At 38.4% G+C, this 72,089-nt stretch overlaps 1 protein-coding gene across 1 annotated transcript; it reads right to left on the reverse strand.

Annotated features, from left to right (window-relative positions):
* Window positions 1-9,578: 9,578 nt before the first annotated feature.
* LOC120286768 (protein SIEVE ELEMENT OCCLUSION B-like) lies at window positions 9,579-14,631 on the reverse strand. The gene is made up of 7 exons (XM_039299264.1): window positions 14,290-14,631; window positions 12,710-12,799; window positions 12,070-12,503; window positions 11,638-11,732; window positions 11,423-11,553; window positions 10,723-11,198; window positions 9,579-10,327 (listed from the first exon to the last, which is right to left on the reverse strand). The coding sequence occupies exons 3-6, from the start codon at window positions 12,321-12,323 to the stop codon at window positions 10,806-10,808; spliced, it is 873 nt and encodes a 290-aa protein (XP_039155198.1). The 5' UTR covers window positions 12,324-12,503; window positions 12,710-12,799; window positions 14,290-14,631; the 3' UTR covers window positions 9,579-10,327; window positions 10,723-10,805.
* Between the last annotated feature and the right edge of the window lie 57,458 nt (window positions 14,632-72,089).

Raw genomic sequence — 72,089 nt, forward strand, 5'->3', positions numbered from 1 at the left:
AAATTAGCGATTTTTGGCAGATGGAAATAATTGAAAGATCACTCTAGAAGAAGAGTTCGTAACAGCTGATTCAAAAGCGGAAATTGATGTGTGATACAAATGTGCGTTCTCCAATGCCACTCGTACAAAATCCAAGGGACAGGTGTAAGATCTACTAATAAAACACATGACCCAGACTCTCTTTATCCCCGGGCTGTCATTGTTTTTATAATTGGAATGGAATGGAATGAACACACCGAAGGAGAGAAGGTGAACTTGCTCCAGGAAACTTGCTTTGTGGAATCCCACTTTGATTCGTTAAGGGGACTTTTAGAAATTCATTGGTAACTATAAAATGAATTTATAATTTCAAAATAATAAGGACATTCACAAGTCATTTTCTCCATTTTCGATATTTTCTAAACTTGAATTTAAATATCTTCAATTTTGTAATGATACAGTTCATTTTCTTTGTAGATCGATTGTTCAAACATTATTTCTTTCATCAATTGTTTAAGAGTGTTTTCCATTATATTTCATTAGTGTATGATTTTTATCACAAGTTTTTGTATACTCTTCCAAGATCTATTGACAAGTACTGAAGATGGATATTGATGGTACCGTAGATGGTGGTGACATCGATAAGTCATGAGCCACGATGAAAACAATTAAAAAGTAGTGCCTCTCCTCTGTTATCATTTTCGATCATGGCCATTGTCTTTTTGTCAACTCTATCTATGTATTTTAAAGTAGTATGTTTCCATGTACATCTTCAACTCATCAGTATATAAGGACGAAGGTCTAATGGAAGGCTGTGGGGTGTTCTTCTTCTCAAGATACAGAGACTAAAAAAGCTTTTAGGCATTGCTCAATGATAGTGCCATCTTTGTTCATGAAGTGGCCCTCGTCATATCAAATTATTTTTCTTATGTAGCATACATATTTTAGAGACAATTCGTTGTCATCGCCAATATCTGTTCCATTGGACTTCCTCATTTAATTTGTATTGTTGGTAATATGGAACAAGAAGAGTTTCTGCTATCTACAACTTTCATGTCCAATATATTTTAAAGTGGCTTGATGCACTTCCTCATGGCAATGGATTCCAACTACCAATGGAGAATACATTAAAGTAAACATGAGCCTCAGCCTCGTAATCTATCGGAGCTCATTGGAGCCAACTAAACACAAATTGGCAGGCCTAATCAATCAATTTCCTTCCTAAGCTTCGGCCACTTACATAGCCTCTTCGAACATGCTCAAACCTGATTATTTATGAGTAAAATCTAATATTTTTTTTAAACCATGGGCGCATTTGGACAAGGATATTTAGAGAAAATCATCCAAAAAGTTATTAACTAATTGTACTACAGTCAATTAAGTTTTAAACCTTTCCATTGTGCCGATAAGTTCTAAACCTTTTAACAACTTGTCAATTTAGTTATAAACATTTTAATCGTGTCAATTTATTCCTAACCCTTTTAACAATTTGATAAACTATTCCTAAACATTTTAACGAATTGTCAATAGTTATTCTGGCTAGTTTTGGCCAAATATTACTAATATGACAGTCTAGTCAACTCTTACCATCTTATATAACATAATAAGTCTTGACATGAATAATTTTTTAATTATTAAATTTTTCTAAATTTTTATTCTTTTCTTTTCTTTTTTTCCTCTTTTTACATATGACCCAACAACCCCTTTGGCCACTGGACGACAACTGGCCAACCCTCTTTGTAGCTAACAAGGGCATTGTGAGCCCTCATTGTGACTGGTGAGAGCTTGGGCGAGGGCCGTGATGCCCTTGCCTCACCTAATCTAGTGAGGGCATCAAAAGCCCTTGCATAGGCCATTGTGGACCAACGGTTGCAACACTCGCTTGCCGCTAACAAGGGTTTCGCAGCCCTCACTTAAGGGTCAGTGAGGTTCACTGGCCCTTTCTCATTCGCCAGCTTGTCACTAGCCCTCCACCGACGCTTTGTAAAAAGAAAAAAACATAAAAATTAGGAATTTTTAAAAAAAAATTTAAAAAATTGTCAGTGTCAGCAGTACCTAATCAAAATTAGTTAAAAAGACTAAATTGACAATTCTTTAAAAGGTTTAAGACATTTTTGGCAAATCCTTAAAATGTTTAGAATTAAATTGACACAATTAAAAAGTTTAAGACTAAATTGGTAGCTGTAAATAGGTTTATGACTTTTTGGATAATTTTCCTAAGATTTTTGGCCTGATATATTCTCAAATTGCCAATTGCACTAGTCCACATTTAAGCAAAACAACAAAAAGGAAACACACTCTCTCAACGTGAACAGCTTCCTAGAAAATTAGTGCTGAACATGTGGAAAATGGTTCTTTAGGAGTCCTAAATTAATCGAGTAGCAAAAAATATTGACACATAAATTTTTGCCCAAAAATCATTTCAAAAAATGGGAACTTGTTTTTCCATAAAAATATTTAATGTCAAATTCTTACATATAGATTATCTAAGTATTTAGTATAGTTTTTTTAAATGGAAGATGTTTTTCCTAAAAAATTAAAAAAATAAAAATAAAATAAAATAAGAAAGAAAGAAAAGAAAAGAAAAGAAAAAAAAGCAAGTTGGGGCCAATGATCTAAATGTGACTAGTTAAGCCTGGAATTAGATTGGAATTAAAACAACAAGTTGGAACCAAAATGCAATTTCCAAAAGTTGTTGGATCAATTCGCAAATTTTGTAAATTTTCCCCAAGCCCTTAAATCATCATCTTGGCCCCCAATTAAGTTGAAATTGAACTTGGGCCAAGTTGAATTAATCAAATTGGGCCAAAATTACCAAATTGCATTGAATTGGGCATTCCTAAGCAAGAAAATGGTCAACTTTGAGGGACTCTCTTGCAAAATTGAGTGGGGACAATTGTGAAAAATGGTCAAGATCTTAAATTATTATACATGAGCTTGCTAGTCGATCAAAAACCATAGCCAAATTGATAGATTAAAGCACTCAAACTAGCTACAAAAACCCAGCCCATAGTTAGGTCTCAATTCGGAGCTGCTGAGTAAGCAACTTTATGGCCTCACCATATCCTACTTAGCCGCCCAATCAACCTGATCCCTGCACATGATGGAAGACCATAATTAGTAGTGTAAGTGGACAAAAATTGATTAGGATAAGCTGTTGAAAGCATGTGAAAATCACAGCAAAATTCGCACACTCAATAGTTGCAAAAGTTGGAAATTTGGTCAAGTCATTGACTTGTTAAAGTAGCTCTATTGACAGGCTTGGTAGGTGGACAAAGACCAACCAAAAGATCTCTTAATTTAGGGGATAAGATCTCTGAAGCAAGCTCTTTTGGGGCATGAAAGGTAGGTGATAAGGGAGAAAAGGGAGGGCTCACAATCGTTCCCCAAGAAGACCTCCAGAAACAACTCAAGAAAAGCAAAATCCCAGAAATTTCAAACCTACCTTTGTAGAGAAAAGTGAAATTTTCACAAACTGGTGGCCAAAATTAGTCAAAACCTTCAACTAAAATGTAAAACTTCACTCAGAGATCTTTCCAACCGTAGGTCGCATGTCCCAAATGGAGATCGGGAAGACCTTCTAAAGCACCCCTAAAAATACCCTCCTGGCAGGCCAAGAAAGTCTGAAAATTTTTCAAGTGTTGAGCCTGGCTGATCATGGGTGAGGGGAAGCGAGTGTTTTTTAGAAAAGTGAGAGACAAATAAGGAAATCCATGACTTGTAACCCAAACTAGAATGCACATAGTTTGGTTCGGAGTTAATTTAGCCAACATAAGAGGTTCTGAAGTCTAATTATGGAGGTCAACGAAAACCTTCGTTGTCAGTTTTTTCTTTGCAAATCTCATTTTTCAGTTTGAATGAGCCAAATTCTATGTGCCCCCGAGGATAATTTCTCGGTTTCCTCGGCCAAGAGCCACTTGCAAAAGAAACTATGAAGCAAGATAAGAGTCTTAGATGTATTTTTTTCAAGTTTGAACATGTTTTAACCATCGAAAACCAAGAGGAAAACCAACTTCGAAAACTTATTTCTGAGATTGAAATTTTTCAAGTGTTTGAAGCCTCTTCAAGAGCCATATATGTTTGACTTGCTGCTCCCATTTGCATGCGTTTTATGTCTTCATGAGCTTGATGAATGTTATATGGGAGTACAAATGATGTTGAGGTTAACTTGGTTTGGTCTTTAAATCATGGCTGGTCAATGTGGACCATGCGTGTATGCTTTTGAAGATGTTGTTTCGATGTGTTTGATTGATCATTCTTTGTGATGTTTGTTGCATTTAAAAGTCCATGTTACCTACTTTCATTTTGATCAAGTGATTTTTTCCGTAGATCTTGCATATGATGAGTGTCAGGGCTTGAATATAATTATGCAACCTATTTGCTTGACTTGGGTTCAAATCCAGATTTGCAAAATCAGCTCAAACCTGCATATTTGAGGACAATTTCAGCTTGATTTTTGTGTATTTTAGACTATGATTTCTATTTAATATTGCTCTTTGTATGTGATAGTATAACCTTAATACTTTAGTTTCACATGAGATTACTTATGGATCGAGATTGAATGCCACAAACATGGCTCGAGGAAGCTGCTTGGGTTGGTTTGATGCACACCAAGTGTTCAACGAAATGCTCAAACTAAGCTTCAATCTTGAAACAATCGATTTGAGCTCAGTTCTTGTTATATTCATGTACTGGACAATTATTAGCATGTATCAGTTTATGGAATTATTTTTAATAAAAGTTTAAAAAAGAAAAAAAAATCCGAAAATTTCAAAAATAAAAATAGAATGATTGATTGTATCAAATTAAGGCAAAAATGACATCTAGGAAATTTTCTTAATTTTATAATGTCATTTTTCCTAATTTAATGCTATTTTGGTATTTTATAATCATTTTTGTAAATAATCCTTTTTGCACAGATTAATATTATTTAGAGTAATTTCATGTATATTTAAATTATCATTTCGCTCATGGGGGTCCTATTACAGGGCGTGATAATTAGACCATGTAATATTATTTGCTCGACTTGAATCGAATTTTCCTTTTCCACATTTATTTTCAAGTTATTTCAATTTCTTTGATGTTTACTTATCGCATCGCTTTTCATTAATTTGAGTGTAAATTTCTTTTCTAAATTAGGTTAGAATTAGTCTATACATTAAGGAAAACAAACCTACAAAAATATTTGCATTGACATTTAGTGGTTTTATAAGGATCATAATTGGTAATTAAGATTGCGTGACCATTTAGATAAACAACCTTTCAAGTTAATGGTACCGCAAGGATGCTAATAGAAACATTGACATAAACAAGTCTCCGTTCTTAGAAATCTCTGGTTGCGTAGGAATTGAGACAAAACTCCTGTGTCTTGATTGGTTTCTAACCCGACCCCAATAGGCCAATGGCGACTCTTAGAAATATTTAGGTCGTTAAGAACTGGAATATGAAATTCTACGTCACGCGAGATATGGGTTTGGGAGAGCTCGCGCTTAATCTAGGGTCGTTGGTCCGCCTCTTTAGGCAAATACCCCTAAACCTCTTCCTTTCCCCCCCTGATGGCAAAAGAGAGGTCACGACAAGCAACTTTCATATCTCTACATCCATTATCACAATTGGAATTGGGAATAACATATAATATGCTTACAAAACATATGCTCTTTTAACTGTTTCTTGGGTGTATCCAAAGAATAATGGCTTAAAATTGAACCATTTGAGAACAATTAAAGAATAGATAGGTTCAGTGAATTAAAAAAGAAAACAAAGTCAATTTGAGTACTGAAATGAGCATCAACAAATTCAAGGACCAAAATCTATTTAGCTCTCTGACCAATTTTCATGCATGATCATAATTGGTGAAGAAATATAACCAAACAAGATAAAAAAATTTAAAGTTTTTTTTTTTGGTAAGAAAAAAAAGGTAGATAATATGCTATACATGGAAACAAACGTAATTCGCCAATCACAAAATGAGACGTGGGTACGTTTATTCGGTGTCATGGCCTTATAAATCTTGGCTAATCCCTATTCAATCATGTGTGAGTACGTGAGTTAATCTGGAATATATGAAGAAGTTTGCTCCGGGAAGTCGATCTTGTGATCTTAGGAGGGCTGCTGACGTCTATTCAGAAAGTACGCTGAGTCGATAATTGTACTATTCCACCTGGGCTATGCAGCCTTGTTTCTTGGCCGTCCTCGCAAGCAAGATCCTAGGACGGCTGCTGACATCTATTCAGATTGTGCACTAGAGTTGATAATTGTACTCTTAAAACTAGGCAACGAAGCCTTGTCTGTTGGTTGTTCTCGCCTTCAAGCGTGTCTCGATCGGGTCGAAGATCCAGGCACATCCCTTTCTTGTGTTGCTAGGCAATCCGAAGATGAACAAGGGGCAGAGCTACGTGAACTATCCGAACAGAATTCAGCATTGTCGAAGAAACTGAGAGCCGCAAGAAAGTGCCCTGTTGAACTCAGGCGAGAGGTACAGAAATCTCCCATCAAAGGTTGGTGGGAGGCACCGATGGACCAACTCTCCTTAGACGAGCTTAAACTTCATAAAAGAAGTTACGAAGAATTGAGCAAGATGTTAACGCAAGAAATTGAAGACCGGACCACTGATTCTCATGGCAACAAGTCTGACGATCCTTGTGGGACTAATTCCTAAGAAATTTCAATGTCTTTGAAATATGGTGGTTTCATAATGTAATAGGTGAGCTCAAGCCATTTATAATCTTGAAATAAAATGTGTGGTTTGATGGTATATTCTTCTTGCACATCCACTTTTGAGCAATCTTTATTGATGATATATTGATTTTTGGAAATGCATAAATTTGATAAGTTAAAGGACTCAAATAAGGTAGGTTTTGTTTTCCAGATGCTTATCCTTTTATTTGCAGGAAATGACTGTGCTACTTGTATAACTTTTCGCAGCAATATGATTAATTACTTTTCTCTAAAGGAAATTGTGTTTTTAAGGATGGTAAGTTGCCATGGTAACTTCCTCCAATTAAAGTAATTTGACTGTACATGCTCATGCATTATTGACTTGTGTATTTTTAGTTTAATGTCCCTCAATAAGATTAAGGAAGTATTTGTGCTTCCCTAAGGGATTAAATTGAATTCGAACAAATTAGCCCTTATGCAGGGGTGCTTCTTGTAGTTTTAGTGAACAAGGTCAATATAATTCTAGCAAAAATAAATAAATAAATAACAAAAGGAAAAAGAAATAGATAATTATTGACATATGAATTTCGCTGACAAGTTCATCATGCAACTTCCAAATAAAACCATTTTAGAAATCAAGTTTGCTTGCAATGACAGGAGTTTCCAAAAAAAAAAAAACACAATTAGTTTATATGACCCACATTCCTCGTTTTTGCCGCCTAACCAATCAAGGAACGATAAGTGGGTAGGTTTAATTCATGTCTTGATCCTATAAATGATTGATAATTCTTACCCAATCATGTGACTACGTAACTAATACCAAGCAATTTCAAATACATTACAACCATGGCAAATAAGCCTCAGAACAAGGTTGCTCGAGCAATTGATTGACCGATGAATTCAGTACAATTTGGTCAATTGTTTGTAAGATTGAATAATTTTTAAATTACGTAAGATTACTTAATTAAACTCTATTTTCCCTTCATATTCTATGCCAAATATCATTTCCACCTCCAACCCCCACACACCCTACCCCTCCCGAGATTTGGTGCTTTAATTTTGACAGGGACTCTTATGTATGACTTGATTAAAACACAAGAAAGTTAATTTGATAAATCTATACGGATTCATGGAAATCATAAATTTGATCGGTCAAATTAGGAAATTTGTGGTAAGTTTTGTTGCTTACATTACAGGGAATAACTTTGGTCTTATGTAATTTTTGGCTGGTAACATGATTAATTCATCTTGTTATTATGCGCCTCATGGGAAATTTGGTCCTTTCAAGGATGGCAAGTTACCACTGGTAACCATCTCCCATTAAAGTAAATGAATGTGCATGATGACAAATTGGTTGGCCTAGCCAATATTTCCTTCCTAAACTTGGGCCACTTACATAGCCCTTTCGGACATGCTTTGGAACGCAAGAAAGAAGAAAGAGGAGAAGGTAGTAACTTTCTTCATATTTCGAATTATGTGTACTATGACCGGGAAGAGGAGTACGTGGATATTTATACCTGGATTAAAGCCAAGTATAGTTAAATGCTTCCTTATCCTAATCCACATATTCGTGAGAGTGAGAAAGAGAGAGATAATACCTAAGATTGTGGATGCCGAAAAAGCAAGTGAAATGTTCTTATAATATTTGAGGAATTTCGCTTTCATGGTCACTACCGCTTCATTGAAGAAGGGACTTTCCTCATTTACCAATTGAACCGATATCATGTGTAAAACCGAAGTGATTAGATTGCTTAAAGGATGATCTCAAATATTCAAGTATCAGTTGAATCACTGAAAACCTACAAGCAGTTTCTGAAGATTTCGGCAACCCCGTAATCTTATTGTGCTTATGGCAAAAGACCATCACTTTCACAATGAGCGGAGAAGTAGAACGACAAGACACCCATCTCCTGCAATCTTTTTCACCATCTTCTATGTTGAATTCCACCTCGTTCTTATGTGCAAAGGAAATTTTTCAACTTCCCTTTCCTACGTCAAGTACGAGACCTCCCACTGTTGATGCGACAATGGGGTGGAAATCATGTACTCGACCTACTCACATATGTTGACTATAGAATTGTAGAACTCGCGGAGACCATCTCACGTCCAAGTTAAAGCAATGGCACACGCATCACAAATCGAAGAAAATCCCATCGCATACAAGATGTAGCTGTTGGATTAGAGGGCAAATCAAAGAAGTATTCACGCTGACATTATCTAACCTGATTCTAAATATATTATTGAAGATGTCAAACTAATTGATGGCTCACTTTTTGTAAATCAGGCAAGAATATTAGTTTCTTAAGCATATATGTTTGGTGACATAATTCCCAATCTTCATTGACCTAGTGACAAGTGATGACATAGTGCGTATAATTCATAAGGCTAGTTCATAAATCAAAAGTCAAAAAGACTCGTAAGTTACCCGCTGACAAATGCAATAACGCTGCCCTTCTTCTTTGTACAATGACTTGTCGTTTTCGGTGTTTGTTCCTTGCTAAATAGAAGAGGCTGTAGAGCTGTCTACACCTAGTGGCCGAAATTTCTGACTTGTCACTAGGTATTCTTCGAGTCAAATGGTATAGCCTGCTGCTCCTCTCGTACTCTCTCTGCTTCATCACGTTTCTAGTGTCAATTCCAGGTTACCGTAATTCCTCCTCTAGATAAGGGTGTACTTCGCAAGAGAAGGAAACGACTGGTGTCTCATTGATCATTCCCCGTCATGATCGCAACTTTGCTCCGAATTGAGTTAAAAGTCGAGTTAGTAGTCACACCATACTCGGTGGATGGTACGTTGAAAAAGTTGAGTTAATTTAAAGTCAAATTGGATCTGTAAGCTTATATGTTGGACATCCATCTAGTTGTAATTTGCAGTGTGATAGGAGAATGCCACGCGGTAATCTTAATTGTCATGAGGCACAAGTGCTCAGAGAAGCATTTAATGGACAAAATCACACGCTTCAAGTACTTGATAACACAAACTTCAAGTGGAAACGTTTTACATAGAGTACGGAAACATAGTTGTTCCATACATGATACTGCCTAGGCAAAGTTCAGAGGGGAGGGCCACGCACACGCCAAGCAAGCCCTCTTTATTCATTATATGAAGGTACATAGAACACTCAGAGAGCACGCTTTCATCGTTACTCGACTAATGTGCACCATGGCAACACTCGAACTTGACAATGTTGTTCATCATGCGCGGGCAGACCGGGCACTTCACATCCTCCGGGATGTAACCAACCATGTTCGGGATATAGAAGTGGTGGCACCTCGGAAGGACGTAAACCCGGTCGAACTGCTCCCTAAAGACTATGTCAAATGTCTTCCCATTCACGTTCACATGCTTCTTCCACGTCTCGTACTGCACCAGGACTTTTGTGACGTGCAGGTGGGAGTCATTGATCACGACCCGCGACCCCTTCGTGAGGATCGCAAACCCACCGTCCTTCTTGAAGTTGGTGTAGAGCCTGAGGATATCCTGCATAAGGGGCTCGTGCAAGTCCGCTCTGGTTTGTAGCTTGGAGAGCATGCAGCTCTCGAGGCGGGTCCAAAAGAGCTGTGATTTGGTGACGTTGAAGGCAACAATGGAAAAGCCGTCATCGATCATCTTCTTTAGCGACGCTTCGATCTCCTGGATGACGTTGGGTTCTTCCGCGCCATACAGGAAGATATACTTCTCAGCCTTGATCTGATAAGAGATTGCAAAATCAATGTCTTTCTCACGTCCATAAATTGTTAATCAAACTAAACACTCATCTTACATTTTCAAAATTTCTATACAAAAGTTCCAGTAAAGCCTGTCTACTTGGATATAATCTTGACCGTTATCAGTAAAGAATGGACAGCATTATAATGTAAAATAGTCTTATAGTTCTCGTCTTATCCCATGTATATCTGACAGATTCTAAGTTTGAATCAAATTCTTTTATTACCGCAACAATTTAACTAAATTCATCTTCTAACAAGCAAACTTAAAGATCATAGTTTCTTTTCACAACCATATGCGTGCACCCTAGTTGTATGAAAAAGCAAAGGGTACAAGAAAAGTGAAGAAGGAAAAGAAGAAGAAGGACAAAAACTTACAGCTTCCTGTATCTTCGGGAAAATGAAATCGGTCGCCAAAAGTTCAAACCAGCTAATGCCAGGCCTCTTCCAGATGTCTGTTGCTACAGCACCGGTGAAAGGAAAGCATCCCATCCCCAAACTCTAATCATGCTCATGGCATTTTGGTTTGAGACTCTTCCTTGTGGATCCAATACTGTCACCATGGTGTCTTGCCTAAAGTGCCACTTCTCCTTAATTATCCTGATGGCCACCCCGTTGATAAGTGTAGGGGAGTGCGCCGAGTACCACGGCATCTGCAACTGAAGGTTCTGGAACTGTTTGATCACCTCCTCGCCTTCTTGTTCGATGATAGGGACCCACACGATCTCGTAGCGCCCCTCGTGGAACTTGCGCTCATTGTAGATCTTGATAAGGATTGAAAGGTCGTGAGAGGTCAACTTGAGGTCCGAAATTAGCAGCAACACATTCTTCCTCCGGAGCGACTCGACCTTATCCTATATAACGAACAAGGAGTATTATAAACATTGGTGCAGCATGTGCTTTTTAATCAATTGCACAATTGGTGAAAACTATTTTGCTGTTGGATTCCAACATATGTATGGGACTAAATTATTAGTGGAAGACAATTTTACTACAAGGGCATGTTGTGTAAAATCTTAATGCATTGGACTTGTAACATAGATTGATGTTAAACTCAGAGAAAGTTGAAGACATGAACCTTTGTCTTCTTTGAGCCGAGGAAGAGAGGCTGAGGATCATCCTTGATGTAAAACAAGGCCTTGATCAGCTCCACGTTATCGGTGGGGGCATTAAAGAGTCGCTGCAGCCTCTGATATTCTTTAATCTCCTCTGCATTATGAAAAAATTGAGTTTAATTATTAACCCAATATATTTTGGGCTTAAATAAGTAGAAAAAGAGAGAACAAATTTTACCCTTTTTTTGTAAAAAATCCTCGTAATGTCTCTTGATAGTGTGGTGGATCATCTTCACTTTCCGAGCAAATGTAGGCAGATCTTTACCCTTGTTGCTGAAAAAACAACAAAAGAAAAAATTCTCTTAGCAGCATGAGTCATTCAATTCATGCATATTTGTTCTCATCCATTTTCATTCTTTTTAATTAAAACTACTTCTTGTGCCTTTTCAGGACCATACTAATCAATTAGAAGTTAAATACTTGTTCTACAAATAAGAGTTCTTCACTCTTGTGAAGAACGAGAATGTGAAAATGAATCGGCTTAAGGTGTAGTCCTCAACTTTATCAATCGTAATTAGAATAGCTTTAAATAATTTTGACCATTTATCATTATCTTTCACAAATAAAAAGCAAATTTTTCGAAAGCAAAATATATATTTCATAAACATACTCATCGACCATGCTAATCAGGCTGGTGAACTGAATAGAGCAAGCAAGGATACTGATGATGATCTGATAAACGCTGCTTGGAATATCAATCATCGTAGACAACTCGGGAACATCCTTAGAGTCATGCTCAAAATCCACAATGCATTGGGTCATATTCAGGGTGGTCTTGATCATTTCGTTGAGAACACCGAAAATGTGGATCTTTTGTGGGTCTGAGGGCTTGGTGATTGCAGGTAACCCCTTCAGTATGGCCATAGATTCCGCGAGCTTGTCCGATGGTTCAACTCGAGCAAGTCGCCAAAAGTCACCATAGTACACAGCAAGTGATGAAAGGGTAATCAGAGCCTTATTAACCCACGAGTAGCTAGATAGCTCGTGAAAGAGTGAGACCAGTGTTTGGCGCACATTTTTGGTGTCCAATGCCTTACAAGTGAGCTGATGACAGGACAATAAGTTAATGAAAGAGATTAGTTATTCGCAACCTCTATACAACAGGCTAGAATGCAAACATTTCATAATATTACAGCTTCCTATCTTTAGTTTAAGCGCATGTACATGGAGAAAAAATTAGAAAACGAACCAAAACAAATATATTTGGGGAAAAAAAAAATCTAACTTCCGGGAGGGAGATTATAAAATACCTGACAACCCACTTCGTTGATGGCTGCTAAAGGTGGATTGAAGCCCTCTTTGAGAGGCTTGAACTCATGGCTTCCAGATCCTTGTATGCCCTACGATGAAGGTCACTTCATCCTTAGAAACGGAAAGAGAGGAGAGAGCAAAAGAGAGATGCGATAGTTTTCGCTATTAATTTAAGTGAGACCCAACACTTAGAAAAGATCTCGTTATGTCAAACCATGATAAATTCAGGGAGTAAATTCAGGTATCAAACAATTATCGGCCTATACAAAAACGAAAAAAACTCTCTTAACCAAAGGATTTAAATAGAGGAGTTATAGTGTTATCCACATGATGATGGGCCTTCAGCCTGAGGGATAGTCCAAACCTAGTCAGGCCTAATGAGTCTGAAGAACAACTTGGGTTAAGCGTGGATATATGCTAATTATGGGTCCTATTTAACTTTAAGAGAAGTTGTCAAACTTTTCATTTTCATTTGCAAAAGCACTGGTCATTTACATAACCCCTGTCTATATCCATTGACTGGATAGTTGGTCGATATTTATAAATGGGTTAGACATATTTCGAATCAAATAAAAATAAATGAAAAAAACACTTGACGGCTAAAAAGCTTCAGCTCAGTCTGGCCAAGAGAATAGTGACGAGAAAAACAAAAGAGCTCTTTATCCAAAGGTATAATCACTTGGATTAGTACTTGCTTAAAGTACATTATCCATGCAACCCAATAAGCAAGCGGGGTCCGCGTAGCCCATTTAATGCAATATCGCGTCCAAGTACGAGGTTTAATATATAATCGCTTAGATTAGTGCTTGTTATAGTACATGGGTAATCCATACCTTTTTAGATTGATTGTTTCACCTTCTTGTTCCTCCTTTAGGCTTTAGCCATGTGAAGAGCAAACCAACCGGAAAAGCAAGCGTGGTCCGCGTAGCCCACTCAATATATTATCACTTCCATGTACGAATTCGGATAAATCTGATTTGACATTTTTTAACTTATTTGAATAGGGCATACATTCCCCTCGTACGAGTCTCAACATTAAAATGGTTCTAACCATCTCACAAAGGAAAAGAGATTTGTTTTTTGAAGACAGTTAAATGTGTTTTGTTATATATAAAATCCTTTTTGGTACACATTCTATCAAAATTATCACCGTATGAAATAATAAGAAAATGTTAACCAAATAAGTTTGGAAACAAAATAAGTTCACTCTTTTGTTTTTTTCCACCGCACCTTTTCCACTAGTGAGGTAACCGCCCCACTTCCTCTTTCTTTTTCAATGGCTATCAATGGTTTCCTTTCTAATTAAAGGAGGATTAGAACACTAAAAATGTATCACATAAAAAGAATTTTACATATCTACTCTCGGATGCAAAATTCAAGAAAATTGGAGCATACACTGTTAGTGGTAAGGAAAAATGTCCAGGGGCAGTCTTATCTGACCTGAATTGGTCGGCTATAACTACCACCCTCTCACTAATCATTAGATCAATTGAAGAGAGAGCCACTGGCGGAAAGTGTCTTCACCGATGTTATATGTATAATTCTTTTAACAAATTTATGGCATTACATTGGTGATTACCTTAGGATTGACGATGGAGTCGACGATGGCGGTCGTTCCATGAAGGGTGTTGTCGACGAGATGGAAGAGAGACTGAACATCCACGTCTCCTTCCTCAGGAGCGTGAGCTCACCATCTCCTTCATGAACTTCTCGTCGTCGAAAGAAGCAAGCAGGTTAGTCCACATGCTCTGGTCAATCTGATGAGTCTTGCCTTTGCGATCCATCCCCAAGAGATGGGCAAGGACTGTAGTCATTTGGAATCTCAGAGAGAGAGAGAGAGAGAGAGAGAGAGAGAGAGTCAAGGGCTTTGAGTGAGTGTTCAGAGAGAGGAAAGCAAGGAAGGAAGAGAGCGCAGGTTGTGTGGCGTGGGGGAGAACTTAGCGTGCATGCCCTATTTATAGCCGTGGGTGTGAGAGAGTCCTATCATACGAAGACGTTTTAATAAATGGGGAAGGGTGAGAAAGGAATATCAATGTCTTCAATGCTCCGTCTAGAAGGGAGAAATACCACGAATACGAATTTACATTAAAACGGTCATTGACTTTTACTGAAGTGCATATTACAAATAAATCAAAATTATTTGAGAATGAACAGAAATTAGATCCAAATTTGGATCCCCCACTTCTCCAAAAAATATATCTTGTGCCACACTTGATATACTGCCATGACAGTCGCAGATGACATATATATAAGGACTTACGTATGAATTTCAGGTCATTAATGTGTATAAAGAAACATGAAATTACTCTTTGAAAATATTTCCAACGATGTATCGAAAATAACATATGATCGTGACGCACACAACAAATCCACATAAGTACAACATATTGCTACGTGAATTAACTAAATGGCCCCAAAATCTTTTAATATCTCCAACTTCAATAAATCATAACATAAATTAACAAGTGGATACATAATTTAATATTTGTGGTTTTTTGACATTGGATTACTCAATTCATCTCTTTATCTTTTTAATCTTTAGATTCATAAAACATAGCATGAATTACACTATCGAGAAGTAACATATCAAAACTCCATGTTATACGCGGATTAAGCAATTAGTTGAAATCAAAAGGCGTTTTTGGGTTCACCCGATGGAAGAGTTTTTCTTCATCAGCATTGTCCAAGTGTACAAAGAATAAAGCAGGCCCTAGAGGAAGATGACAACACAGGTCAGGGAAAACTTTGGAGAATATATTCTCCAAAAACTGATTTAACGTATACTAGAACCTACTATTCATATATCTTGCTTGTCCTTAGTTACCAAAAGACAAAATATAACGTTAATTATTTTTCACAACAGATATCGTGAGTTTAAAATTATTTTGTGATATATATATATATATATATATATATATATATATATATATATATATCATATATAAATTTCACCGGCCACTAGAAGATTCCTAACTATACACAGCATTGCACTTCTAAAAAAAAAAAATACATATTCAAAGTCTTTACATTAATCAATTTCTTGAGAAAAATAATTCCACTTAAGCTCCATTTATTTCACGGAAAATATATTTCGAAAAAATATTTTTCTCATTATTCAACATTTGGTTTACTGAGGAAAATGAGTCAATGGAAAAGCCTATTTTTAAATTTAGAAAAATGATTTCCTCTTTAAAAAACCGGATATCATTTTCCAAAATATAATTAAGTATCAACATTTGGATTTAAAACTCTAAACTTGGGCATAAAAACTCTAATGCTACTTCCCAGGTAAGGGTGTGCAACTGGACCGGGTATACCCGGTTCCCGAACTGGCCCACTTTGAAAATAGGGTGGGGAACCGGTTCCCATTGAAACTGGTCCGAGAACCGATTCTCGAAATTTGGAACCGGTTTAAACTGGTCTGGGAACAGGTTCCGAGTGATTACCCACCCAAAAATGGGGACCAATTTTGGAATCGGTTCCCGAACTGGTTTTGTAAGTAGAGGTCCAAAATCTTTTTTTTCCCCCGATTTCTATTTTTACTCCCGCAATCACACGACGTTTTTTCTCTTAGCTCTTTCAAACACAAACGACACTGCTCATTTGTCATTCCTCTTCCTCACTTGCTTCCCTCCCTCACTGACTCCCTCTTGCACCGTCCAATGGACGGACGGTGTTCGTCGCCACTAAATTCTTGTGTATCGTGTGGATTAGCTCGCCTAATTTCTCTTTTGTATGAGGAGTTATGCTTGCATAAATGAGTAACTTTATGTAGTAATTGTAGAAATAAGACTAATATTATACTCATGTTTGTTGCTAATTCTTTGCCTTATAATTTTATTTATTATAATTGGCCTTGTGGATCCTTAATTTTTCGTTTAGTCAAAAAATCCATGTATTTATTTATTACAAGTGCTTAATATTTCAATACAAATTATGAGGATTACATTATTTTCTCGCATATTAATATAAAATTCGAAGTTGTATAGGATATCAGGAGATTACAAAATAGGTTCTAATGGAAACAGGGTTGACTCCGGAACCGGATTGGAAAAATAGAGAGGGTCAAGTACAGGGTCCAATACAAATAAGGTTGGGTAGAGGGCCAAAAAAAAAAAGGAACCAGTTATAATAAGGTTGGGTACAGGGTCTAGGTCTAGACCCTATCCACCCTGGACGCGATCACTGCTATTCCCAAGTCCCAACACCCAAGATTAGGTTTCCAACACTTAGGCCCAAGACCATTGGGGAGAGCCCATGACCCTAGTGCTCATGCCTAGGTCCTCGACACTTGTGTTCGAGTTCATCAAGGTCAAGCCCAAGACATTGTCTGTGCTTGGGCCTCCAATGCCCCCGCCTGAGTCCATCAAGGCCCAACTCAAAGCCCCATTGCACGTGCTCAATGCCTCGATACCCAAGCCTAAGTCCATAAAAGCCAAGTGTAGGATCCCAGTACCTAAGCTCAAATCTCTAAAACCTAGGCTTTAATCCATAAAGGCTATAACTATGTCCCCAACGCTTAAGCTCTAGTCCCCAATGTTGGAAGATCTTAGAATCGATTCTGTACATAATTGATTCTAGTAAATATTAGTAAATAGGAAACTCCGATACATGTATATTACTTTTCCTATTTTACTTTTTCCTTCTTGCACTATTTATGTACAATGTAATAGCACAATTGAATACAAGTTAGACAATACAATTTCCCCAAAGTTCCTGTTACCTTTCTGTCATGGTATCAGAGCATCGTTTCCTGCCCTAGCTTCCGCGACCTTTCTTGAATTGCCATTGCTTCCTTTTGATCTGTAACTGAGGATCCCTTCCTGCAAAACAGATTAGCAAAGCAATTAGGAATTCATCCTTGGTGCCATGACAAAAGATAAAGAGGTTATGAATCCCTTAGTAGAATCTTCATCAGCCCAAGATCAGACGATCATACCTTCCCATTCAGATGGATCGACTGGAGAAGAGCAAGTAACCAATGTTGCCTCTGCACCTACTCCTGCTTCAGTGTAGATTCCAGGGCCAACTTACTGGCCTCCACCCCCGTGGTACGCCACACCATGGCCCCAATATCCATATGGGGCCAACCCGACTGGTGAGTCGGGATAGGCAACTGCGGGTCACAGACCCGGGTTTACACCGGGACAGGGGATCGAACCCTACCCGGTTTCCCCTTACCTTCCTCCGACCGAAGATTCGAAAAAATACTGGGATAATCTACAAGAAATGTACGGAAAATCAGATAGGGCTAGGGTTTTCTCGTTGACACAAACCCTAACCGAGCTAAAACAAGGGAACCTTTCGGTTACCGCCTGTTTCAACCGATTATCAGCCCTGTGGAACGAGATTGAAGCGGCCGAGGAGAAATTGGAAGGGCCAGAAGCCACCCTTCGTCAATACCATGCGATGAAGGAAAAGGAGAAAGCTACTCGGTTCCTACTCACCTTGAACGAAACTTACACCGGCTTTCGATCGCAGATTCTTGCGATGGATCCTCAACCACCGCTCGACCGAATCTTCCAGTTGGCCGTGCAAGAGGAAAACCAGAGGGCTGCCGCGAACGAACATGCTCGGATTGGTGATGGAATGGGCTTCTCAACGTTCCCCTCGGGCTTCGTTGCGACGGAGACCGTCGCCGGAACAGGAGGGAGCCTCGGAGCCGCAACACAACCGAGAGAGAGGGCTTTCACGGCTGCGGTGTCGAGAAAGAACGAAGACTACCCTAGCTCTTCGCGGATGGATGGCCTGGATAGAAGAGCTGGATCGGACGGTCCAAATCAGTTCTTTGCGGCGAACGGCTGGGATCGACGCGTGCAATATGATGGCTACAATTTGATGAGCTATCCGGCTGGATCGGACGGCCATCGACGCGCGCAATCTGACGGCTACAATTTGATGAGCTATCCAGCTGGATCGGACGGCCGTATTTCGCCACGTCAGCGCCGGTCTACAAAGCATCCAACGGCACTCGTTTTGCCACATCAACAGGCAAGGTTAGTGGGCAAAATTCAAAAATTAAAAATAAATATTGTGAATATTGCAAACGACCGCACCATACTGTTGATACATGTTGGAAACTTCATGGGAAACCCAATAATAAAAAGGAAAATGAGTCTTCGTCTATCAGTCCCGCACGAAGGGTGGTGGAGCATCTCAGACTATCACTCAACAACAATATGAAAATATCATCCAAGCATTGGGCCAACTTAAGATTGGGGACACTAATGCAGGATTCTCAGGTACCTTTTTTCATGAAAGGAATTCATTATCTATTGATGCATGGATTATCGATTCAGGCGCTAGTGATCACATAGTTTGTAATGAGTGCTTATTTTCCCATGTCCATGAAAACACACAATCTCCTGTTACGGTACGTCTTCCAAATGGAAACACTACATATGTTACCAAAATCGGTATCGTACATCTTGGTCAAAACTTTGTTCTTAAAAATGTCCTATACATTCCAGATTTTAAGTTTAATCTTCTTTCAGTTGCCAAGGTATGTATGGACAATTCTTGTAAAGCCATATTCAATTCCAAAAATTGTGTCTTTCAGGACCTTTCGACTAGCAGAGTGATGGGCTTGGGTAATGAGGCACAAGGACTTTATTTTTGGGTCAATTCTAAAATTCTCCTTTAGCTAAACAAAGGAGATTTAGCATTATTGAATAAAAGCATTTATTGTAATGCGATCAGCTATAATAAAAATCTCCTTTTGCATCAACGATTGGGTCATAGTGCTAAATTTCCTCATCCAAAATGCCCAATATGTCCTTTAGCTAAACAAACTCGAGCATCATTCCAAGTTAGTACATCTCGAACTCAAAATCATTTTTCATTACACTTCTAGCACTCACGCCAAAGATATTCATATCCACAACATAGTCTTGTTCTTTAACATCAAGGAGAATCTATTCGCATCCAAAAAGCTAAGATTTGAATAGAAATATGCAAATCCAATTCAAGATAAGCCTCGGTAGAGTCGGAACAAAACTTTTCAAGTTGAAGATAACTGAACTTTTCCCTCAAGTTCACTTTCACAAAGATCCGTAAAATCAAAGTCCCCACTCCTAGGTTTATTACCCCACGCTTCAAGAATTTCGAGTACATCCTTTTGTTCCTTTGATCTGAACAAATCTCCCCTTTTTTCCTTGAATTTCAGCCGCAATACCCATTTTCGGTTGAAATAGACCGAACGATTGTCATCATCATTCCCATCTACAGATTTGGCCCCGTCACGAGGATCACTTGGGATATTCGCAAGGGTTTCCTCACCACCCCTTTACGAGCGATTCCCAAACTTTCCATTCTTTTCGAAAAGATATATTCGTTCCTATATCCTTTCACATGGACATCATCTTCATTGATCCTTTCCACTTCATAGGATTGAAGAGTTCCAATCGCTCATCGACGAGATAGTGGCATAATTCTCTGCGTCTCTCTTATCGAAGTCTTTATGTGATTCCAATCCTTGGAGAGTCCACGGGGTCCCTATCACACTTCTCATTGTGATGGATCTCACTACTTTCTTACCATAGTTGATGACTATAGTTGTGCCACATGGTTATATCTTATGCAGTCGAAGAGTCAAACATTCACTCATTTATCCAATTTCCTTTCTTTAATTAGAAATCAATTCGATAAATCTGTACAGCAAATTCGCACAGATAATGGGCGAGAATTTTTTACTTTTGATTGCATAAGATTGCTGTCTACTCATGGAATACTCCATGAAAGTTCATGTACTTACACTCCACAGCAAAATGGAGTTGTAGAAAGGAAACATAGACATCTCTTAGAAGTAGCCCGTGCACTCAAATATCAAGCTTCAATCCCTGAAGAATTTTGGGGAGACTGTGTGGTCACAGCCGCCTATCTGATTAATCGCATGCCCAGTAGAATCCTTCATGGTAAAACTCCATATGAGATGCTTTACAACAAACAGCCCGATAATGATCACCTTAAAGTGTTTGGTTGTTTGTGTTATGCAACCAGTGTGGGTCCTCGGGATAAAATGAGTCCCTGTGCAACACGATGTGTTTTTATGGGGTACCCCCCTCTTCAAAAGGGATATCGTGTTATGGAATTTTCCACAGGACATTTCTTTACCAGCAGGGATGTTATTTTTCATGAAGACATATTTCCTTTCAAAGAGAAGCTCCATCCATCTCAAGACACTTCATCAAAAAACAATCAGTTCCTTATGTCTGATGAAGATATATAATTTGCACCTAGTTTTCTTGTGGCACCTTAATCATCCATCACACAAGCACCGATGGAATCCCCAAATCAAGAAATTGAATCACCTATCTTACGTGAAGAAGCTCCATTATCTTCTTCAACAGGGGAAGCAACGGAGATGGCTACTGAATCATTCGAGGCTTCTGAACAATTAGATGAGCTACCCCGTCGTTCTGGCAGACAAATACGTCCACCCACATGGACTAAGAATTATATATGTTCTGCTGCAAACTCTTCAGGTACACAATATCCGATTTCGTCCTATGTTTCTTTTAATCGGTTATCGGGAGAACATATGTGTTGTATAAGTAGAATTTCAGAAGAATGTGAGCCATCCTCTTTTGCTGAGGCGGCACAAGATCCCAAATGGCGACATGCAATGGAATTTGAACTTGTTGCTCTCATGGATAATAATACTTGGGATGTTGTTCCCTTACCACCACATAGAAAGCCGATCGGATGTAAATGGGTTTACAAGATAAAGTTCAAATCCGATGGCTCCATAGAACGTTACAAAGCTAGGTTGGTGGCCAAAGGCTTTACTTAAAGAGAAGGTTTCGATTACCACGAGACTTTCTCCCTCGCCAAGGAAGTTCTTGTACGGTCCTTTCTATCTGTTGCGTGAGCACGAAATTGGTCCTTACACCAGATGGACGTCCACAACGCCTTTCTTCATGGAGACTTGGATGAAGAAATTTACATGGATCTTCCTCCGGATTACGCGAGATGGGGAGAGTATCGGGTATGTCGTCTTCGCAAATCCTTGTATGGTTTAAAGCAGGCATCTAGACAATGGTATGCCAAATTTACTGCTGCGTTAACCAATGCTGGTTTTCAACATTCCAAGCATGATTATGCTTTATTTAAACGAAATGTGGGAAGTTCGTCGATTTACTTGCTGATATATGTTGATGACATATTGATTATGGGAAATAATGATTCCCATGTTGCAAGATTCAAGGAATATTTGCACTCTACTTTCCACATCAAGGGTTTGGGACCTCCCAAATTTTTCCTTGGCATTGAAATCGCAAGGTCTGAAAAAGGAATTTCCCTCAGTTAGAGAAAATTTATTTTGCAAATTGTTTCTGAAGCCGAATTATCAGGTTGCAAGCCAGCAGTGATTCCCATTGAACAGAATGTCAAATTGACAACACATGAGTATGATCTCAATTCTTCCTCATCAAACAGGGATCCATTACTTAAGGATCCGTCCGGGTATCAACGCCTTGTTGGTAAATTGATATATCTTACTATGACAAGACCTGATATATGCTATGCGGTTTAGATACTCAGTCAATTCATGCATATGCCAAAGGAGTCACACATGAATGCAGCCTTGAAGGTTGTAAGATATTTGAAGGGGTGTCCAGGACTCGGTATATTTTTATCACATGAATGCAACATGGAGATGACAGCGTTTTGTGACACTGATTACGCTACTTGTCCAATGACTAGGAGATCCATTACCGGTTTTTGTATTAAACTGGGAAAAACGTTGATTTCGTGGAAAACAAAGAAGCAATCCTTTGTGTCACTTTCATCAGCCTGAATCGAATATCGAGCCATGGACGAAAACTACTTGCGAAATAGTCCGGATACGAGGACTTCTTTCGATTTGGGAATACGGGACGAGTGGACCAAGTGTATTGTTCGTGATAATGATGTTGCACTTAAATTAGCAGCAAACCCAGTTTTTCATGAAAGAACAAAACACATAGAAGTTATTTGTCACTTCACTCGTGACAAGATCAAAGAGGGAGTTCTCGTAACAAAAGGCATTGGAACAGCGGATCAACCGGCAGATATTTTCACTAAACCGCTCTGCCAAAGACAACACAAGTTTCTATTAAGCAAGCTAGGTGTCATTGACATATATAGGCCACTAGCTTGAGGGGGAGTGTTGGAAGATCTTAGAATCGATTCTGTACATAATTGATTCTAGTAAATATTAGTAAATAGGAAACTCCGATACATGTATATTACTTTTCCTATTTTACTTTTTCCTTCTTGCACTATTTATGTACAATGTAATAGCACAATTGAATACAAGTCAGACAATACAATTTCCCCAAAGTTCCTGTTACCTTTCTGTCACCCAACACTCAGGCTCGAGTTTGCAAAGGCCATGCCTAGGTCCTCGGCACTTGAACTAGGGTCCTTAGTGGCCAAGATCCCAATGTCAGTGCCCATGTCTATCAAAGCTAAGCTCGAGACCCTAATGCCCGCACTCAAATCCATTAAGGCTAGGCACAATATCCCAACACTCATGCCGCAGTCCATCAAGGTCATGTCCGAGACCCAAGTACACATTTGATGCCTGGGTTGAGGTCCATTGAGGCTAGACTCGAGACTCTAGTGCCTGTATCCACTTCTCTAGCTGCCTATGCACAAGTTATTAACACTCTAATAGTTATGTCTATTTAGAAAAATCAAATCAAAATTTTCATATTAAACAATGGAAAATATTTTTCAGTTCATTTTCAAGATGTAGCCAAATACTAGAAAATATTATCATTTTTTTGGAAAATATTTTCAAAAATATTATATTTTATGCAAAACAAACGAATTATATATGGTAGTAATTGCCACATTCGCATCCTTTCCCTTGTAAAGACAAACAAATTGAAACAATTAATGATAGCACGGTTTTATGAATTTTTGGGTTGATAAAAGTAATTAAAGTGAAAATTGGCTATTTTTTGTCCGCTTGAATGTGCTTATATTTCAACAGTTTCTAGGGAACTAAAAGACCCCATAGATATAACGTGAGAAACCTTTCTTAAAATGCCTCCCAAAGTGTACCCTTGGGTTCCCATTGACCCACTTTTTTTTTTTTTTGGTCGGTCCCATCGACCCACTTACCTCATCGCAATTGATAAAAAGCACCTTTCGATGACTAGGTGAACGTCGCGTGCTTATTTCTTACTTTAAATTATACATGATTAATTAAAAAGTGATCGTGCCCGCGCGAGGACCGAGAGATGCTCACCCTGACCAAATTGGATTAAGGGATAATTACATTCAGTGCAGTGTTATTATAGAGCAAAATATTAGAAGAGAAGCAGACAAGTTAGGGCAAGAATGAACAATGCAAAATTTGAAAAATGGACTTTTAAATTAGGAAACCATCATATTTACTAATAGAATGCTCAAAATGTTGTAGTTATAATTTCTATAGATAGTAAGCGAATGTAGATATGATATATCTTCTCGGTTGCAATACATTCAACACTTTTAGTTTGGGTATTAATCAACTAAATTTATCTTTCAACAGTCGAATTATTGTTAAAAACATGGTCAACAAAAAAGAATCACAAGCTACTTTTATCACCATTGAGCATGTTGGTCATAACTATTACTATTACTTTGCTAATCGACACTTCAATGGCATTAATCAATTAAATTTATCTTTCAACAATTGAATTGTTGTTAAAAACACAGTCAACAAAATATAATCACAAGCTGCTTTGAGCATGTTGGTCATAACTGTCACTGTTACTTTGCTAATTGACACTTCGATGATAATCAATGAAGGTTACTTTTTTCTCCTATTGATGTTGTTTACCAAAAAATTTCTTAGATGAGCTTGTGAAACAACTTAGGAATAGCCTAGCTCAACCAAAATAGAGCGAAAGAAATGCAGAGACTTATTGATATAGCTCCATCACGCACATTACCGTTCAACCCCACATGCACCTAATTAGAACTCAAGTTCATTTTCTCGATAGCAACCTCAATGTTATTAAAACCAAATTATGGGGCTTTCCTAGGGTCATATTGAAATGGCCTTGATCACTCATTTCAAACGCAACTTAGACTCCATTTATTCTATGAAAAATGAATACTATTTTGCTAAAGATAATTACTAGCATCTAAATATTTTATTATTAATAATAATTTATATCTAAATAATTTCATATAAAATGAAAATATTTTTTGACCATTTATTTTTATACGTGATATAAGCTATCTTTTTATCAGAAAATAATTTTTAAATTATACAAAAATAAATGAAGTTTTAATTCTTAATTAACCACTTTCTTATCCCATGAATATATATATATATATATATATATATATATATATATTCGCCAATAATTGACGGACGGTGTGACCACACGTGAAGGTACAATAATTTGGGAAACCTTACCCGTCACAGGTGGACATGTCCTACTGGATGGGGAAATATATGGGGATTAAGTTTTCTAAACCCAAGGAAATAAAAGAAAATGAAAAAGAATAAGAGAAAAATTGTTACTGATAGAAAGAAAATAAAAGAAATAAAGACTAGAAGGATGGTGATTCACGTGTTGGAATAGGCGTAGGTGTAGGGCAGTGATGCCCGACACATCGACATGGCATCGACTGAATAAGAAAAGTAAAAAGCATAATAATCCTTGCCTCTTTCCTCGATGATATATAAAAGGAGAAGGTGCTTTAAACTTCACCTATTTTTCTCGTCTGGTCTCATTAATTGCTCTCTCTCTCTCACCTGACTTCACTGTCATCGAAATTCGAATCGCTCTGTTCTTATCCGAGTCTAGCCCCTGCGAATTTTATCCCCTGGGAATCCAAGCGTGAGGCACGAGATGAATAAACCCCAATAAATGATACTGAGAAATGACAACGACTCGATGATTTACTTTCTTTTGACAAAAAAAAAAAAAAAAAAAAACTGATTCACCTTCTTTTGAGGAGAACGAACGACAACGCCACACGTAATCTGAGATGAGACTGACAAAATGACCTCCACGGGTCCATTATTCAAAGAACAGACGATACCTTGATAGTGCCGACTGCCGAGCTAAATGCTGCATTAACTATTTGAAAGAACGACCGATGCATTGACCCACATCAGTTTTGCATCAGAGAGGGGTATAAATGAGAATCGGAGAAAAATGGGGGTAGAAAATTAAAGTTTACATAATACAAAATTAAAAAGCCGAAATTATTTATGCATTATGGTAGATAATATCTCATAAATCACAAGCACTTATTAAGCAATTAGTTGAAAATATTTCGTGATTTTCAAAGAATTAGTGTGACTTTTATATATTATCAATAGGAAAATAAATTGACATCGTACGAAATACAATTACCAATACGGTAACTTGATTAGATTTTTGTCAGTAATTATCCTCTCTTTTTAACTCCTCATACGTTGTGGCCACTTGTATAATACAAGACAGTCAATGTATCAAAGGCTATAAATTTCTTTATGAATTAATTAATAAGTACCATTCGTCCATTTACTAGAGAAATTTCTTATCATATTGCTTTTGAATAGGGAGAAAATTTCTTTCAAAGAGTTGTAATGCAGCCTTGGTGATGGTTCCTCAACGCTCTTTACTTCTTTGAATAGTGAACTTGTGTGGGTCTCTTTTCTTTGAAAAAAAAGAAGAGAAAAACCTTTCAAAAGAGGAATATAAAAGTATAATGATTGAAAAAGAAGAAAGGACAGTGTATCAGTTGTTGTGTAAACTCGAGACCGGTGGCCACTGCTTCACGAACAGAAATAGGTTCATCTTTGCTGGCGAGGGGACGATGGTGATGTCCCGTCGTTTTCCACTAAAATTAGAAATGAAAGATGAGAAAGATGAGATCATAGCGTGCCTAAGAAGGAATGGTGGTGAGTACGTTGATGGTCCTCATGATATCACCTAGTCCCTTTGTTATCTACTTGAGATTTTGTCGTTTCAAAATTACCTTTTGAGTGAGCATTGCATATGAAGCTTTTTTAGTACCAGAAAGAAACCCTTATGCCGAGTAGGAAGCCCCAAACATATAACATGTCACAAAATATTATAAACTATACCCATTGCCGTTAATACTCCAACTTTTTATCATCATTAATAACACAGTGAACCAAGTTTTGGAGCAGACCTCCCCAAAAAAAAAAAAAAAAAAAAAAAAGCAAAGTTTAGGAACATTTTGTGATGTGCAAATTGTACTTTTATCATCTGATTTTAGACATGAAAAGAACTTTTGCATAATGAATGTAATGGAGATTTTTTATGGTATATTTCCTCATATATATACCTTTTACTTTCTCTACAGAATTTTAAAAAAAAAAAATATTTTGAGATATAATAAACATTTCTAGATAATATTATAAAGCTACATTCAAAATATCATAACTTTTGTATGATACTTATATGTCAAAAGTTTTTGTTGGATTACTTAAATGTCACTTGAGAGGAAAAATGATCATTTAAGTGACTTTGGCGACAAATTCTAGTAAAAAAATCTTTGGTGGCTTTTTTTATTAAAATGTTAATGCCTATGTGACTTTCTTTTATGAAAAAGAAATAATCTCCATACTTCAAATAATTGGACAGCTCCAACGGACTGTTGGATCTCTCTTCTTCTTCTTCTTGAAATGCTTGGATACTTCCGTCAACATTGGTGATTCACCTCTAGAAAGGTCCTAAATCGATTGCTCTCTTTTACCAAAATTGCCTTTTATAGAGAAATTGAGACCGAAGAGAATTTCGAAATCCGAATTTGGATCTTGGAGTTCGCCAAATAACTCTCATACTGCACTTGGTCAACCATCAAGGCTATCGCAAAAAATATATACAAAGACTTATGTCTACGAACTTTAGATCATTAATGTGCATAGAAATGTATTATTTGTTGAACTTGTAAATATTTTTAATGGTCACAGAACATTAATATCCTTAAAATAACATATTGTTGTGAGGCACACAATTAAATCAGTATGTACAGCATACTATTGCATAAAATTAAATGGCCATAATTATTTTTAATATCTCCAACTCTAATAAACCATTACATAAATTCACAAGTGAATACATAAGCTAATGACTTGTATGTAAAACTTTGTAGCCAAAGATTATTTTTTGTTTTTTTCGTCATGGCAGTTCTTGATTATTTGCTCAATTTTACTTATTTGATCTCTTTATCATTTTACTCTATTTATTGTTATTAACAAAACTTGACATGAATTACAATATCAAGAAATTGATATTAAATATCCACGTTGAAAAAGATCGAGCAACAAGTTCAAGCCAAAAGGCATTGTAACCCAATGCTCTTTGACCATTAAATCATGTCAGTCCTTACCCATACTAAAAGCTATGATGAATTGGGCTCATCATGTACAACCTATGTAGTATCGACATTTTCCGGGAGTCTTCGTGTCGTGTCCGACACTCTGATACGTGTTCGACACGCTCCGACACTTCTCGACACGTGGTCAACGAGTGTCAAAAAATTTGACACGTGGTCAACTCTCTCAATTATGTTCCGACACGCGAGTTTGAAATTTTGACACGCACATGATCAATTCTAAAAATTTCTAATACTTGAGGGGTCAATAAAGAGGGAGGGTTGGTGACTAGGCACTGCTGTCGCTGCCACCGTTGAAGGAGGCCGGTGACAAAGGTGGTAGAGGGCGGGTGGGGGAGCCCTCGCCTGGCCGATGAGGCTCGCCCAAATTTAGGCGATGCCTTGGCTGAGGCTCGGGCAAGGATCACCCAGATCTAGGTGACACCACGCCCTCGCTTGGGCCTAACGAGGGTTGTTGGCCCTCGCCTGGGGCTAGGGAGGCTCGCCAGCCACAGGCGAGGGCCGACGTTGTTGAGATCTAGGCGATCCTTGCCGGCCCCAACTAATGAGGGTCGCCCTCCCTCTGCCACCTATGGTTGGCGAGGTCGTCGGCCCCCTCCAATGGTGGCTGGGCATGCCGCTGATGGGGACAGCGGCGGCGGCGTGCCCAGCCACGACCCTGCCTCTTTGCTTTTTTAAAGTTGTTTTAGTTTTTTTAAAAGTGTTTTACCATGAAAGAAGTAATAAAAATGCTATATATGATAAATAAATAAATTTAAAAATACCGTTTCAGCATTTTTTCTTTAAACAATATTTTTTCCTTCTAAGTTTTATGTATTATTGTAACAAATTAAAATAATGAATGATATTAATTGATTTTGAATTAATATTTTTAGTGTAAATTAATTCTAGGCTCTTTTTATTGTTATTTATTTATGTATCTATATATAAAAATATATTTAATATATAACGTGTTGGAACGTGTCAGAATTCTCTATTTTTAAGAAATGATGTGTCGTGTCGTGTCATGTCGTGTCACATATCATATGTTCGTGTCGGTGCTACATAGTGTACAAACCTAAGCATCGAAGAATATTTCATCATCAACATTGTCTCAAGTGTTCAAAGTATAAAGAAGCCCTTAAAAGTTTAAAGAAGAGGCAAATTTAGCTCTGATAAAAGTTTGGAGAATATATTCTCCAAAAACTGATATTACCATATACTTTAAGCTCTTATTCTTCGAGAAGGCAATGCTCTAGGCTATTATCAATATATCTTGCTAGTATTTAATGACCAAAAGAAATATAAGATCATGATAGTTATTTTTCGAAACAGATGATATAAAGTTTAACATATAATTGTAATTTTAGATACTAGAGGAGTAAGCGTTTTACTGTAAAAACATATACATATCATATAATATCTGGCATCATTTCACCAGCCGGTGTAAGATTTCTTACTATGTATAGCATTACTTTCTAAAAATACACACATTGAAAATCTTCGCACGTGATGTCCGTGGCCGTCAAAGGTGCTTTTTATCACCAGCAATGAGATAGGGGGTCCACCGCAACGCGGTAGCACAATTTGGAGGTATTTTGAGAAAATGAATTTTAATGGCGGGTCTTTTGAAATTTTCTCTCATCTACATGTGTATGTATTAAGGTCAAAACTGAGTTCCGTTCGACTCTTCACAAAAGCAAATCTTATCCCTAAAACTACCTCACGACTCTTCCAATTAGAAATAAAACAGTAATTAGACAAGCGGTTAATCTACCTTGACTAGTTTCCCCTCCTTTGCTATCTTCCTTTTTAATTACTACTACAGCTTCTTTATCCACTTACATATGACAATTTTCATTTTCTAGCAATAAACAAATTTCACAACAAAATATGGACAAGTAAGATAAAAATGATTGTGGATTTGCTTAGGGCGTGTATGTGACAAGTATATCAAATATTTTATGAAATCACTGTTAACTAATTAAAAATCAGAGGAATGCATTGTTTAATATTTAAATTTTCTAGTACTTTTCATGTGCAAAGTGGACTAATAAGGAAAGAAAATAAGAATATGAAAAATATTTGAATTTGAGACCTCTTGTAAATAGAGAGATGGTAAAGTTTCTACATTGCTTGCTTACGTGATTTGTATACTTTTTATATTCGTACGATTTTTTCTTACTTAATTGTTTGCATGATTAGGTTAAAGTGTTTAAAATTTAAATATTTTAATAACTGAGAGAGCGAGAGAGAGAGAGAGCAATTGATGAATACCGGACAAGAAATATGAGTGAAGTTTCAGTACCTTTTGCTTTTCTACATTATAAAGGGAAACGAGACGATCACGATGCCCTTTCTTTTCTTTTTGTTCAGATACGATGCCGATTTTCTCAGACATCGCTGCCCTACAGCTATTCAAACACGTGAGTCACCGTCCTCCTCCTGCTCTTCATTTTCCCTCTTCACCGATGACCATCGTACCCCAAAAGAATCCACAGCGTGAGTCACGACATGAAACGACAATGATGAAAGATACATCGAAACTGACAGACAACTCACTGATGATTTAAGGATTGCAGTGGAATCGAGGAGGGGCGACAATGCTATGCTACGCGTGGTCCCGTAATGAGAGCTGACGAAACGACGCGCACAGTGCATTTATTCAAAGATTGAAAAACACGTTGACGTGGGACCGTGAATGACCAGTGCTGCAATTTTAGCTTTTTCAAAGCAAATATGATAATGTCCCCATTTAGTCGTTTTCAGTACAGCACGCGCTGAAATTAGAAAAAAAAATTGAAACAGAGGAAATCTAGGGTGCCCAAGAAAGAATAGTGACGAGTGCGCTGATGTCGCACATGAGATGTCGCACATGATATCATCATTCTGCTTTATTATCTAACTTGAGATCTTGTCGTTTTACGCAAAGAACCTTTTGCACGAGCATAGCATTTAAAGACCACAAAATATTCTAAACTATGTGTGCTGTAACACTAAATCTCAATTATTTGATTGTGTCACAAAAATTCTAAATTATACCAATTAATACTAAGGTTCAAACTTTTTCTTATCACATTGATAAAAGTTTAGGATTTGATGACATGAAAAAATTTGAGGTATTAACAATATAGTGAATGAAATTTAAAAACTCATTTTGGTTAGTATAGGATAGTTTTGTCACTTTGATATAAGGTTTGGAGTTTTTGTGACATGAAAAGAATTTTGGGATATTAGTGAGACATTGGACATAGTTTATAATTTTTTTTTGTGGCATTATTCCTCATATATGTTTGTATACCTTTCACTTTCTCTACAGAATTTTAAAAGGTAAAAAAAAAAAAGTATTGACAATTTTTTTTTTCTAGATAAACCTACAAAGCAATGCTTTATATGCTTGAAAGATAATGTAATCAATAATAAATATAAATCCAATTTAATGCAAAAGTTGAAAGTAAAAATAAGGCCAATACATACATACATACATACATACATACATACATACATACATACATATATATATATATATATATCTTTTTAGTGACTTGAATACAGGGAAATTATCCAATTAATCATAAAATTATTGCTTATATGTCAACTTAATTTTAAAATTTTAATTTTGTTAATTTAATCCTAAATCTTTATGCAAGATTCCAATGTAGTCATTTTGACCAATTCCCACTAAAAATTGCTAATGTAGCAAAGTTGGCAATAACTACATTGTTACATTAGCAACTTTAAGTGAATATTAAATTAAATAACTACATCAAAATTCTACGCAAAAGTTCATGACTAAATTGGCAAAATCAGAAAGTCTAAGACTAAATTAACATCCGTATACTAGATTTATGACTTATTAGGTAATTCCCCTCATTTAATTTAAAACTTCAAGCTTTCTATCATTAGTTTGGTGGGTGGAGATCCTAAAATGCTTCTTGGGGTGTCTTGACAAATACTGATTACTGAAAAATAACTCATTCTTATAAAGCGGTTGTTGAGACATTGAATAGAGTAACATACAGGGTAGAAGATTCACGTTCTAATTTGGCATAAATGTAAATCTATGAATGTTGTCAAAGGATGTTTGTCCTACTAATAAGTGGCTTAAAGATAGAAAAAGAATTTTCATGTGATGAATTTATCATTTGAAAATTATTGTATGGTGTAATTGATTAATTATCATTTCATACGTATTATCTACAAATCTCATTCTCTATAGCGTCACATGCATGTAATTTACTTTCGATTGGTCGTCGCAACACCGTGTGAAAGGGGTACAACAACAGTAGAGGAGCATCTCTACTTCGAATGTGAAAATCATAATCCAAAAATGAAAAGCACCATCGCCGGCACGACACGTAGCCGCACCTATTTTGTCGGCTTTCACATGATGCAATCAAAGGTTGTGGGCACCGATCCCCCCAAAAAAAAAAAAAAACAAATCAATGGCTGTGCGAACGGGAAAATGAAGAAACCACGACTTGGAAATATGAAAACAAAAGAAAGATCACTCTAGAATATAAGATTTGGAAGGTGAGAGTTCGTACCAGCTAATTGGTGACGTCCGTCCAAAGCAATTGGGGATGAGCTAAAATGCTAGTCGTGATGTAAGAAGATTGAATAGGCGATGTTGATTATCAAATATCACATGTCCATTTCAATTATATATCAGTGAATCATGAGATTTTTTTTTTAAATATTTTTTTGATATATTTATATTTATATGCAGTTTTTATTGAATAAGTAATATGACGGAATATAAAAGTATCTGATTCTATTATTGTAATTTACTAAATAGCCTTGCTAAGATGAAAGTATAGTCCTACTGAATTTGTAAATGTTGCATGATAAGTTGATAACTACAATTTTCACTTTGTGAGAGGTGAATAACTGAATTTGAGACCTTACCAAATAAATAAAATAAAATAAAAAATTGAATTTGAGAACTGTGGAAGGGAACATTTTGGTGTTTTATTTTATTTAAAGGAATAATGTCACATTTTGTTCGGCCAATTCCATACAAAAAGTACGAACTTTAGGTGCTGCCTCAAATCTGGCTCAGATTTTATTTTGTCTAAAAAAAAAGCATGAACATTAAGTGTTGTCTCAAATCTGGCCCGAACTTTATTTGGCTAAAAAAAGTACGAACTTTAGGTGTTGTCACCACCCGTGGTGGCGGAGTAGTGGTTGAGCACATGTTTTTTTTTGGGAGAGGTCTTGAGTTCGAATTGCTGCGTCCTTTGCCTTGCGAGAAAGGAACCCCACGACTTAACCGGGGCAGTAAGGGTGGTGGTGATTCTACTGCTCCTCCAGGGTTTATTCCGCCGCAAAGCGGTGCACGGAGGTTCCCTGTGAGATAGCTAGTATAAGCACCTAGAGGGGGGGGGAATAGGTGCACAAACAATTTATCGAGATACGGAAGCGATTCTTGGCAAATGATAGAAAGGAAGTTTGTTATGAAGTGTGATCAAGCTAAAGAGAGTAAGGAAGAGAAAATTAAACACAAGGTTTATAGTGGTTCGGCTTATTCCAAGCCTACGTCTACTCTTCCGCACTGACAGCCCACCGGCTGAATTTCACTATGATCAAAAGAGAGGTTACAGCACAGCTTTGCCTTGATTCCACAGTGTAGATGTTCTACCACACCTCCTTAAGGTTTCTCACAAATATAGACTCTCTTTTGTATACAAGTATTCGCTCAAAGTAATTGTCTAAACAAAAAGGAGCTTCAGACTTTGGAATTCTTCTATCGCGCACACTTCAAACAACTAAGACATTCTTTCTTATATACTCCTTTATGCCATCATACCCGTTGGCACTTTCCAAAGAATTCCTCCAATCTACCCGTTGGACGGAATCAATTAGGAAGATTGTTCAAGCTATTAAAGGAACGTGTTGATATCCCATCAATCCTGTTCGCCCATACAATCAGGATCTCAGTTTCCATAAGTAAAACCTTCCAAGAATTTTTAGGCAATCATCGAATCTTCAATCATCGAATCAATCTTGATCAATCAAAGGATTCCGTTACGTCTTCTCCAGCCATGAGATCTTCTCCAATTGATAAGATTAAATCCTTGACGGAACATCCAGTTCTGGATAACCTTTCTTCAACGGATTAGAGACTGTCAATGAGGATAGACTCTGAGTCTTGAGTCTGGCTGTCCGGAGGTCTTCGAGACTTTAAATAGCGAGTCCGCAAGTCTTCGAGACTAGATCGATGGAAACGTTTTGTCAACTTTCAAAACATTTCAAGAAGATTTCTCCAACAATCTCCCCCTTTTTGATGGTGACAAAACTTTCCGCAGATTTGGATAACTTTGACCTGCAAAACATTTCTCAAACACATATGCATATCTTATAGAGATAAATGGCTAAATGAATAACACTAGAATCTGCAACCACAGAAAATAGGTTAGTCTAGTATACGATAAAGCCATCCATAAGATATCAATACTAGTTAATAAAAGCAGTCAAGTCCAAATCTAGTTCAGTTTTCATCCATACACAAAACAAAGTCAAACAGAGTTCAAAACAATCCAACAAACAGTTAAAAGTTTAACAATTGAAAGTTTGATCAAATCTTGCATCTCTCCCCCTTTTTGTCAGCATTAAAAAGGTTGAGATGAAGTCAAGATTGTTTGGGAACGCGGACAAGCTGGAAATCTTCCATAGATTGAATGATGCCTTCCAGCCTTTTAAAGTCTTCCTTCAGTTGTGCAATCTCCTCACTCTTGGCATTGGCCTGATTCTGAACAGAGAGGGCTTGTATCTTATCATTCAATGAACATGAAGAAACTTGACCTGCATTCTTCAAGCTTTGAACCTCGCATCCCAAGGCATAAATTTGACCTCGCATCTCCAAGAGAATATCCATGATTCTCGCGAAAATCTGCTGCATTATCGTCCGAGTACTTGCTTCGGCCCGATCGATGGAGTAAATGCGGATGATGGTAGATCAGCATAATCTCGCAGGTTTGGCGATGAAACTTCATGACCTTCTTCGGAAACCGAGAGGTATAAACATCCTCGGGTCTGCGGGTGAGCGACTGACTCCTTCACTTGCATCAGGATATGAAGACTTCCCTCCTTTCTCTTTATCTCCCCCTGTTTTCATGCCTACAAGTGGAGAAGAGAATTCCTCAGGTTCTCCTTCTTCTCTTCTTTCTTCTTGAGTTTTTCCTCCTCTCGCTTCTTTTTCAACTTCTCTTTCTTCTTCTTCCTTCTCCTCTCGCTTCTTTCGTCATTTGTTCCGATTCTTTCGTGGAACAGACGACTTAAATTCTTCAAAGCCATTGCAGAGATGGTGATGTCTTCCTCATCATCTTCATCCTCAACGAGGAGAGCTCTTCTTCTCTTGGATGGAGCAACCATGGGCTCCTTCCCTTTTCTTTTAGCTGCAGAAGAGGTTTGATGAGTTTTGGCAGGAGTCTTCTCCTTGAATTTTTCCAACTCCTTTCTCAGTTCCTTCAGATGCATTTTGGTCACCATTTTCAGTCCTACCACCATATGATCGCATGGTTGAACACAGAAGATTTGTGGAGGCTGAATATTAAGATGTCTGAATAACTTCGTAACAAGGCTTGGGTAAGGAAGTTGACCTCTGTCCTTCATCATTGCTCTATACATGTGAAACATAACGGTATGAGGGAGAGAAAACTTTTTCCACGAGAGGATGGCATACATCAACTTTGCCTCGAACTTGAAACATCAATTTTGGAAGTTGATTTTGGTCGGAGGCAATTAATCACAATCTTGTGAAGCAAGATGTTGAATGCACTCATCCTTAAATAGGTGATCTTCTCATCTGTTCTCTCCCGTCCTTCACCGGTTCAGTGTGGCTCGAGCAATGAAAACTTTAATTGGTTGATATCCTCCTCTTTCAACTCCTAACACATCTGCTAGCATATTCATATCCACAACATAATCTTGGTCTTTAACGCTGAAAGAGAATCTATTCGCATCCAAAAAGCTAAGATTTGAATAGAAATATGCGATTAATCCAAAGATAGGCCTCGAAAGTAGAGCGAGAACTTTTCAAGTTGAAGATAACGAACTTTTCCTCAAGTTCACATTCACATCATCCGAGAAAATCAAAATCCACACTCCTAGGGTTTATTACCCCAGCTTCAGCAATTTCGAGTACGAGATCCTTTTGTTCCTTCGATCTAAACAAATCTCCCATTTTTCCTTGAATTTCAACCGCAATACCCATTTTCGGTTGAAATAGGCTGTACAAATTGTCATCATCATTCCCATCTACAAGATTATTTGATCACGAGGATCACTTGGGATATTCGCAAGGGTTTCCTCAGCCACCCATTTACGAGCAATTCCTAAACTTTCCATTTTTCGCAGAAAGATATATTTGTTCTTATATCCTTTGTCTTTAAGAAAATCATCAACATAGTTCAAAGGAGTACGAATTCCTTTTAAGGCACAATATAGCTTGTAAATAAAAGCGGGCTTTTGAACTCTTACAGGGTCTGCATTCTCAATGATTTCTTCCTATTGTTGATGATCAACGCCTTGAGGACTAGATGGTGGAGAATGACGTTGCCGAGAATGTTGTGGGCTCGGTTGCTGTTCAGAAGACACTTCTTCTTGTAAGATCGAAGTGCGTAGGCCCCTCACTCATTCGCCGTGGTCCCCCGCTTGCGATTCTCGAAGACTTCCTTGAAGATGACATCTTTTTCAGTTTTTGGAAGATTCCTTGCTTGACTTTCCCAAGAAAGAAGACAACTTTTTGAAGATTAAACAAAGAAGACAAACGGGAATGGAGGATTGATGCTTTCTAGGGTTTTTGAGAGTAAAGTGAAGAGTGTACGATCGGTTAAAAAGAAATAAACGAATCGTCACAAAGGAAAAAAAATGCCTTTTCAAAATAACTGTCTTTTTCCACAAAAATAGCCATTTCAAAAATAACTTCTTTTTGGAAAAGGAAACGATGCAATAATTACGCCGATTAAAGATAGCAATAAAACACGGTTACCAATCGTACCTTTTCAAGATAAGATTCGAGAGAGAGAGAGAAAGACTAACTTACAGTTAAAGTCTTGTATGTCTAAGTCTGAAAGTCTTTAGACTTTGATCTCCTCATACCTCAAAATGTTGAGTTTGGAACGGATAGATTCAAATTGATTTTTCTTCAACGGCTTTGTGAATATATCCGCCAGTTGGTTCTTTGATTCAACAAATTGAATTGAAACATCTCCATTTTGAACATGGTCTCTAATAAAGTGATGTCGAATCTCTATATGCTTTGCTCTTGAGTGGAGAATTGGATTTTTGGTGAGATTGATAGCGCTGGTGTTGTCGCAATTAATCTCCGTGCATGAGTCTTCAATTCCAAAGTCTCTTAGCTGTTGTTTTATCCATAGAATTTGTGAACAGCAACTTCCAAGAGCTACATACTCTACTTCTGTCGTTGAAAGAGCCACAGTGCTTTGTTTCCTTGAAAATCAAGACACCGTCCCGCTTTCCAAGCAAGCGGCAAGTTCTCGAAGTGCTCTTTTATCAACTCGCAACCGGCCAGATTTGCGTCCGAATATCCCATAAGATTAAAGTCTCCTTCTTAGGATACCAAAGACCGATGCTTGAAGTTGATGAAACATATTTAATAATACGCTTCGCAGCATTCAAATGAGATTCTTTTGGGTCTGATTGAAATCTGGCACAAATGCAAACATTAGTCTGTCGTACCATGCTCGAGGTGCTTGCTTTAAGCCATATAAGGCCTTTTTGAGTCGAATATCGAGTCCGGGTTTTCTTGGGTCTTCAAACCCGGTGGTTGTTCCACATAGACTTCCTCATGGATGAATCCATTTAGGAAAGCACTTTTGACATCCATTTGGAATAACCTGAAATTTTTATTGCAAGCAAATGCAAGTAATAAACGAATTGCTTCTAACCTTGCTACCGGTGCATAAGTCTCGTCATAGTCGATCCATTCTTCTTGTGTGTATCCCTTGGCCACGAGTCCGGCCTTGTTTCTTACGACTTTACCTTTTCGTCCATTTTGTTCCCGAAAACTCATTTAGCTCCAACAACCGATTTACCTTTCGGTTTGGAGTTAATTCCCGACATCATTAATTTTGAATTGTCTCGAGTTCTTCTTGCATAGCTTCAATCCAGCTTTCATCGGATAAAGCTTCTTCTATGTTCTTGGGTTCTATTTCAGAAATAAGAGCCACAACACTAGACTCTTCTCGCCTTTTGGATCTTGTGCGTATTCCTTCATTGATGTCGTCAATAATAAGATCTTTGGGATGACTAGACTTATGTTTCCAGTTGCTTATTGATTGATGATTACTTCCTTCACTTGAATCTTCAACAGTTACTTGTTGCTAATCCTTCAATATCTCGAGCCGCTTCTTGAGATTTAGACTTTGTTGAGTCGGAGTGATTCAATCTCTTCAAGATGAGTCCGAATGGATTCATTTTGAATGGAATCTTGGAATTTGACATTCATTGATTCTTCCAGTTTGAGTCTTCTTGTTGTAGACTCGTACGCTTTACTTGTGGTTGAATATCCAAGGAAGATGCCTTCATCGACTTTTCTTCAAACTTACCAACTCGATCATTTGCATTTTTCAATATGAAACATTTGCATCCGAAATCATGAAAAATATGAAACAATTGGCTTCTTTTCTTTAAATAGTTCATAAGGGTTTTTTTTTTTTTTTTTTCTAAAATAGGCCTTAGAAAGACTCTATTGATAATATAACATGATGTTGAAACCGCTTCAGCCCAAAATCGTAAAGAGATATTGCTTTCAATTAAAAGAGTTCTAGCCATTTTTGAAGAGATCTATTCTTCCTTTCCACGACTCCGTTTTGCTCGAGTATATGGAGAGGAGAACAAATGTTGAAAACCAGATTCATCACAAAATTTTGTAAAGTCTTGATTTTCAAATTCTCCTCCATGGTCTGTTTTTATACTTGAAATGACATACCCTTTTTCATTTTGAATCTTCTTAGCAAAATTTTCAAAGTGAGAGAAAGTTTCAGACTTACTTGACAAGAAATATACCCAAGTAAATCATGAGTAGTCATCCACAATTACTAGGCAATATTTCTTACCTCCAATGCTCGCATTCTTGTTGGTCCGAAGAGATCCATATGCAAGAGCTGCAGTACACGGTTAATGGAAACTTGATTTATTGGTTTAAAGGAATTTCTTACCTGTTTTCCCAATATACATGGTGTACATAGATCGGACTTTTGATATGATAAATTGGGTAGATCACGAACAAGCTTCTTTGCTGAGATTTTGGCTATCTGCTTCATGTTGATATGCCCAAGTTTTTTGTGCCATAAGTTCGCTTCATCTTGGATTGAGATTAGACATTGCGATTCATCTAGTTTCACGTCTAAGAGGTAGATATTCCCATGTCTTCGGCCCATGAATGACTGAGTAGAGTCTTTACTGGTTCCTGAACAAATACCTTCTAGAAAGTTGATTCTAAAACCAGCATCACAAAGCCGACCCGACACTGCGCATTGTAATTGAGCCCTTCAACTAAAGAAACATTGCTTATTGTGAGGTTCCCAATCTTTACAGTTCCAAATCCTACTATTTTTCCTTTGCTGTTTTCTCCAAATGAGACTTTTCCACCGTTCATTTGAGTGAGCTTTATAAAGTAATTTGAATCCCCTGTCATATGTCTCGAGCATCCACTATCCAGATACCATTTTACTTTTTTCTTGATAGTGACCTGCATTCAAAAAGAAACTTAAGCTTTCTTTGGTACCCATATTTTCTTGGGTCCTTTTGAGTTAGTCTGATATACGGTTTTTGCCTAGACTTTATTGATGTGTCTCCAAACCATAGGACATTCTTTCTCAAAATGATCTCGCACTATTGCATTTTGAACATCTAAGAGCATTTTGACCTACAGGTTTTACAAAGTTCCTTTCAAAATGATTTTTGTAAGCATTTTTTGTGGGTCTTTGTTTGATTCTTTCTTTTACTTTAGGAAAATCAATTAAAGGAATGGTTTCAACAGTCATTCCCAATCCAGATTTATTGAAATAAGGTCTTTGAGCAGAAAGTATTTTCTCCAGTTTTTCAGAACCTAAAGAAAATCTTTTGGAAATATTTGAAATATCATTTTTCAAGAATGCATTTTCTTTTAAAAGATTATTTTCACTTTCTTTTAGAGAAGAAACATTCGATCTAAGCATTTCATTTTTTCTTCCAAAGCATTCTCTTGTTGTTTTAAAGCAGAATTTTCTTTTTGAGTTCTGAAATTCTTTTAAGAGAAGTCTTAAGACTAAAACATAATTCATCAATGTATTTAGAAACTTTAGTAGGGATTTTAAAGTTACTTACCTCGAATTCACTTTCGAATCTGAATTAGTCTCGGAGTTTGATTCGAATCCGATTGTGCCATTAGACATATGTTGGCATAATCATCATCACTATCTTCGCACTCGTATCACCAGGTTTCAGCTTTGAGAGCTTTTCGATATCTTTCAGTTTTTCTTTCTTCTTCCTTAGAAGAGGACGGTTGGGTTTGATGTGTCCCTTTTTCTTACATTCAAAGCAGACTACATCTTTGTTTGATTCTTCATCTTTAGCGAGACTTGGTCATGTTGCTTTTGAAAACTTTGTTTCTTTGCATTGAATCTTCTTCCTTTTCTGTTCAGCTTTTCGAATCTTCTTATCATAAGAGCAAGTTCTTCATCATCCATGTCGTCTTTAATCTGTTACATCGAATCATGATTAGATTTTAATGTAATAGATTTCTTACCTTTAGGGTCTTTGTCTTCATTGATTCGTTCCACTTCATAGGATTGAAGAGTCCCAACCAACTCATCGACGACGGTGGCATGATTATTTGGGTCTCCCTGATTAAGGTCTTTATGTGATTCCAATCCTTGGAGAGTCCACGCAGTAACTTGTTTACTTTCATGGGATCAGAAATTGGTTGACCTTGATTTTCAAGACCATTCACAATATCTGTAAAACGACTAAACATGTCAGTTATAGATTCTCCTGGTTTCATTCTGAAGGCTTCGTATTGACCGAGAAGAATGTTGATTCTTGTCTCTTTCACTCGATCGGTTCCTTCATAGGTAATGTGTAATCTATCCCAGACTTCTTTGGCTGTATCACAAGAAGATATTCTGTTATATTTAGTAGGTGATAAAGCACAATATAAATAATAAATTGCTTTTGCATCAAGAGCTTGTCTCTTGATTATTTCTTCCTGAGTCATTTCGCTAAACTCAACAGTGTCTTTTCCTCTTTCTGAGACAGGAACGGCTTTGGGAACAATTCCTTTTTCTACAACGTCCCATTCCAGAGGATCCTTTGATCTTAAAAATGCCTTCATCTTGTTTTTCCATATGTTGTAGTCCTTTCCATCAAAGTAAGGTGGTCTCGTGTTGCTTTGCCTTTCTACCAGCCTTGGAGCCAACATACTAGCCATGTATCTTTAACTCTGAAGTAAAATACTTCAAACAAAGTGAGTACACAGGCTCTGATACCAATTGAGATAGCTAGTATAAGCACCTAGAGGAGGGGGGAATAGGTGCACAAACAATTTATCGAGATACGGAAGCGATTCTTGGCAAATGATAGAAAGGAAGTTTGTTATGAAGTGCGATCAAGCTAAAGAGAGTAAGGAAGAGAAAATTAAACACAGGGTTTATAGTGGTTCGACTTATTCCAAGCCTACGTCCACTCTTCCGCACTGACAGCCCACCGGCTGGATTTCACTATGATCAAAAGAGAGGTTACAGCACAGCTTTGCCTTGATTCCATAGTGTAGATGTTCTACCACACCTCCTCAAGGTTTCTCACAAATATAGACTCTCTTTTGTATACAAATATTCGCTCAAAGTGATTGTCTAAACAAAAAGGAGCTTCAGACTTTGGAATTCTTCTATCGCGCACACTTCAAATAACTAAGACCTTCTTCCTTATATACTCATTTATGCCATCATACCCGTTGGCACTTTCCAAAGGAATTCCTCCAATCTACCCGTTGGATGGAATCAATTAGGAAGATTGTTCGAGCTATTAAAGGAACGTGTCGATAGCCCATCAATCCTGTTCGCCCATACAATCAGGATCTCGGTTTCCATAAGTAAAACCTTCCAAGAATATTTAGGCAATCATCGAATCTTCAATCATTGAATCAATCTTGATCAATCAAAGGATTCCGTTACGTCTTCTCCAGCCACGAGATCTTCCTAGTTGATAAGATTAAATCCTTGACGGAACATCCGGTTCGGATAACCTTTCTTCAACGGATTAGAGATCGTCAATGAGGATAGACTCGAGTCTTGAGTCTGGCTGTCCGGAGGTCTTCGGACTTTAAATAGCAGAGTCGCAAGCCTTCGACTAGGCGATGGAAACGTTTTGTCAACTTTCAAAACACTTCAAGAAGATTTCTCCAACACCCTGGGTACAAAAAAAAAAAAAAAAAACTTTAGGTGTTATCCAAAATCTAGCCCGAACTTTATTTGAGACAAAATAAAGTAAGTCTATTACAAATAGGCTTCATATCTCCAATTAACTACAAGATGCACATGCTTTTGATATCTCGCTTTAAGACAATGTAATCTTCTGCTTCCAACCTAGCTTCTGACATTGCAAACAGCTTGCCAATTGTTAATTGATCTAATAGCCCTAACTATGTGCATTGTCTCCTGAAACTGAAGCTGCGGAATCATATGTAAAGTTCACCTCATTGGAGGTCAGACTAAAATTTAATACTTCCTTCAAACACTCAAATGCAGCATCATTTTACTGTGTTGGATATTATTGTTGACGTGGAAATGGCACGTTGGATGACTATGGAATGAGGGTTAAGTTCGGACCAGATTTGGGATACAAATGAAAGTTTGTGCTTTTTTTTTAGACAAAATAAAGTTCGGACCAAATTTGGGACAACACTTAAAGTTTGTGCTTTTTTTTTTAGACAAAATAAAGTTCGCGCCAGATTTAGGACAATACCTGAAATTCGTGCTTTTTTTTTTTTAGACAAATAAAGTTCGGGTCAAATTTGGGACAATACTTAAAGTTCGTGCTTTTTTATGGAATTGGCTCCATTTTATTCCTTTATTTATTTTTGTACAAAAATAAAAATTGCGGTATATATATATTTTAATGTTAAAAAGCCTCTTGCAATATTTTAGAAATTGTTCCAATACACTTTTTCACTTGCCGGTCGATTTTTGTCGGCATGTAAAGTTGTACAAAAAGAAAAATTGCGCTCTACATATATATATTTATTTATGTTAAAAGGCCTCTTTCAACATTTTAGAAATTGTCCCAATATACATTTTCACTTGCCGATCGATTTTTGTCGGCATGTAATAGCAAAAGTTCCCAACACAGACGTTGAAATACACGTGTCAAGTTTCAATTCGTTCCATGATGTTATATGACTCTAAATAGCATGCCATATTAAATAATATAAATGAAAACAGAATTACGAGAGAGAGAGAGACGGGGTCCATTGTAGTTGCTACGGTGCAGGCTGAATTTCTAACTTCCCGCAATCATGAATGTTCATGCTCAAGTTCGTGAGCGTTGTGGCAAGCTCGTAGGGATGACCACTTAATTTGAGCTCGCAATGGCTTGGGTGCAAGGTTTTTCGAGTCATAAAACTCATAGTAGCCATGTCCACTTGATCTTATTTTCAAGTCACGAAACTCAAGGTCGTCATGACACTTAAAGCTTTGAGCTAGGAGCAGCCATGACCATTTGATCTTCAAGTCACAAGTCTCAAGGTCATTGTTGCTTGATCTTAGTTGTTGGTCATGGTCGCTCAATTGATGATCGTATATATAATTCCAAAATAATAGGTTTTGTATTGTTGTGTGTATTTTATTGGTTTTCTTTTCATTAATCATTTTCATATTTCTTTTTTGTCGTAAAGGGAACTTTGCAGTCAGCCCAATAAGGGACATTTCCGTCCAAATTTCCCAAAAGCGGCTTAACAATTTAACTGGTTTCTTTGGGAAATTGAAAGGCAAGGAAGGCACCGTCACTTTTTTGAGAGGGATGATGCCATTTGACAAAATTTTTTCACCAAACAATGAATGGAATATTACTCTTATTTCTATCTAATTCTATTATAGTTAAAAATCCAGATGATCAAACACAATTGACGTCATATTTAATGGTATACTCACTATATAATTGGAATGGACGCATGCAAATGAGAGAAGGTGAAGTTGCTCCATGAAACTTCATTTATGAAATATCATGAATTTGTTAATATGATTTCTTGTGGAACAAAATGATAATTTCAAATTGGGACAACCGCAAGATATTTCATCATGTTTCACATTTTTTTAATTAAATTTAATTTTTCAAATTTGTAATTGCGACCAAGCCCACATTACAATCACTTGAAAATACATTTTGGATTGGTCAATGTGTACTGATTGTGAATGATTCTCAAAACATTTGACAATGAAACTGCGAGGCATGATGAGTGTCCAAATTCATTTCCTACATTAATGGATGTGATCAAAAGCCTTCCTATTGAGAATATGTGGGAAGTTATAGTTAATTAAGCCCTTTTCATGAGTTAAGATCATCTTAACAATGACTTCCCTATAATAAGAATTTGATGATAGATGATATTTTCTGAGTCAGATGGTAATTTCATGATATTGAATGTTTTCCGAAACAAATGAGTCTAGCTTGACTCACTTATGCAATCAACAATTTTTTCATGATCATACTTTTTTGATGTCGTCTCTTATGATCCTGCCCGGTATGCTTGCACTACCAGTGCACTTTTCGGTATATTCCGCTAGTGATCGTTGGTTGTAGCCTCGGAGCCCTTTCTCCACAAGGGATCGCAACTTGTAGTCTGGAATCTCTTTTAAAACCGGTCAGTTTATGAAATATCACAGTCTCTGCAAGTGAGAGCAAGCTGTAGCTGCGAAGCCTCTCCCTTTGCAAGTGAGTGCAACTTGTTGCCTCGGGGTATTCTAACACGCTCGAAGCATCCTCACACGCCCGGAGCATTCCTGCAAGGCGAGCTTTTGCTGTCCATAGCATCTTCTTATGACGAGCTTTAGTAGGCTGGAGTGACCCATTTCCGTTAGGTTTGCGCACCCAACCGCGGAATCTTCTCTGCACAGCGAGCTTATGCAACCCGGAGCATTTCATCACTTGGAGAGATTCTGCAACTTAGAGTCTTCTTCTTCACATGGTGAACTTTAGTAGCCCGGAGTGGTTCATTAGGTTTGCAAATGCAACCTCGAAATCTTCCTCACCTGGCAAGCTTCCGCAACCTAGAGTATCCTCCGTCACACAGCGAGCTTTAGTAGCCCGGAGTGACCCACGTTCGTTTGCTAGTGCAGCCTTGCCAATGCAACCTCGAAATCTCTTTTTATAGTTTCCACAAATTATCGCAAGTTGTAGCCTTGGAACCTCACCCTCCGCAGGTGATCGCATTTTTCATTTTGGAATCTCTTTTAAGATGGTGAATTTGTGTCATAGTTTCCGCAACTGATCGCAAGTTGTAGCCTCGGAGTCTCACCCTCCAGAAGTGATTTCAACTTGTAGTCTCAGAGCATGCTTTTAATACACTGAGCATTTGTAGCCTATAGCATCTTCACACGGCGAGCTTTTCAGCCTGTAATGCCTTCCTTTCGTCAGGTTTGCGGGAGCAACCTCGGAATTTTCTGTGCACGAAGAGCTTTCTCCGCCCGAGCACTTCGACTTAGCGAGCTTCCATAATTTAGGGCATTTTCTTTTTCCAGTTAAAAAATAAAAAAAATAAAAAATAAAAAAAAAGAGAAAAAAAGAAGAAGAAAATGTAAATGAAAAAAAATGAAAAAATTATTTAAAAAATCGGAAAGTTAAAAATGTAGAAATAAATTAAATTACAAATATTGAAAAAAAGGAAGAAATCGATTGATCAATTGACGAGGGGGTAACGTCAAGACCTTAGTTTAGTACTTTCGGGCATGGCTCTAGCTAGAATGCCATCACGTTATTTGTCAACAAAATTTAGGTATTTTTTTTTATCTTTGAAAGGAACCTCTCCAAATCCTTTTTTAAAGAGGGACAATTATTGACAACTGAATTTTTGTCGATTAATTGAGCGCACTTTTATAAAGATAACATATAGACACACGTGCGCGCATGTGCGCGGGCACACGCATGTGTATATATATATATATATATATATATATATATACATATATATATATATATATATATATATATATATATATAATAAAAAGAAGGGTTTTAATATAATCTCGGCCCCAGTTAAATTGTGTGGCCGAAGCCTAAATACGTCTGTTTTGACCCAGAAAGCTCGAAAGAAAAGAATTCACACTTAATAGCAAAGGGCCTCAGGCCCATCAACTTATTATATAGGCCATATTAGAGGGGTGTGTGTGTGTTTTTTCTTTTGTCGAACTTCATCTTAGATATCACAAAGCAAGAATATACACGGAAAGAAGTCTAGTAAATTCGGAGAGAAATCGTCCATAAATAATCAGTCATCGAAGCTTGATAATCATCTCGGAAACTCCTGGTAGTACCTTTTCTCCGTCCATACCAATTCCGGGAGAACACGGGAAGTGCGCTGCTCTGCCCAGTTCTTGGTCGTCGAGACTCGAAGCAAGTTATTCAAGTCCGATGCTTCATAACCGTTGCTCATCTTCGCAAGTGACGTTTTTTAGATCTTCCACGCGCTAGCTGGACTAGTGATTGCGGCCGAGAACTTCTCCTCGCAAGGTAACACCACTACCCTATGATACTCTAACATTGCCTTGACAAGGCCAAGTTATGATATGCAATCGAGTTTATTTTCCAAATTTCTCTAACATTACCTCTATACATCACCTAGCATTGTGGACTGGCAACGTCACATAATTTGACGTGCCTTAGGGGCTTGAGCTCCCTCAGGATCCACAAGGTATTGATCCAATTATCCAACACGTTAGAGGAAAAAAATTCAGATATTGATGATAGAGAGGCGATGTTAGAGAAATCTGCAAAATAAATTTGATTGCACATCACAACTCGGCCTTGTTTAAGAGTATCGACATAGGTAAAATGTGTCACGTGTGTATCGGTTTAAGGTTTTTTATGACAAAAAAATTAGTTTAGGATAAATTTATCATAGTTATACTAGTTTAGGGTTTTCGTGATATTAATTCTATGGAGCTAGTCACCATACCACATTACCGTATGTCATCCATGTCAATAAATTTGACAAAAGCTAATGGAAGATAAATTTATCGCAAGTGTACTAAGTTGGAGTTTTTAATGGTTAAAAAATTAGTTTGGGATAAATTTGTTACATGAATACCAGTCTGAGATATTTCGTGGTATTAACTATAATATTTTCATAGGTACTTTTCACTATTTTACTCCCAATTTTAAAAATATAAAAGAATTTTTTATAACATTACACACGCATGCATGCACGCATGCACACACATCAATCTATTATGCAATTTTCTTTTCTACATGTAACAAAAAACAAACATTAATCAAACATTTAAGGAAATCACTCATAGATTTTAGCTTTGATAATAGCCTTTCACTCCCCCTTGAGTAGGATTATGGCTCCATCATTATTTAGAGGCCTTGCTTGTTGAAATATAAGACCGAGAGAGACACACACCGGAAGAAGAGTTGTCTGCTTAATATTTATAAAACTAAAACCATAGCCTTTATATAGGCTTTACACTAATAGGTAACTACCACAACCCACTAACTTAATGTGCAGCAACAACCCCATATAATAGGAGCATTCCTCAATAGACTACTAACATGTGAAAAAAAAATTAAAAGGAAATTGACTTATTCAACATTCCCTCCCTTAAACTGATGTTTTAAACAATCGGTTTAAAGGACCTCCTCTCAATTTGGAATATCCAACAAGTGCACACTAAGGAGCTTTCTCAGCTTCTAAAATATGAGCAACTTTAAAGGCTTAGGGAATATATCAGCCACTTGATCTTCATTTTTGCAGAAAACTAGCTCAATTATTTCATCATTTGTAAGATCCCTTAAGAAGTGGTACGTCACATCTATATGCTTGCTCCTCCCACGTAGAACCATATTTTTAGAGAGTTTGATGGCTGAGCTGTTGATACAATAGATTGTAATTTTTTTTTTTTGTAAGGACAATAGATTGTAGTTGCTTTCTGCTGTTTGAACTGAAGCTCCCCAAGAATATTTCATAACCATATGGCTTGATAGGCACATGGAGTTGCAGCTACAAATTCTGCTTCAATTGTTAATAAAGTGACAATTGATTGCTTCTTTGAAGACTTTGAAACCACCTCTAAACAAGGCATGAAGACATATCCTGAAGTACTTCTTCTATCATCAACATCTCTAGCATAATCGCTATCTGTAAATCCAAACAAATATAACTTTTTCCCCTTTTTATAAAACAGCCCAAAATTTTTAGTTTCTTGCAAATAGTGAAAAATCCTTTTTGCAGCTTACATATATAACTCTATTGGGTGCTCCATACTTGCTTATAAGGCTCACGGCATGCATGATATCTAGTCTTGTCCCTGACAAATACATTAGGCTTCAAACAATTTGCTTGTAGAGAGTGCTATCCATCTTGCTTCCATTAGGATCCTTCAAGAGCTTCAATCCAAATTCAGTTGGAGCAGTCACAAGGTGGCAGTCATTCATTTGAAGCCTGTCCAAAATCTCATGAACATACTTCTTTTGAGACATAAGGATTCCAGTTGCAGATTGAATCACTTCTATGCCTATAAAATAATGCATTAATCCAAGATCAGTCATTTCAAATTCATCAATCATAGACTTCTTGAATTTGTCAAACATGACACTATCATTCCCAGTAAAAATAAGATCATCCACGTATAAGCATACAAGAGGCAACTTTCCACAATCACCAATTTTAATAAAGATTGTATGCTCATATGGACATATTTCTAAATCATTCCTTCAAAAAATAGGCATCAATGTGACTATACCAAGCTCAGGGAGCTTGTTTTAACTCTTATAGTAACTTTTTTAATTTATAAACTTCGTGTTCACTACCAAGCTTCACATAACCAGAAGGTTGATCAACAAATACCTTTTCTTGGAGGTCACCATGCAAGAATGTTGACTTTACATCTAATTGGAAGATAGGCCATGATTTCTGCGTTGCTAAAGTAATCACCAATCTGATTGTGTCAAGTCTTGCTACAGGTGCAAATACTTCTTTGTAGGTCACTCCAAATTCTTGCTTGTAACCTTTCGTCACCAAGCGTGCCTTGCACTTGTTAACTTTGCCATTCTTGTTCAATTGTGTTGTACACCCACTCGACTCCAATTGTTTTATGTCCTTTTAGAAGATTTGTCAACTCCTAAGTATTATTCCTCTCAATAGTTGCAATTTCTTCATCCATTGCTATCCTCCAATTTTCTTTTTGTACTATTTCATCAAAGGTGGTTGGATCACAATTTGAAAACAAAGAAAAATGGGTAAGTGGATCTTCAGATTGATAAAGTCTTGTTACTTCATAGTCACTCATCCATGTAGGTCTCTGTCGAACACGATGAGGCCGATCTTCAGGTTCTGCAGCTGCAACTGCACTTTGGACACTGCCTATGGTGATTTGGGTTGTTGTGGGTTGTTGTACCAGCTCGTCTTCATCTTCAAAATTCATTGGAACTTGCTTACCAACACCTTGTTCACCCCACGGCCAAGTTTGTTCTTTATCAAAAATCACATCACGGCTGATGATAATTTTCTTGTTTATAGGATCATACAGTTTATAGGCTTTTGATTGATCACTAATGTCAATAAAAACATGTTTGACTCCCTTTTCATCTAGCTTCTTTCTCTTCTGGTCTGGAACATGGGCATAGGCAATACACCCAAAAATTCTAAAGTGATCTACTACAGGTCTTTGGCCACTTCAAGCTTCTTCTAGTGTCATATTTTGAATAGTTAGAGTGAGACTTTTGTTCAAAATATGAATGCTCCAATTGATTGGTTCAAGCCGGAAACTCTTTGGAATTTTACTTCTCCTCAAGAGACTTCACACCATATTTAGAATGGTACGATTCTTCCTCTCACATACACCATTTCATTGTGGTGTATAAGCTGCTGTAAGTTGTCTCTTGATGCCATACTTCACACAAAAATCTATAAACTCAAGCAAGTTGTACTCTCCACCACGATTTGTGTGGAGGACCTTTATTTGATTTCCTCCATCTTTTTCAATAAGTGCTTTGAAGTTTTTGAAGGCTGCAAAAGTTTTAGATTTTTCTAAAAGAAGTACACCCAAATCTTTCTGCTAAGATCATCAATGAAGGTAATGATATACCGTTTACCTTTGTTGGAAAATTGAGATATTGGTCAACAAATATCCGAATGGACCAATGCCAGTGGGTTCTTTACTTTCCATGATTTTCTTTGCGGAAATTGAGCATGTTGTTGCTTGCTAACAACACAATGTTCACAGAATTCCAAAGGAGCAGAAATCTAAGGAAGACCACCGTCTTTTTTTATGTAGTGTTTGCAACCCACCGAAATTGAGATGCCCATAGTGAAAATGCAATAGCCAAGCTTCCTCCTTCAATCTTGCAGGGAAACATGAATTTGTAGTGGTGTGGAGATACAGTGGAAACATTTGATTGCCTATCATTTTGACTTGGGCAATTAAACCCAATTTCTCATCTTGGATTCTGCAAATCCCACCTTTGATAGAGATTTCATATCCCTTCTCTTGCAGCTGACTAGCACTTAGTAGATTAGTCTTCAATTCATGGACATACAATAAATTTGAGATGGTCTGAATTGAAGTCCCTTTTGGATGAATTGCCATAGTTCATTTCCCCATCACAGACACAATAGAATTGTCTCCAAACTTCATGGTGTTGTGGTATGATTTGCCTAGAACAGAAAACATCTTCTTGTCTCCACACATGTGGTTGCTACAGCCAATGTTGAGAAACCACATGTTTGGTTGAGTTTCTTCCTTCTCATGGCATACCATCAAAAGAGTATTTTTCTTTTTCTACAAAGTTAGTTCTTTCCACACTTAGTCTATTCAAATTAGTTTGACATTCAAATTTGTAATGCCCATGCCTATGGCATATCAAACACTCCACTTTTGATTTGTCAGTTGGCCCTAGCCTAAAACCAGTTGAATGTCATCCTCCATGACCTCTCCCTCTCACTTGAGAATCACGATAGGAATGGATTTGAGGCTTTTGATCAATGTTGAAGCTGTTGTGATCATTGTTCCCTCTTCCTCTATTTGCCCTTGTTGCTAATAAATAATGATCTCCAGTTGAGGCCTTCAAAGCTTGCTCTTTCGTCTCTTGCTGTAGGAGTTTTTGTTCATGAACTAACAAGGATCCTTGCAACTCATCAATGGAGAGTTCTTCAATATCCTTGGCTTCTTCTATGGAACAAATAACAAAGTCGAACTTGGGTGTCAAAGATTGAAGAATCTTTTCAACAATGTGACATCCTTCGACTTATCGCCATGAATTCACATCTTATTGACAATTGCCATTGTCCGAGAAAAGAAGTTTGTGATTGTCTCTCCCGACTTCATTCGTAGCATTTTGAACTTTGAACAAAGCGTTCGAAGCTGCTGCCTCTTTGCTCTTGCTGAGTCTTGATACTTCCTCTTCATGGAATCCCATATTTGCTTGGAGGTATCCTTGCAAAGAATTGTCTCCAAAATAAATCTGTCAATTGCTTGGAAAAGGTAGTTTTTGGCCTTGAGATCCTTCAAGTTTGATGAATCTAAAGCTATTCTTTGTGCTGTTGTCAACACAGCTACTTCTTCAGGTTCGACAACTCTTAAGGAAACAACATCCCAATACTCCTTGGCCTTGAGAAAATTCTCCATTAGCATGCTCCAATGATCACGATGACCATCAAAGTGTGGAATAGCTGGTTGTATGAATGTTTCTGATGCCATTACTGTTGCTACAAAAATAGAACCACTACTAAAGCAACCTACTGCTGCTACAAACGAAAAATAGCCTGTTGCAAGACTCTCTTTTGACTACTGCAAATAAAAGTGCTTGCTACAAAAGCTCTCTTTTGGTTCTCACCTTTTTACAACACTCAAACACACTTTTTATCTTAATCTTGCTCGATACCATTGTTGAAATATAAGAATGATTACATTTTTGAAAGAATATGTATGAAATCATTAGCAAAATTTGGATAATCATTAGAAGTGAGGAAGTGTCAAGTTAGAATGCATTATTGATCAATGTTCTTATAAGAAAAATTTATGCCATAACAACGGGCAGGAGGAAAATTCATTATATGTGATGAATGTCACAATCAAAATGCATAATGAAGAGAGAAGAATCCTCTTTTTTGACCTCTATTTTTTTTTTTTTTACTCTGTCCTCTTCTTTTGTTGTACCTTTGTGACACAGCCCATGGACGGGGCATGATCCAAGATCGTCCGTGATAGGCTGTGTCATGCACAAAGGGCTGCTCAAGAACAGCCCACAATCGACCCACAATCAATCCATGAGCGGTACGAGCAAAGGCCCATGCATAGCCCATGGACGACCTGTGAGCAATGTTCGACCAACCCATGAGCAGCCCGTGACCGTTCAGTTGCTCACGTGTCAGACGGACCTGCATACCCTGATCTTGCTTCTAACACACGTTCATGGTCTTCCTAAGAGCCTGCCATGTACAGTCATCGAGTAGCCTTCAAGTAGCCTACTGTGTAGCCTTGTAATGATGATATGGATTTAAAATGCACCTTTGGATCAGAGGGATGATCAATGGCTGAGATGCGACTCGCATTCGTATAAATAGGGATCCCTATCCCTCATTGTAACTAGTACGTTCACAAGTGAATATACACTCTCTTTGCTCATCTGACTCTTGTGTTCTAGTATGTGTGCGTAAGGCTGACTTGGGATCAATAATCCTAAGGTCGTACGGTGTTTTGATCGATTGTAATCAACCGACTCGTCACAAGTGGTATTAGAGCCTACGTTCCAAGCGCATTGGCTGATCCTCATGCTGATGCTTCAGTTGTTCAAGGCGATGATTGAAAAGATCGTGGGCGTCAAGCCGAGAGGACCACCCGGTCGAAGAAGAGCTGTGCTGCCTCGTGTTTGAAGGATCCGAAGGGGGATCTGGAAAACCGAATGACGGGTCTAGAAGAGACCGTCACGGACGTCCAAGTGATGATGGACGACCTGCACCAGACTATTAAAGGAGCGAAAGTCAGTAAGGATGAGTTCTTGGCTGAAGTGCAAGAACTCTAGGCCGGCATGGGAGAGCTCCGTGTCGAAGTGCTAGGATCCATCACGCATGAGTTGCAGCAGCAGGATGAGACTTGGGAGGCCACGATGGTGGCCATGAACGCAGAAATGGCTAAGATGAAAACCAAGCTTGTCGAGCTTGAAGTTGCACGCATGAACGAGGTGATCACTGTGCAACCACGTGTCGATGCACCCAAGCCAAAAGAGTTTAAGGGCTCCCGGGTGGCAAAGGACGTGGACAACTTTTTGTGGTACATGGAATGCTACTTCCAGACCAAGGGGATGATCGATGACGTAATCCAAGTAAACACCGCAGCCATGTATTTAGTTGATGATGCGTTGTTGTGGTGGTGTCGTAGGTTGGATAGTAGGAATGGCGACCCTATCACGACATGGGCTCGGTTCGTCGAGGAATTTCGGCGTACCTACTACCCCGCTTATGTGGAGGAGGAAGCCCGCGGGGAACTCAAGCGCTTAGAGCAAAAAGGTGGAATCCGTGAATATGTAAAGCGGTTCTCGGAGCTGTTGCTCCAAATCCCATCTATGACCGAGACAGAGGCATTCCGCCAGTTCATGAGTGGACTCAAACCACAGGTCAAGCAAGAGCTCAAACGGTGCAACGCAATGGATCTCTCAACGGTTACGTTTGTGGCCAAGTCCATCGTGGAATACAAACCATCGCCCTTGGCCAAGCCAGACCTTCGACCAAGAGAAAAGGCCATTGATGGGGGAGATCGGAACAGGTACAACCATCCAAATTTTGGTAGACCACCTACGGTCTTTCTTAAGACTCAACTTGAGTTGAGCGGCGAAGGATATTATCGCAAGGTACGCACCTACAAGTGCTTCTTTTGCGATGGGTCACACATGGCCCGAGATTGTCCAAAAAGAGGGAAGCTAGCGACCTTGTGCAAAGAGGATGCGCCACGAGAGGAGGCATAGTTGGGATCATTGCGAATCCTTGGGTCAATCAAAGCCAAGAAGGCCAAGGAATCCAAAGGGATGATGTTCGTGGATGTGAAGATCGGCGGTACCATGATGAGTGCACTCGTGGATACTGGGGCGTTCGACCTCTTCATCTACAAAGAGACCGCAAACAAGTTGAATCTTCTGGTCGAGACAAGTAATGTCGATTGGCTTAAAACGGTGAACTCCAAGGAAGTCCCAATTGGTGGCATGGCTAGGGATGTGGAGTTGCACCTTAGTTCATGGACCAGCAAAGAGCATATTGAGGTAATCCCCCTTGATAACTATGATTTCATACCTGGTTTAGGATTCCTCGATTGGATTAATGTAAGCGTTATGCCCTTTGCGGATTGCATATGTATCCTGGACAAGTTGTGGCATCCCAGAAATTCAAAGCCAAGCCTTAAGGTGTGTTAAAGTCTTTAATTTAGGTGATAAATTTCCTATGGCTTATGTTTTAGCCATTAGTCTTTTAAATTGGATGATTTGTGCTTGTGATTGTGGAAATTTAAATTTAATAGATTAATAATCTATGCTTGGCCATATGATTTAGATTTCAATAATTAAAATATCCCAAGACTTTGGCCAAGATGAAAACTTGGAATTCAAGAATATTTATAAAAAGAATTTCAAAAAAAAAAAAAAGAAGGAAAAAGGAAAAAGAGGTTAAATTGGAATGGGCCTTGGACCCAAGCTTGGTGGGCCAAGCTAGTCGGCCCAAGAAGGGAATTCGCCGGCCCATTAGTGGCCCAAGAGGGAGTGGTCGCCGGCCATAAAAGGCCCAAGCCCAAGCCCAAATCAATTCAAAATTAGTGTGACAAGTGGCATGAAGGAATGGCATGCATTGGTGGGTTTGTAGGCAAATCAATCATTACTAATGATGGGCTCTAGGGGATATAAAAGGGATGAGGGAGAGAGAGATGGCCGGTTCTTTGCTTCATTCGGCCGAGAGAGTGAGAGAGAGAGAGAGAGAGAGAGAGAGTTCTAGCGGAAGGGAGAAACCGAGAGGAGAGGAGGCGGAGCCGGAGGGGTGTGCCGTTCGTTTGCCGTCCGATCGTCGCCGTTCGTCGTTGCTTGTTCATCTTTAAGGCAAGTGGAGTCCGTAACTTCTCTTGCATTTTTGTTGTGGTGTTTGCATGTTAGATTTTAGGTATGATTCGTGCGAAAGACCGAGGTAAGAGTTGGTTATTTGTAAACCGTGTGACTGTTCTTGTTCGGTTTGCTGGAGTCAGTAGCTTGTTTGAGTTTGCATGTGTGTTTGGAGTTCGATTTTGGCTTCGGTGTCTTCATGAAAGTTGTAGCTAACATCTTTTAGTATAACATACTGAAATTTCGTGAAAAATTATGGATATTTGAGGGGTTAAAGCCTTGTTATACGGAGACCCCAGATCTGTGATGTTTTCACTGACCTCTTGTTGGATTCTTGGTTTCATGTTGGTTTGTGATGAAAATATGACTTTGATGTATTCATGAAAGTTGTAGGTAACATCTTAAACTACAACATACTAAAATTTGAAGAGAAATGAACGAGTATAGCCTAGTGAATCGGCTAGATCTTGGAGATGATTGATTCTGGTGGTGTGTTCCGAGACACCCGAGACTTGATGGACTTAAATGGTGACCATAATTTGGTTATTTGACCTAGATCTCTTCATGAAACTTGTAAAGGACACCTTGGTATATAACATACTAAAATTTCAGAGGAAACGAAAGATAATATATGGGTGAAATCTAAAAATTTCGGAGAAGTGTATTCTGGACGACGCGGTAGTGGTTCCAGAAGTTTCGTGGGGTTGTATAAATTAATCTAAAAATAATTTGGCTTAGAGTTCTTCATGAAAAGTGCACGAAAATGTGTTGGCTATCACTCTGTAAAATTTCGTAATTTTTGAAGGCCATATGAGTATTTTAATCGAATTTATTTGGAAACTGTGCAATTCTGGTCATTATCCGAATATCATGTGCTATTTTGTGAAAATTGTGAAATTATGAGAAATTCAATTTGGCCATGAATTTTGTATGAAATTGTGATCCTATTGATTTGTTTAGTGATTGTTTGAATATTATGATTTTGGGAAAATCATAGATATTAAATTTAATATTTATTTATGAAAATAAATAAATATAATAAAATAATAAAATAATAATAAAATAATAATAAAATAATAATAAAATAAAATGGATTTTATTTGGCCATGGATTCAATTCTATTTGTGTGGCATATGTGTGATGAGGTCTTTGCACATGTATCTGGATTGAGATATATATATATATATATATATATATATATGTGATAAAGTCTTGGTATGCGTATGACATGGTCCTTGTACATGTATTGAATTGAGATATGTATGGGATAAAGTTTTGGCATGTGTATGACATATGAATTGAGATGCAAGTGTGAATTCCATGTCAAGTGTGATTTGTTTGATACCATGCCAATTGCCATGTTAAATTGAGATAAAGAAATGGTATATGTGGATGATGGTAAATGAGTAAGAGGTTGTGGTGGATGATGATGTCTCGGTGGCCTAGTGGCGTAATTCCGAGAGATTCCGGGAGATTCAGGATGCCCGGAATGTGGGGGCCGGATGTCCGGTTGTATCTTGATACATGCCCGAGGTTCCTCGCGACACTGTGGATTGGGGTGCGGGATGCCGGCCGGGAGTGTAAATGCCGGAAGCCCTATCGGAGGTTTCTGCCCGAAGGGAATGCCTCGTGATGCTAGTTGAGATGCGAGATGCCCGGAATGTGGGGGGCCGGAAGCCCGGTGGCCATGGGATGGCTGAGTTTGCCGGGAGCCCTGTCGGAGGTTTCGCCTCGAAGGGTTGATGATGGAGCCCCGTCGGAGGTTTTCGCCCGAAGGGTTGATGATGAGATTGATGATTTGAGAAATGGGTGATGTGGTGATCAAAATTGAAAGATAAAGATGATAATTAACTCATGACGTGATGATGCATGATGACGATGGCATATGATGTGATATGATGATCACCTATGATAATATATGCATGATGATGCATGATGACGATGGCATATGATGTGATATGATGATCACCTATGATAATATATGAATGATGATGCATGATGATGATGGCATGTGATGTGATATGATGATCACCTATGATAATATATGCATGATGATGCATGACGATGATGGCATATGATGTGATATGACGATCACCTATGATAATATATGCATGATGATGCATGATGACGATGGCATATGATGTGATATGATGATCACCTACGATAATATATGCATGATGAAATGCATGATGATGATAATGATATATGATATGCCATGATGATGATGATATATATGATGTGATGATGCATGATACGTATGATTACAAGGTAAGTGATGCTTGCAACGTGTGATGATATGCATGATGCATTGGGATGTTATTGGATTTCCCTATCTGCTGAGTGGTTGTACTCACCCCTTTTGGGGATAACATTTCAGATTAGCCAGTATGCCGCTTCCTGCCATCTCGCGGGGGGTATTCTATGGTCTACCGTCTGATGTAGAGGTTGAGTGTGCGGAGATAGATTGTCCTTCTGTTCTCGGACTGACTTTTATCCGAGTGCGATGTCTAGTGATGTATGATATCGGCTTTGGCTGGGGGCCCGTCATACAAGAGTTCATTTTCGTGCACGTTCGACGGGATGGAGCTATGCGAGGGATGCTACCGCTGCCACCACCCGATGCACGGGTTGGGTGTGAGACCACGCGCGCGACGAGTAGGGAGCTGGATCTCTTTTTTGATGTAGATAGTCGACGCTTTCGATGGGGGTTTTGTGCTCGCATGATGTTGAGGGTCGAGGTTTCTTTTTGAGGTTTTAGGCGGACGTGGTGAGTCCCGCCTTTCCTTTTGTTGTACCGACCCGAAGGCAATCCCATCTTGCTATATATGTATGTAAGCAAAGTGTTGAAGTTGTTTATAAAATCGATGTTTAGCTGGTGTGTATTTGTATCATGGATTGGTAGGGGATAGATGGTGATGTTTAATTTGCTTCGCTATGAGTCGCGTTGGGACCGATCGTTTTAAAAAAAAAAAAAATGTGTCTGCAAATTAGGACGCTTGTTCGAAAGAAAGAAAGGTAATGAAGTGTAACATCAGAGCTTGTGGCGACCGCCGAAGGGTTCGGGGTGCTACACAAGTGGTGCCAATGCATGGTCCCGATCTACTGCGAATTGGGATGCAATAAGAAGATGCTATCGGCCATATAGCTATCCAAAGGGCTGAAGAAGGGTGAGGTGACCTTCTTGGCAGTATTGAAGGAGGAGGGCGTGGAAGAAGGCGAGGTACTAGAAGAGGTATCCCGAGTTCTCAATGACTTCTAAGATGTGATGTTGCCTAAATTGCCAAAGAAGCTGCCTCCTCAGAGAGAAGTTGACCACCGGATCGAATTTGTGCCCGATGCTTGACCGCTAGCCATGGTGCCCTATCACATGGCTTTGCCCGAGTTGGAGGAGCTATGAAAACAACTAAAAGAGCTGCTTGACGCGGGGTATGTTCAGCTGTTCAAGGCTTCGTTCGGTGCTCCAGTGTTGTTCCAAAAGAAGCATGACGGATCCCTTCGTATGTGCATAGACCACCGAGCCTTGAACAAGTTACTGTCAAGAACAAGTACCTAATCCGCTCATCGCCGACTTGTTCGATCAGCTCGGGGAAGCCCGATGGTTCTTCAAGCTTGATCTTTGATTAGGGTACTAACAGGTTTGGATTGCCGAAGGGGATGAGTCGAAGACCGCATGTGTGACTCAATATAGATTATATGAGTTCCTCGTCATGCCTTTCGCCTTGACCAATACGCCTGCCACATTCTGCACTCTCATGAACAATGTACTCCATTCGTTCCTTGATTGGTTCATTGTAGTCTACCTTGACGACATTGTCGTGTATAGCCGAACGCTCGAGGAGCATGTCGAGCATTTGAGCCAAGTTTTCCAGACTCTTCAGGAGAACGACCTGTATGTAAAGCGCGAGAAGTGCGCTCTCGCTCAGAAGGAAGTCCTTTTCTTGGGCACATCGTCGGGGGCGGACAAAAGCGGATGGATGCGGCAAAGATCCGTGCCATTGTTGAATGGAAGCCACCGACTAAGGTGACAGAGCTAAGATCCTTCCTCTGACTCACAAACTACTATCGACATTTCATTCGAGGATATTCGAGCCTCATCATGCCACTCATGGATATGCTAAAGAAAGAAAGGCCGTGGGAGTGGATGGATCGGTGTCAAGGGGTGTTTGATCGGTTGAAGCATGCCGTGATCAAAGAACCGGTGCTTGTGCTACCCGACTACACCAAGCCCTACGAGGTAGAAACCGATGCTTCTGATTTTGCTATCGGTGGGGTCATGATGCAGGAAGGGCATCCGGTTGTCTTCGAGTCTCGAAAATTGAATGATACCGAGTGACGATACATGGTCCAAGAGAAGGAGATGACCGCAGTGGTGCATTGCCTTCGTACGTGGAGGCACTACCTCTTGGGATCTCGGTTCATCGTAAGGACCGACAATGTGGCCATGAACTACTTCCAAACTCAGAAGAAGCTTAGCCCGAAGTAAGCTCGGTGGCAAGACTTCCTGGCCGAGTTTGATTACGTGTTGGAGTACAAGCCTAGAAAATCCAATTCCGTGGCCAATGCCTTAAGTAGGAAGATGGAGTTGGCCAACGTGATGAGTCGACCCGATTGTCCATGGATTGAGCGTATCAAGGAAAGGCTGAAGCACGATCAAACAGCCCAAGCCCTCCTTCGATACACATAAGAGGGCAAGACAAGGCGATTTTGGTACAAGGATGATCTCCTCTACACCAAAGGACGGCGACTCTATGTGCTACTCTACGGGAGACTTCAGAAGGAAGTCCTATGTGAGTGCTGTGATTCTAAATGGGTGGGTCATTTGGGAATCCACCGCACCATGGTGCTTGTAGAGGATCAATACTATTGGCCGCACATGAGGGACGATGTTGAAGCCTATGTGCGGACGTGTCTTATGTACCAACAAGACAAAATAGAGCAACGGTCACCGGTGGGGCTCCTTGACCCATTCACTATCTCGGAACGTCCATGGGAGAGCATTTCCATGGACTTCATCATGAATTTGCTGAAGTTCGAAGGGTGTTGAACCCTCATGGTCGTGGTGGATCGCTTCTCCAAATATGTGACGTTTGTGCTAGCCACAAAGGATTGTCCAGCTGAGGAAGCCGCCAAGCTGTTCCTCAAACACTTCATCAAATATTAGGGCGTTCTACGCATGATCGTAAGCGATCGCGATCCTCAATTCACCAGGTAGTTCTGGACCGAGCTTTTCAAGTTACTAGGGATGGACCTCAACTTCTCCTCTAGCATGCATCCCCAAACCGATGGATAGATGGAGTGGGTGAATGCATTGCTGGAAATCTACCTCCAGCATTACGTGAGCAACACGCAGGTGAATTAGGTGCAGCTAATCGATGTGGCCCAATTTTCATAAAACCTACAGCAGAGTGAGTCCACAAACCAAAGCCCATTTGAGATTGTGACTGGGCAATAACCACTTACATCGAGCTCGATTGCCTCGGGATATCGAGGTAGCCCCTCAGTGTACAAGTACGCTAAGGAATGGGATGAGCATGTGGATTTGGCGCGGGCGTGCCTCAATAGAGCCACGAAGCGCACCAAGAAGTGGGCCGACAGGAAGCGACATCATGTGGAATTTCAAGTTGGAGACCTAATGTTAGCCAAGCTGCACTTAGTCCTTCAATACCGCGACGTACATAAAGGGTTGATCTGTCGTTATGAAGGTCCCTTCGAGTGTTGTAGCGGATCGGGAAGATGGCATACAAGCTGGACTTGCCAACTAAGCTCAAGGTGTACCCTGTGTTCCATGTAAGTATGCTCAAACCTTTTCATACGAATGAGGACAACTCGGATCGAGGCGAGTCATAATGAACGCCTCTTGGGGCAAGAACCTCGTATGATCGGGATGTTGAATGCATCATGGCGGACCGGACCATACGGAAAAGATATTATGCGCCAAAGAAGGAGTATCTCGTCCGATGGAAGGGCCTGCCCGAGAGTGAAGTGAGTTGGGAACCCTCCAAGGGCTTGTGGCAGTTCAAGAAGCACATCGAAGCATTTCATTGTTGGATGTATGCCATAAATCTACTATGTAATAGTTACATATTAGGGATTTCAGTTGTACTTTCATTATAATTATTTAATTAATTGCAATGACGTATTCGTTCATTTGTCCAATTATTTTATATTTATGAATGATTCCATAAGATCAGTTGCAATAGACCTATTCTTGAGATGTCAAGAATATATGTGACGAGTTCATAGTTAGACTGCAACTTTTAAATCGTTCTCGATCGATGGATTATTGAGTGGATATTAATAATCCTGTTGAGACCGGTGTGTTCTTAACTTGGCCATTAAGTATGCCTCTAGACCATGAAACCCCAACAGTGAGACCATTAATAACGACTCAAATCTCTTTATTAATAATATTAAGTCGAAACGGGTTTCGGACTCGTGGCCTTCCATCGTCGTGGTTTGATCCAATATTATAGTGGTTAACTGACTGGCTATGAATACATAGGGGTTGATTACCATTCATAATATTGGACCACTCCATTACGCATATGATGTTGTGGGGTTGGAGCCAAATGATTTCTAATAACTGTCAGGTGAGGGAATCATTTGTGCCTTCAATACTTGCATGAGACGATGGGTGAGACTTAACTATGATTATGATGCCAATAACTGTTAGGTGAGGCTTTCATGGTCTAGAGGTCGAAGTTATGATTGGGACTCACATATGATGCGTTGAATAAGCTAGTTCACTCACTAAGTTCATGGGACACCAATAACTGTTAGGTGAGGTGGACTTTGGGCTAGTTGGACTCTAATCCCCACTAGTAATCTTTACCCAACAAAGATTACCGCTTCCCATCTTAAGGAGTATGGGATTCAAATATAAATTTAGTGGGAGGATCTATTTCATTTAAAGGCCAAAATGAAATAGTTACTTTGAAAGATACAAGGGCTAACAATTTATTTTCTACAATAGATATATTGTTACTTTGAAAATGGTGACAACAAACCCACTCGCTTCTATACTTTACAAGAATTGTTTGATTTGACCAAATTTCACTGACTGGGTGAGGAATTTGAGAATTGTTTTCAATTCAGAAAAAAAATTAGGTATGTGCATGATGAAAAAATGCCAACCTCCTTTCCTGAGGGTGGGACGCAAGAGGAGTGTGTCACTCATGATAAGTGGCGTGAAGATGACTTAAAAGTTAGGTCATATATGCTTACTTCGATGAATAATGAATTACAAAAGAAGTATGAATCTATGGAAGATGCTAGGTCGATCATTTTGCACTTAAAGGAATACTTTGATGAGAATAGTCGAACCTCTAGATATGAGATATCTAAGGCATTGTACTGTATGAGGATGGCTGAAGGATCATCTGTTAATGATCATGCTTTGAAAATGATCTGGCACATTGAAGAATTGGCTAGGCTGAATCTCGTTATGGACAATGAGTTAGCTGTGGATTTGATCCTCTAATCTTTACTTGATTCATTCTCTGGTTTTGTTCAAAACTTCCACATGCATAAGATGGAGAAAACACTCGCTGAGTTACATAGTATGCTGGTAGTTTATGAGAAGGAAATGCACAACACGAGACCAAATGTAGTGGCTACGGCTAAGGTTTCTTCTTCAAAGGGTAAGACCGTTTTGAAGAAAAAGAAATGGAAGAGGCTTATCAAACCTGTTGTGCAACCAAAACCCAATATTGATAAAGGGAAATGTCATTACTGTGGTGTCAAGGGGCACTGGAGGAGGAACTGTAGAAAGTACCTTGCAAGCTTGAAGGTCAAGCCCAAGGACCAACCTTATGAAGGTATAGTGTCTATGCTTATTGAAACTAATCTTATGGTTAGTCCTAAATCTAGCTCATGGGTTTTAGATTCTATTGCAACTTCACATATTTGTATGTCTTTGCAGAATCTGGAAATAAGCAGGATGCTAGGGTGAAATGAGATTGTCCTGACGTTTGCCAATGGAGCAAGAGTTACTGCATTAACTATAGGGACTTTTCATTTATGTTTGCCTTCTGGACATGTAATGGTTTTAAAGAACTGTTTGCATTATAAGAATGCTATTAGGGACATCATCTCAATATCTCATTTGGGTAAAGAGAATTATGAATTTTCTTTTGCTAATGATGTATGTTCTATTTATCATAATAGAAGATGTGTTGGTTCTAGCTTATTAACCAATAATCTTTATACCATTACAATGTCTGGTAATGCGATTACCGATGTTAATAAACAAAATAAAATTGATATAAATGCCATAACTAATAAACGCCCTAGAGATGGTCCAAATAAAAAGTATGTTTGGCATCTCCGATTAGGTCATGTTGGAGAAGACATAATTAACAAGTTGAGTAATGATGGGTATATTGATCCATCAAATTTTGAGTCATACTCGACTTGTGAGATATGTCTTCTAGGAAAAATGACCAAAGCACCTTTTGTGGGACAAAGTGCGCGAGTTGCTAACATATTAGGATTAATACATACAGATGTATGTGGACCAATTAATGAAATTGCTAGAGGTGGTTATAATTACTTCATTATCTTCACCAATGATCAGTCATGGTATGGTTATTTATACCTCATGAAGTATAAATCTGAATCCTTTGAAAAGTTCAAGGAATTCAAGGCTGAAGTCGAGAAACAAACATGAAAATGTATTAAGGTTATTCGATTGGATCGAGGAGGTGAATACCTTAGTACTGAATTCATGGACTTTCTTAAAGAGAATGACATTTTATCACAATGGACACTTCCTGGAACTCTAGAACAAAATAGTGTATCTGAACAAAGAAATCGTACTTTATTAGATATGGTACGATCTATGATGAGTTGCACTGATTTGCCAATATCCCTTTGGGGATATGCCTTTGGGACAGTTATATATATATTGAACAGAGTGCCGTCCAAATTTGTTCTAACTACGCCCTATGAGATATGGCATAGTAGGAAACCTAGTCTTAATCATATCAAGATTTGGGGTTGTCCAGCTTTCGTGAAAAAGCTGAAAATGGAAAAATTGAAGGCAAGACTTAAACAAGGTCGCTTCATTGGATATTCAAAGGAAACTCTTGGATATTATTTTTATTTTCATGTAGACCAAAGAATTTTGGTGAGCAAACACTTTTCTTTTCTAGAGAATCAATTTGTCTAGGAAGGTGGTGCTGGGCAGAAAATAGTCTTACAAGAAGAAAATAATGAAGTACCAAATAATCGAGTTCAGATACCAATCTTTGATTCAGTGGGAGCTTCTAATACACAACCTCTTAGGAGAAGTGCGAGAACGTCTCGTCCACCTGCTCATTATAGACACTCGGTTGATCATATTGAACCATTATTCATTGTGAATGATAGTGATCAACTTGGTGATCCTAAAACCTATGAGGAGGCGATGTTAGACATTGATTCTAGTAAATGGCTAGAAGCCATGAAATTTGAAATGGATTCAATGTATTCCAATGAAGTTTGGACCTTAATTGATTTGCATGATGGTATTATACCAATTGGCTGTAAATGGATCTTCAAGAGGAAGATGAATGCTGAAGGTCAAATTGAAACTTACAAAGCACGACTAGTGGTGAAAGGATATTGTCAAAAAGAAGGAATTGATTATGATGAAACTTTCTCACCCATAGCCATGCTGAAATCCATTCGGATTATGTTAGCTATAGCTGCACACCTTGATTATGATATATTCCAGATAGATATCAAAACGGCTTTTCTAAATGGTTTTCTTGATAAGGACATCTATATGGAACAACCATAGGGTTTGAATCCAATAGTGAACAACGGAAGGTGTGTAAGCTGAAGAGATCCATTTATGGACTCAAACAAGCCTCAAGAAGTTGGAATATCCGTTTTGATGAGGTAGTCAAATTGTTTGGCTTCATAAAAAATCCAGATGAACCTTGTGTATACAAGAAGATGAGTGGAAGTGCAATTGCATTTCTAGTTTTGTATGTTGATGATATACTTTTGATTGGAAATTATGTACCGATGATATCATCGATAAAACTATTCTTGTCACAAAAATTCTCCATGAAAGATTTAGGAGAGGCAACCTACATTTTAGGTATTAAGATCTATAGAGATAAATCAAGACGATTGATTGGCCTCTCACAATCTACGTACATAGACAAAGTGTTAACATGGTTTAACATGCAATGTTCCAAGAGAGGATTATTGCCTTTTAGGCAAGGGATTCGTCTTTCTAAAGAGATGTGTCCCAACACTCCTGAAGAAAGAGAGCGGATGGCAAAAATATCATATGCATCCACTATTGGAAGCATAATGTATGCTATGCTATGTACTAGACCTGATATTGCATATGCTGTAAGTATTACTAGTAGATATCAGTCTGATCCAGGAGAAGAGCACTGAATAGCAATCAAGAATATTCTTAAGTACTTGTGAAGGACTAAGGATCTATTCTTGATATATGGAGAAGGAGAATTTAAAGTTGTAGCTTATACTGATTCCAATTTTCAATCGGATTCTAATGATTATAAGTTTATGTCTGGGTATGTCTTTACATTCAATGCTGGTGTAGTTAGTTGGAAAAGTTCCAAACAAAGCATAACTGCCGATTCCACCACTGAGGTAGAGCATGTAGCTACTTCTGAAGCAGCAAAGGAAGCTGCTTGGATGAAGAAGTTTATTTCTGAACTTGGAGTAGTTCCTTCAATTGAGCAACTGATTACATTGTTTTGTGACAATAATGGAGCGATAGCTCAAGTTAAGGAACCAAGGTCTCACCAAAAGTCCAAACACATTGAGAGACGCTTCCATCTCATCATGGAAATTATTGGGAGAGGTGATATCGCCTTGTAGAAAATTGCCTCAGCAGAAAATGTGGGAGATCCCTTTACTAAGACATTACCTCTTCTTTTGAAAGACATATTGACAAAATGGGTTTGAGGTACCAAACAAGTTGGCTTTAGTGCAAGTGGGAGATTGTTGGATGTATGCCCTAAAGCTACTATGTAATAGTTACATATTAGGGATTTCAGTTGTACTTTCATTATAATTATTTAATTAATGGCAATGACGTATTCGTTCATTTGTCCGATTATTTTATATTTATGAATGATTCCATAAGATCAGTTGCAACTAGACCTATTCTTGAGACGTCAAGAATATATGTGACGGGTTCATAGTTAGACTAAAACTTTTAAATCGTTCCTGGTCGATGGATTATTGAGTGGATATTAATAGTTCAATTGAGACCGGTGTGTTCTTAACTTCGCTATTAAGTATTGGATACTTAAGGGAATGATGAGTCACATGTCATTAGGTAATATGATGCCTGAGTTAGAACACAGGTGTTTGCATTAGACAAGTTCACTAAACGTGACGCATATGGAACGATTAGCGACATGGAAGCTTTTAGCGTGGTCAATGTTTAATTGTTCATGCTTTGGTCTTGTGTAAATAATCCTTAGACCTGAGGCATAGTGTAACTTGTGTATTGAACAACTATGGTTCACGGGTGCACATTGTGAAAGCTAGTATGAGCACCTAGAGGGGGGTGAATAGGTGTAAAAACAAATTTTCAAGATAAGTGTGCAGCACTAATCAATAATTGATTATGAAAAGGAAATTTGTTTCTTGTCAACTAAACGAGTTATGATCAAAGTAAAAGAGCGTAGGGAAGAGAATATGAACATATAGTTTATAGTGGTTCAGCTTAATCTAAGCCTACGTCCACTCTTCCGCACTGACAGCCCACCGGCTGGATTTCACTATGTACAAAAGAGTTGTTACAGTAAAGCTCTTCCTTTATTCCACAATGTAGAGACTCTACTACACTTCTTCAAGGTCTTTCAAAGATATAAACTCTCTTTTGCGTACAAGATTTCGCTCAACAGTTTAATTGACTAAGAGCAAGGAGCTTCAGACTTTGGAATTCTTCTATCGTGCATACACTCGAACAAATGGAACGTCTTCCTTATATACTCCTTTATACCATCATACCTGTTGGCACTTATCAAAGGAATTCTTCCAATCTACCCGTTGGACAGAATCAATTAGGAAGATCTTCGAGCTATTTAAGGAACATGACGATAGCCCATCAATCCTGCTCGCTCATACAATCAGAATCTAGGTTTCCATAAGTAGAACATTCCAAGTATACTTCGTCATTCAACGGATCCAAAATCTTTGAATCAATCTTGATTTGAATAATGGATTCCGACATGCTGTATCCAGCCAAGAGATCTTTTCCAATCAATAAAGTCAAATCCTTAACGAAACATCCAGTTCTGGATAAGCCTTCTTCGACGGTCTAGAAACTATTAATGAGGATAGATTTTGAGTCTTGAGTCTAGCAGTCCGGAGTCTTCAGAGTTTGATGGAAGAGTTTGCAAGTCTTTAGACTAGATTGATGGAAACGTTTTGTCAGCTTCAAAACACTTAAGGAAGTTTTCTCCAACAATCTCCCCATTTTTTATGGTGACAAAACTTTCTTGCAGATTTGAATAACTTTGACCTGCAAAACATTACTCAAGCAAATATGGATATCTCACAAAGATAAATGGCTTAGTAAAAATAACACTTAAATCTACATCCATAGAAAGTAGGTTAGTCTTATAAATGAATAAAGCCATGAGATATCAATAGTACTTAAGATAAACAAATGTTCAAACAGTCAAATCCAAATCAGTTCAAATCCAAACAGCCAAACACAAAAGTCAAGTCAATCAAACATAATTGACACTAAGGTTCAAAAAGTGAGTTCAAAGTACAAAATCAAATCTGCACCACAACTCTCCCCCCTTTTTGTCATCATTAAAAAGGTAGAGATGAAAAGAGAATGGAATTAAGATTGCTTGGGAACACGAACAAGCTGGAAATCTCCCATTGACTGGACAATCCCTTCTAGCTTTTTCAAATCCTCCTTCAGTTGCGCCACATCTTTACCCTTGGCATTTGCTTGAACTTGAAGAGCAAAGGCATGAATTTGATCATGCAAAGAAACTGAAGAGGTTTGACCTGCATTTTGCAAGTTTTGTACTTCACATCCCAGAGCATATATTTGACCCCACATCTCCAAGAGAACATCAAGTATTTTGCGAAAGTCTGCTGAATTATCAGTTTGAGTACTAGCTTCTGCACGATTAGACGGAGTATAGGTAGATGATGGCAAATCAGCATGGTCACGCAAATTGGGTGATGAAACATCATGTCCATCCTCAGGAAATTGAGAGGCATAGATGTCCTCTGGATCTACTGGAGAACGACTTATTCCTTCACTGGTGGCAGGGAATGAGAACGTTCCTCTTTTCTCAGGATCTCCCCTTGTTTTCATGCCTTCAAGTGGAGAAAAGTGTTCCTCATGCTCTGCTTCCGCTTGATCTCCTCTCTCCTCTTCTTCTTCCTTAATTCTTTCCTCCCCTTCATCTCTCTCCTCTACTTCTTTCTCCAAATCTTCTCTCTCTCCAGTCCTCTGTTTTGTCTCATTCGTGTCTTTTTCTTGTCTCTCCGTTGACTCTAGAACAGAACAACTCAAGTTCTTCAATGCCATTGCAGAAATGGTGATATCATCCTCATCCTCTTCATCCTCAATGATAAGAGCTCTTCTTTTCTTGGATGGAGCAACCATGGGCTCCTTCCCTTTTCACTTTGCCGCCGAAGAGACTGAATGAGTCTTGATAGGGGTTTTCACTTTGAACTGCTCCAAAGCCTTGTTGAGTTCCTTCAGAAACATTTTAGAGACCATTTTCAGTCCCACCACCATTTGATTGCACGTTCGAGCACAAAGAATCCGGGGAGGTTGAACGTTCAAATGTTTGAATAACTTGGTCATAAGAGCTGGGTAAGGAAGTTGACCCTTGTCCTTCACCACTACTCTGTACATGTGGAATATAATAGTGTATGGAAGAGAGAACTTTTTACCAGCATTGATGGCATACATCAACTTTGCCTCCGAGTTTGAAACGTCGGTCTTTGAAATTGATTTTGGTTTGAGACAGTTGATCACTATCTTGTGAAGCAAAATATTGGACACATTCATTCTCAAATAGGAAATCTTTCCTTCCGTCCTTCTATCCTGAACAAGCTCCAGCGTTGCACGAGCAATAGACACAATGATAAGTTGATATCTCCCTCTTTTAACCCCAATCACATTAGTTAGAGTATTCATGTCAATCACATAATCTTAATCTCGAACACTGAAAGAGAACCTATTCGCATCCAAGAAACTAAGATTCGAATAGAAGTAAGTAGTACGTTCAGCATGAGCCTCTGTTGTTTAAGAACAAAACTGTTCAAGTTGTAGAAAATTAAATTTTTCTCACAGATTGACATTCACAGAGTCAAGAAAATCAAAGTCTACACTTCTAGGGTTTATCACCCCACGCTTCAGCAACTTATAGTACAGTTGCTTGTGTTCCTCCAAGCGAAACAAATCCATCCTTTTGTTTCGGATTTTTTTACTGTAACACCCATTCTAGGTTTAAACTGACTATACATCCTATTATCGCCATTCCCATTAGGCTGACTTAGCCCTCCGACACATGGATCGCTTGGGATATTTGCCAATGCCTCTTAGGGGAAATTCCCAATTGTTCCATTGTGCGTAAAAAGAAAGTTTCATTTCTATACCCTTTGTCTTTCAGAAATTCATCAATGTAGTTCAATAGAGTACCACTCCTCTTCAAAACACGATAAAGCTTGTAGGTAAAAGCGGGCTTAAGAGTTCTTATGGGTTCTGTGTTTTCAATGATTTCTTCCTCTTCTTGATGTGCAACATCCTGATGTCTAGATGGAGGAGATGGACGCTGTTGAGAATGTTGTGGGCTCTGCTGCTGTCTAGGAGATTCTTCTTCCTCGGTGAGATCAAAGTGCATAGGCCCCTCATGCATTTGCTGTGGTCCCCTGTGTTGGAGAAATCTTCTTGAAGTGTTTTGAAAGTTGACAAAACGTTTCCATCAATCTAGTCTGAAGGCTTGCAGACTCTGCTATTTAAAGTCTGAAGACCTCCGGACAGCCAGACTCAAGACTCAAAGTCTATCCTCATTGACAGACTCTAATCCGTTGAAGAAAGGTTATCCGTAACCGGATGTTCCGTCAAGGATTTAACCTTATCAACCTGGAGAAGATCTCGTGGCTTTGGAGAAGACATAACAGAATCCTTTGATTGATCGAGATTGATTCTATGATTGAAGATTCGATGATTGCCTAAATATTCTTGGAAGGTTTTACTTATGGAAACCGAGATCCTGATTGTATGGGCGAACATGATTGATGGGCTATCGACACGTTCCTTTAATAGCTCGAACAATCTTCCTAATTGATTCCGTCCAACGGGTAGATTGGAGGAATTCCTTTGGAAAGTGTCAACAGGTATGATGGCATAAAGGAGTATATAAGAAAGAAGGTCTTAGTTGTTTGAGGTATGCGCGATAGAAGAATTCCAAAGTCTGAAGCTCCTTTTTGTTTAGACAATCACTTTGAGCGAATACTTGTATAAAAGAGAGTCTATATTTGTGAGAAACCTTGAGGAGGTGTGGTAGAACATCTACACTTTGTCGAATCAAGGCAAAGCTGTGCTGTAACTTCTCTATTGATCATAGTGAAATCCAGCCGGTGGGGCTGTCGGTGCGGAAGAGTGGACGTAGGCTTGAAATAAGCCGAACCACTATAAACCCCTGTGTTTAATTTTCTCTTCCTTACTCTCTTTACCTTGATCGTACTTCATTTTCATTAATCATAATAAACTTCCTTTCTATCATTTGCCAAGAATCGCTTCCGTATCTCGATAAATTGTTTGTGCACCTATTCACCCCCTCTAGGTGCTTATACTAGCTATCTCAATTGGTATCAGAGCTTGTGTACTCACTTTGTTTGAAGTATTTTACTTCAGAGTTAAAGATTCATGGCTAGTATGTTGGCTCCAGGGCTGGTAGAAGGGCAAAGCAACACGAGACCGCCTTACTTTGATGGAAATGACTACAACATATGGAAAAACAAGATGAAGGCATTCTTAAGATCAAAGGATCCTCTGGAATGGGACGTTGTAGAAAAAGGAATCGTTCCCAAAGCTGTTCCTATCTCGTAAAGAGGAAAAGACACCGTTGAGTCTAGCGAAATGACTCGGAAGAGATAATCAAGAGACAAGCTCTTGATGAAAAAGTAATTTATTCTTTATATTGTGCTTTATCACCTACGAATATAACAGAATATCTTCTTGTGATACAGCCAAAGAAGTCTCGGGATAGATTACACATTACCTATGAAGGAACCGATCGAGTGAAAGAGACAAGAATCAACATTCTTCTCGGTCAATACGAAGCCTTCAGAATGAAACCAGGAGAATCTATAACTGACATGTTTAGTCGTTTTACAGATATCGTGAATGGTCTTGAAAATCAAGGCCAACCAATTTCGATCCCATGAAAGTAAACAAGTTACTGCGTGGACTCTCCAAGGATTGGAATCACATAAATACCTCAATCGGGAGACCCAAAGAATCATGCCACTTTGTCGTCGATGAGTTGGTTGGGACTCTTCAATCCTATGAAGTGGAACGAATCAATGAAGACGAAGACCCTAAAGGTAAGAAATCTATTGCATTAAAATCTAATCATGATTATGATGTAAAGTATTCGAAGACGACATGGATGATGAAGAACTTGCTCTTATGATAAGAAGATTCAGAAAGCTGAAGTAAAAGGAAGAAGATTCAATGCAAAGAAACAAAGTTTTCAAAAGCAAAGACCAAGTCTCTGAAGATGAAGAATCAAACAAAGATGTAGT

This window comes from Eucalyptus grandis, chromosome 8, assembly GCF_016545825.1.
Source record: "Eucalyptus grandis isolate ANBG69807.140 chromosome 8, ASM1654582v1, whole genome shotgun sequence".
In the NCBI taxonomy this organism is placed as follows: Eukaryota; Viridiplantae; Streptophyta; class Magnoliopsida; order Myrtales; family Myrtaceae; genus Eucalyptus; species Eucalyptus grandis.

Bases quoted from the DNA above. Each gene is read 5' to 3' on its own strand.
- LOC120286768 (XM_039299264.1), bottom strand. From the start codon at position 12,323: ATGGCCATACTGAAGGGGTTACCTGCAATCACCAAGCCCTCAGACCCA. The intron at 11,554-11,637 runs GTAAAATTTGTT...TTCATAATGCAG, and splicing joins GGATTTTTTACAAAAAAAGG to AGGAGATTAAAGAATATCAG. The intron at 11,199-11,422 runs GTTCATGTCTTC...TTCGTTATATAG, and splicing joins TCGGCTCAAAGAAGACAAAG to GATAAGGTCGAGTCGCTCCG.